The sequence below is a fragment of the Pararge aegeria genome, chromosome 5 (assembly GCF_905163445.1).
Source record: "Pararge aegeria chromosome 5, ilParAegt1.1, whole genome shotgun sequence".
NCBI lineage: Eukaryota > Metazoa > Arthropoda > Insecta > Lepidoptera > Nymphalidae > Pararge > Pararge aegeria.
The window spans coordinates 168,197-229,152 of NC_053184.1; the positions used below are offsets into that span (position 1 = coordinate 168,197).

At 41.1% G+C, this 60,956-nt stretch overlaps 3 protein-coding genes across 11 annotated transcripts; 1 reads left to right on the forward strand and 2 right to left on the reverse strand.

The window, feature by feature from the left end:
- Positions 1-15,218: 15,218 nt before the first annotated feature.
- On the reverse strand, positions 15,219-20,378 carry LOC120623888. The gene is made up of 2 exons (XM_039890170.1): positions 17,484-20,378; positions 15,219-17,345 (listed from the first exon to the last, which is right to left on the reverse strand). Exons 1-2 carry the CDS (start codon positions 20,376-20,378, stop codon positions 15,219-15,221), a joined length of 5,022 nt encoding a protein of 1,673 aa, XP_039746104.1.
- Positions 20,379-28,844: 8,466 nt separating this feature from the next.
- LOC120623759 (palmitoyltransferase Hip14) lies at positions 28,845-34,725 on the reverse strand. Its single transcript, XM_039889968.1, has 4 exons — positions 33,634-34,725; positions 32,571-33,174; positions 31,340-31,868; positions 28,845-29,671 (listed from the first exon to the last, which is right to left on the reverse strand). Exons 1-4 carry the CDS (start codon positions 33,879-33,881, stop codon positions 29,259-29,261), a joined length of 1,794 nt encoding a protein of 597 aa, XP_039745902.1. The 5' UTR covers positions 33,882-34,725; the 3' UTR covers positions 28,845-29,258.
- Positions 34,726-34,802: 77 nt separating this feature from the next.
- Positions 34,803-60,129, forward strand: LOC120623760 (MOB kinase activator-like 2). Of its 9 annotated transcripts, XM_039889976.1 has the most exons (7): positions 34,803-35,103; positions 35,179-35,255; positions 43,082-43,136; positions 57,484-57,641; positions 57,723-57,950; positions 59,202-59,398; positions 59,789-60,129. In XM_039889976.1, the coding sequence occupies exons 3-7, from the start codon at positions 43,120-43,122 to the stop codon at positions 59,903-59,905; spliced, it is 717 nt and encodes a 238-aa protein (XP_039745910.1). In that variant the 5' UTR covers positions 34,803-35,103; positions 35,179-35,255; positions 43,082-43,119; the 3' UTR covers positions 59,906-60,129. The 9 variants fall into 9 exon arrangements, with proteins under 9 accessions (XP_039745910.1, XP_039745909.1, XP_039745912.1 ...); XM_039889975.1 differs by having other exon boundaries at positions 34,803-35,255; XM_039889977.1 differs by lacking the exons at positions 34,803-35,103; positions 35,179-35,255 and adding an exon at positions 39,696-39,728.
- The last annotated feature ends 827 nt before the right edge of the window (positions 60,130-60,956 follow it).

Genomic DNA, 60,956 nt, shown 5'->3' on the forward strand with positions numbered 1-60,956 from the left:
CAACTACGACTAACTAAACACTGATCTAGCTATCTGGCTTTCATCAGTGCATCAACAGCAGCATAACTAGTATTAAAATAGTAAAGAGTTTTTATTAATGCATATATTCACATTAAATCTTGAATCTAAAGTCTAAAGGTGTCAAAACTAGATTTAGGTTAGGTTAGGTTAGAACATGAATACGAGGGGTGCCCGGCCACAGGCCGGGCACTTGGGTTCAGTTCAGTCAAAAATTATATATTATTTACTATTATTTATGTTTGAATGAGAATGAAAAATAGCAATTATTTTGAATAGTTTTCAGAATGAGACAGACGGGTGTGGTAGGGTAAAATCTCCAATTTAAAGTTCCCTTATTGCGTATATGTTATGTGTGTTTGCATAGTAGTTTACTATAATGGTAAGCGGTTCGTGTAACGATCTTGCGCGTCTATATTTACAAGTGTGTGGGCAGTTCGTGTATTGATTATTCGATGACGAGACCTCGTAAGAGTCCCGTATCGTTATTTTTCGTCACTACCTACCCCCCTACCTCCCCCCGTGCGGGGTACAATATTGATATGATATTAAAAAAATACCATTAATAAATAACATAATAAAAGACCACCACTTTTATAGAGACATAACGCCACATAATTATAAAAAGTATAGTGTGTGGATCTAATCAACCACCACTGGCACCAGACCCTCAATGCCCTTAAATTTTACCTCGTTAAAATATTTAAAGTGTACTCATTCCGATTGCGAGACCTCGTAAGAGTCCCGTATCGTTATTTTTCGTCGCTACCTACCCGTACCTACCCCCTGTGCGGGGTACAATATTGATATGATATTAAAATAATACCATTAATAAATAACATAATAAAAGACCACCACTTTTATAGAGACATAACGCCACTGTGTGGCGCCGCCATCAGTCTCCTTAGACTCGGTACTTTGTCGTCGCCGTCGACTTCGCACCTTCGCCCCATATAGTAGTGGCGCGGCGCGACGGGCCTAATGTGTAAGTGAAAAAAAAAAAAAAAAAATTAAATTAATTGTTATTTTACAATATCTTCTAATATGAATAAGAGTACTTTGTATTGGTACGTTTTGTTTTTTGTTTTTTTTTTTTTAAACGGAACTGAACCTAAGTGACCGGCCTGCGGCCGGGCACCCGTCTTATTCATGTTCTAACCTAACCTAACCTATCCAAACCTTTTAAAACTAGTTTGGATTCCTTTAGACCTCAGCCCACCGGCAACTACGACTAACTAAACACTGATCTAGCTATCTGGCTTTCATCAGTGCATCAACAGCAGCATAACTAGTATTAAAATAGTAATGAGTTTTTATTAATGCATATATTCACATTAAATCTTGAATCTAAAGTCTAAAGGTGTCAAAACTAGATTTAGGTTAGGTTAGGTTAGAACATGAATACGAGGGGTGCCCGGCCACAGGCCGGGCACTTGGGTTCAGTTCAGTCAAAAATTATATATTATTTACTATTATTTATATTTGAATGAGAATGAAAAATAGCAATTATTTTGAATAGTTTTCAGAATGAGACAGACGGGTGTGGTAGGGTAAAATCTCCAATTTAAAGTTCCCTTATTGCGTATATGTTATGTGTGTTTGCATAGTAGTTTACTATAATGGTAAGCGGTTCGTGTAACGATCTTGCGCGTCTATATTTACAAGTGTGTGGGCAGTTCGTGTATTGATTATTCGATGACGAGACCTCGTAAGAGTCCCGTATCGTTATTTTTCGTCACTACCTACCCGTACCTCCCCCCCCGTGCAGGGAGTGGGTAATTTGCGCGCCTGCTGCCTTCCTTGGATGTGGTAGCAGTTTCTCAGGCTCCCTCACCGGAATCGAACCCTGATTCCCCGTTACCCGCGACAAACAATGGTAGTCGCAGAAACTCATTCCGATTACGAGACCTCGTAAGAGTCCCGTATCGTTATTTTTCGTCACTACCTACCCCCCTACCTCCCCCCGTGCGGGGTACAATATTGATATGATATTAAAAAAATACCATTAATAAATAACATAATAAAAGACGACCACTTTTATAGAGACATAACGCCACATAATTATAAAAAGTAGTGTGTGGATCTAATCAACCACCACTGGCACCAGACCCTCAATGCCCTTAAATTTTACCTCGTTAAAATATTTAAAGTGTACTCATTCCGATTGCGAGACCTCGTAAGAGTCCCGTATCGTTATTTTTCGTCACTACCTACCCGTACCTCCCCCCCCGTGCAGGGAGTGGGTAATTTGCGCGCCTGCTGCCTTCCTTGGATGTGGTAGCAGTTTCTCAGGCTCCCTCACCGGAATCGAACCCTGATTCCCCGTTACCCGCGACAAACAATGGTAGTCGCAGAAACTCATTCCGATTACGAGACCTCGTAAGAGTCCCGTATCGTTATTTTTCGTCACTACCTACCCGTACCTCCCCCCTGTGCGGGGTACAATATTGATATGATATTAAATAATACCATTAATAAATAACATAATAAAAGACCACCACTTTTATAGAGACATAACGCCACTGTGTGGCGCCGCCATCAGTCTCCTTAGACTCGGTACTTTGTCGTCGCCGTCGACTTCGCACCTTCGCCCCATATAGTAGTGGCGCGGCGCGACGGGCCTAATGTGTAAGTGAAAAAAAAAAAAAAAAAAATTAAATTAATTGTTATTTTACAATATCTTCTAATATGAATAAGAGTACTTTGTATTGGTATGTTTTGTTTTTTGTTTTTTTTTTTTTTAAACGGAACTGAACCTAAGTGACCGGCCTGCGGCCGGGCACCCGTCTTATTCATGTTCTAACCTAACCTAACCTATCCAAACCTTTTAAAACTAGTTTGGATTCCTTTAGACCTCAGCCCACCGGCAACTACGACTAACTAAACACTGATCTAGCTATCTGGCTTTCATCAGTGCATCAACAGCAGCATAACTAGTATTAAAATAGTAAAGAGTTTTTATTAATGCATATATTCACATTAAATCTTGAATCTAAAGTCTAAAGGTGTCAAAACTAGATTTAGGTTAGGTTAGGTTAGAACATGAATACGAGGGGTGCCCGGCCACAGGCCGGGCACTTGGGTTCAGTTCAGTCAAAAATTATATATTATTTACTATTATTTATATTTGAATGAGAATGAAAAATAGCAATTATTTTGAATAGTTTTCAGAATGAGACAGACGGGTGTGGTAGGGTAAAATCTCCAATTTAAAGTTCCCTTATTGCGTATATGTTATGTGTGTTTGCATAGTAGTTTACTATAATGGTAAGCGGTTCGTGTAACGATCTTGCGCGTCTATATTTACAAGTGTGTGGGCAGTTCGTGTATTGATTATTCGATGACGAGACCTCGTAAGAGTCCCGTATCGTTATTTTTCGTCACTACCTACCCGTACCTCCCCCCCCGTGCAGGAAGTGGGTAATTTGCGCGCCTGCTGCCTTCCTTGGATGTGGTAGCAGTTTCTCAGGCTCCCTCACCGGAATCGAACCCTGATTCCCCGTTACCCGCGACAAACAATGGTAGTCGCAGAAACTCATTCCGATTACGAGACCTCGTAAGAGTCCCGTATCGTTATTTTTCGTCACTACCTACCCCCCTACCTCCCCCCGTGCGAGTACAATATTGATATGATATTAAAAAAATACCATTAATAAATAACATAATAAAAGACCACCACTTTTATAGAGACATAACGCCACATAATTATAAAAAGTATAGTGTGTGGATCTAATCAACCACCACTGGCACCAGACCCTCAATGCCCTTAAATTTTACCTCGTTAAAATATTTAAAGTGTACTCATTCCGATTACGAGACCTCGTAAGAGTCCCGTATCGTTATTTTTCGTCACTACCTACCCGTACCTCCCCCCCCGTGCAGGGAGTGGGTAGTTTGCGTGCCTGCTGCCTTCCTTGGATGTGGTAGCAGTTTCTCAGGCTCCCTCACCGGAATCAAACCCTGATTCCCCGTTACCCGCGACAAACAATGGTAGTCGCAGAAACTCATTCCGATTACGAGACCTCGTAAGAGTCCCGTATCGTTATTTTTCGTCACTACCTACCCCCCTACCTCCCCCCGTGCGGGGTACAATATTGATATGATATTAAAATAATACCATTAATAAATAACATAATAAAAGACCACCACTTTTATAGAGACATAACGCCACTGTGTGGCGCCGCCATCAGTCTCCTTAGACTCGGTACTTTGTCGTCGCCGTCGACTTCGCACCTTCGCCCCATATAGTAGTGGCGCGGCGCGACGGGCCTAATGTGTAAGTGAAAAAAAAAAAAAAAAATTAAATTAATTGTTATTTTACAATATCTTCTAATATGAATAAGAGTACTTTGTATTGGTACGTTTTGTTTTTTGTTTTTTTTTTTTTTAAACGGAACTGAACCTAAATGACACCCGTCTTATTCATGTTCTAACCTAACCTAACCTATCCAAACCTTTTAAAACTAGTTTGGATTCCTTTAGACCTCAGCCCACCGGCAACTACGACTAACTAAACACTGATCTAGCTATCTGGCTTTCATCAGTGCATCAACAGCAGCATAACTAGTATTAAAATAGTAATGAGTTTTTATTAATGCATATATTCACATTAAATCTTGAATCTAAAGTCTAAAGGTGTCAAAACTAGATTTAGGTTAGGTTAGGTTAGAACATGAATACGAGGGGTGCCCGGCCACAGGCCGGGCACTTGGGTTCAGTTCAGTCAAAAATTATATATTATTTACTATTATTTATATTTGAATGTGAATGAAAAATAGCAATTATTTTGAATAGTTTTCAGAATGAGACAGACGGGTGTGGTAGGGTAAAATCTCCAATTTAAAGTTCCCTTATTGCGTATATGTTATGTGTGTTTGCATAGTAGTTTACTATAATGGTAAGCGGTTCGTGTAACGATCTTGCGCGTCTATATTTACAAGTGTGTGGGCAGTTCGTGTATTGATTATTCGATGACGAGACCTCGTAAGAGTCCCGTATCGTTATTTTTCGTCACTACCTACCCGTACCTCCCCCCCCGTGCAGAAAGTGGGTAATTTGCGCGCCTGCTGCCTTCCTTGGATGTGGTAGCAGTTTCTCAGGCTCCCTCACCGGAATCGAACCCTGATTCCCCGTTACCCGCGACAAACAATGGTAGTCGCAGAAACTCATTCCGATTACGAGACCTCGTAAGAGTCCCGTATCGTTATTTTTCGTCACTACCTACCCCCCTACCTCCCCCCGTGCGAGTACAATATTGATATGATATTAAAAAAATACCATTAATAAATAACATAATAAAAGACCACCACTTTTATAGAGACATAACGCCACATAATTATAAAAAGTATAGTGTGTGGATCTAATCAACCACCACTGGCACCAGACCCTCAATGCCCTTAAATTTTACCTCGTTAAAATATTTAAAGTGTACTCATTCCGATTGCGAGACCTCGTAAGAGTCCCGTATCGTTATTTTTCGTCACTACCTACCCGTACCTCCCCCCTGTGCGGGGTACAATATTGATATGATATTAAAATAATACCATTAATAAATAACATAATAAAAGACCACCACTTTTATAGAGACATAACGCCACTGTGTGGCGCCGCCATCAGTCTCCTTAGACTCGGTACTTTGTCGTCGCCGTCGACTTCGCACCTTCGCCCCATATAGTAGTGGCGCGGCGCGACGGGCCTAATGTGTAAGTGAAAAAAAAAAAAAAAAAAAAAAATTAATTGTTATTTTACAATATCTTCTAATATGAATAAGAGTACTTTGTATTGGTACGTTTTGTTTTTTGTTTTTTTCTTTTTTAAACGGAACTGAACCTAAGTGACCGGCCTGCGGCCGGGCACCCGTCTTATTCATGTTCTAACCTAACCTAACCTATCCAAACCTTTTAAAACTAGTTTGGATTCCTTTAGACCTCAGCCCACCGGCAACTACGACTAACTAAACACTGATCTAGCTATCTGGCTTTCATCAGTGCATCAACAGCAGCATAACTAGTATTAAAATTGTAATGAGTTTTTATTAATGCATATATTCACATTAAATCTTGAATCTAAAGTCTAAAGGTGTCAAAACTAGATTTAGGTTAGGTTAGGTTAGAACATGAATACGAGGGGTGCCCGGCCACAGGCCGGGCACTTGGGTTCAGTTCAGTCAAAAATTATATATTATTTACTATTATTTATATTTGAATGTGAATGAAAAATAGCAATTATTTTGAATAGTTTTCAGAATGAGACAGACGGGTGTGGTAGGGTAAAATCTCCAATTTAAAAATCCCTTATTGCGTATATGTTATGTGTGTTTGCATAGTAGTTTACTATAATGGTAAGCGGTTCGTGTAACGATCTTGCGCGTCTATATTTACAAGTGTGTGGGCAGTTCGTGTATTGATTATTCGATGACGAGACCTCGTAAGAGTCCCGTATCGTTATTTTTCGTCACTACCTACCCGTACCTCCCCCCCCGTGCAGGGAGTGGGTAATTTGCGCGCCTGCTGCCTTCCTTGGATGTGGTAGCAGTTTCTCAGGCTCCCTCACCGGAATCGAACCCTGATTCCCCGTTACCCGCGACAAACAATGGTAGTCGCAGAAACTCATTCCGATTACGAGACCTCGTAAGAGTCCCGTATCGTTATTTTTTGTCACTACCTACCCCCCTACCTCCCCCCGTGCGGGGTACAATATTGATATGATATTAAAAAAATACCATTAATAAATAACATAATAAAAGACCACCACTTTTATAGAGACATAACGCCACATAATTATAAAAAGTATAGTGTGTGGATCTAATCAACCACCACTGGCACCAGACCCTCAATGCCCTTAAATTTTACCTCGTTAAAATATTTAAAGTGTACTCATTCCGATTGCGAGACCTCGTAAGAGTCCCGTATCGTTATTTTTCGTCACTACCTACCCGTACCTCCCCCCCCGTGCAGGGAGTGGGTAATTTGCGCGCCTGCTGCCTTCCTTGGATGTGGTAGCAGTTTCTCAGGCTCCCTCACCGGAATCGAACCCTGATTCCCCGTTACCCGCGACAAACAATGGTAGTCGCAGAAACTCATTCCGATTACGAGACCTCGTAAGAGTCCCGTATCGTTATTTTTCGTCACTACCTACCCCCCTACCTCCCCCCGTGCGGGGTACAATATTGATATGATATTAAAAAAATACCATTAATAAATAACTTAATAAAAGACCACCACTTTTATAGAGACATAACGCCACATAATTATAAAAAGTATAGTGTGTGGATCTAATCAACCACCACTGGCACCAGACCCTCAATGCCCTTAAATTTTACCTCGTTAAAATATTTAAAGTGTACTCATTCCGATTGCGAGACCTCGTAAGAGTCCCGTATCGTTATTTTTCGTCACTACCTACCCGTACCTCCCCCCTGTGCGGGGTACAATATTGATATGATATTAAAATAATACCATTAATAAATAACATAATAAAAGACCACCACTTTTATAGAGACATAACGCCACTGTGTGGCGCCGCCATCAGTCTCCTTAGACTCGGTACTTTGTCGTCGCCGTCGACTTCGCACCTTCGCCCCATATAGTAGTGGCGCGGCGCGACGGGCCTAATGTGTAAGTGAAAAAAAAAAAAAAAAAATTAAATTAATTGTTATTTTACAATATCTTCTAATATGAATAAGAATACTTTGTATTGGTACGTTTTGTTTTTTGTTTTTTTTTTTTTAAACGGAACTGAACCTAAATGACACCCGTCTTATTCATGTTCTAACCTAACCTAACCTATCCAAACCTTTTAAAACTAGTTTGGATTCCTTTAGACCTCAGCCCACCGGCAACTACGACTAACTAAACACTGATCTAGCTATCTGGCTTTCATCAGTGCATCAACAGCAGCATAACTAGTATTAAAATTGTAATGAGTTTTTATTAATGCATATATTCACATTAAATCTTGAATCTAAAGTCTAAAGGTGTCAAAACTAGATTTAGGTTAGGTTAGGTTAGAACATGAATACGAGGGGTGCCCGGCCACAGGCCGGGCACTTGGGTTCAGTTCAGTCAAAAATTATATATTATTTACTATTATTTATATTTGAATGAGAATGAAAAATAGCAATTATTTTGAATAGTTTTCAGAATGAGACAGACGGGTGTGGTAGGGTAAAATCTCCAATTTAAAGTTCCCTTATTGCGTATATGTTATGTGTGTTTGCATAGTAGTTTACTATAATGGTAAGCGGTTCGTGTAACGATCTTGCGCGTCTATATTTACAAGTGTGTGGGCAGTTTGTGTATTGATTATTCGATGACGAGACCTCGTAAGAGTCCCGTATCGTTATTTTTCGTCACTACCTTCCCGTACCTCCCCCCCCCGTGCAGGGAGTGGGTAATTTGCGCGCCTGCTGCCTTCCTTGGATGTGGTAGCAGTTTCTCAGGCTCCCTCACCGGAATCGAACCCTGATTCCCCGTTACCCGCGACAAACAATGGTAGTCGCAGAAACTCATTCCGATTACGAGACCTCGTAAGAGTCCCGTATCGTTATTTTTTGTCACTACCTACCCCCCTACCTCCCCCCGTGCGGGGTACAATATTGATATGATATTAAAAAAATACCATTAATAAATAACATAATAAAAGACCACCACTTTTATAGAGACATAACGCCACTGTGTGGCGCCGCCATCAGTCTCCTTAGACTCGGTACTTTGTCGTCGCCGTCGACTTCGCACCTTCGCCCCATATAGTAGTGGCGCGGCGCGACGGGCCTAATGTGTAAGTGAAAAAAAAAAAAAAAAAATTAAATTAATTGTTATTTTACAATATCTTCTAATATGAATAAGAGTACTTTGTATTGGTACGTTTTGTTTTTTGTTTTTTTTTTTTTTAAACGGAACTGAACCTAAATGACACCCGTCTTATTCATGTTCTAACCTAACCTAACCTATCCAAACCTTTTAAAACTAGTTTGGATTCCTTTAGACCTCAGCCCACCGGCAACTACGACTAACAAAACACTGATCTAGCTATCTGGCTTTCATCAGTGCATCAACAGCAGCATAACTAGTATTAAAATAGTAATGAGTTTTTATTAATGCATATATTCACATTAAATCTTGAATCTAAAGTCTAAAGGTGTCAAAACTAGATTTAGGTTAGGTTAGGTTAGAACATGAATACGAGGGGTGCCCGGCCGCAGGCCGGGCACTTGGGTTCAGTTCAGTCAAAAATTATATATTATTTACTATTATTTATATTTGAATGAGAATGAAAAATAGCAATTATTTTGAATAGTTTTCAGAATGAGACAGACGGGTGTGGTAGGGTAAAATCTCCAATTTAAAGTTCCCTTATTGCGTATATGTTATGTGTGTTTGCATAGTAGTTTACTATAATGGTAAGCGGATCGTGTAACGATCTTGCGCGTCTATATTTACAAGTGTGTGGGCAGATCGTGTATTGATTATTCGATGACGAGACCTCGTAAGAGTCCCGTATCGTTATTTTTCGTCACTACCTACCCGTACCTCCCCCCCCCGTGCAGGGAGTGGGTAATTTGCGCGCCTGCTGCCTTCCTTGGATGTGGTAGCAGTTTCTCAGGCTCCCTCACCGGAATCGAACCCTGATTCCCCGTTACCCGCGACAAACAATGGTAGTCGCAGAAACTCATTCCGATTACGAGACCTCGTAAGAGTCCCGTATCGTTATTTTTCGTCACTACCTACCCCCCTACCTCCCCCCGTGCGGGGTACAATATTGATATGATATTAAAAAAATACCATTAATAAATAACATAATAAAAGACCACCACTTTTATAGAGACATAACGCCACATAATTATAAAAAGTATAGTGTGTGGATCTAATCAACCACCACTGGCACCAGACCCTCAATGCCCTTAAATTTTACCTCGTTAAAATATTTAAAGTGTACTCATTCCGATTGCGAGACCTCGTAAGAGTCCCGTATCGTTATTTTTCGTCGCTACCTACCCGTACCTACCCCCTGTGCGGGGTACAATATTGATATGATATTAAAATAATACCATTAATAAATAACATAATAAAAGACCACCACTTTTATAGAGACATAACGCCACTGTGTGGCGCCGCCATCAGTCTCCTTAGACTCGGTACTTTGTCGTCGCCGTCGACTTCGCACCTTCGCCCCATATAGTAGTGGCGCGGCGCGACGGGCCTAATGTGTAAGTGAAAAAAAAAAAAAAAAAATTAAATTAATTGTTATTTTACAATATCTTCTAATATGAATAAGAGTACTTTGTATTGGTACGTTTTGTTTTTTGTTTTTTTTTTTTTAAACGGAACTGAACCTAACTGACACCCGTCTTATTCATGTTCTAACCTAACCTAACCTATCCAAACCTTTTAAAACTAGTTTGGATTCCTTTAGACCTCAGCCCACCGGCAACTACGACTAACTAAACACTGATCTAGCTATCTGGCTTTCATCAGTGCATCAACAGCAGCATAACTAGTATTAAAATTGTAATGAGTTTTTATTAATGCATATATTCACATTAAATCTTGAATCTAAAGTCTAAAGGTGTCAAAACTAGATTTAGGTTAGGTTAGGTTAGAACATGAATACGAGGGGTGCCCGGCCACAGGCCGGGCACTTGGGTTCAGTTCAGTCAAAAATTATATATTATTTACTATTATTTATATTTGAATGAGAATGAAAAATAGCAATTATTTTGAATAGTTTTCAGAATGAGACAGACGGGTGTGGTAGGGTAAAATCTCCAATTTAAAGTTCCCTTATTGCGTATATGTTATGTGTGTTTGCATAGTAGTTTACTATAATGGTAAGCGGTTCGTGTAACGATCTTGCGCGTCTATATTTACAAGTGTGTGGGCAGTTTGTGTATTGATTATTCGATGACGAGACCTCGTAAGAGTCCCGTATCGTTATTTTTCGTCACTACCTTCCCGTACCTCCCCCCCCCGTGCAGGGAGTGGGTAATTTGCGCGCCTGCTGCCTTCCTTGGATGTGGTAGCAGTTTCTCAGGCTCCCTCACCGGAATCGAACCCTGATTCCCCGTTACCCGCGACAAACAATGGTAGTCGCAGAAACTCATTCCGATTACGAGACCTCGTAAGAGTCCCGTATCGTTATTTTTTGTCACTACCTACCCCCCTACCTCCCCCCGTGCGGGGTACAATATTGATATGATATTAAAAAAATACCATTAATAAATAACATAATAAAAGACCACCACTTTTATAGAGACATAACGCCACTGTGTGGCGCCGCCATCAGTCTCCTTAGACTCGGTACTTTGTCGTCGCCGTCGACTTCGCACCTTCGCCCCATATAGTAGTGGCGCGGCGCGACGGGCCTAATGTGTAAGTGAAAAAAAAAAAAAAAAAATTAAATTAATTGTTATTTTACAATATCTTCTAATATGAATAAGAGTACTTTGTATTGGTACGTTTTGTTTTTTGTTTTTTTTTTTTTTAAACGGAACTGAACCTAAATGACACCCGTCTTATTCATGTTCTAACCTAACCTAACCTATCCAAACCTTTTAAAACTAGTTTGGATTCCTTTAGACCTCAGCCCACCGGCAACTACGACTAACAAAACACTGATCTAGCTATCTGGCTTTCATCAGTGCATCAACAGCAGCATAACTAGTATTAAAATAGTAATGAGTTTTTATTAATGCATATATTCACATTAAATCTTGAATCTAAAGTCTAAAGGTGTCAAAACTAGATTTAGGTTAGGTTAGGTTAGAACATGAATACGAGGGGTGCCCGGCCGCAGGCCGGGCACTTGGGTTCAGTTCAGTCAAAAATTATATATTATTTACTATTATTTATATTTGAATGAGAATGAAAAATAGCAATTATTTTGAATAGTTTTCAGAATGAGACAGACGGGTGTGGTAGGGTAAAATCTCCAATTTAAAGTTCCCTTATTGCGTATATGTTATGTGTGTTTGCATAGTAGTTTACTATAATGGTAAGCGGATCGTGTAACGATCTTGCGCGTCTATATTTACAAGTGTGTGGGCAGATCGTGTATTGATTATTCGATGACGAGACCTCGTAAGAGTCCCGTATCGTTATTTTTCGTCACTACCTACCCGTACCTCCCCCCCCCGTGCAGGGAGTGGGTAATTTGCGCGCCTGCTGCCTTCCTTGGATGTGGTAGCAGTTTCTCAGGCTCCCTCACCGGAATCGAACCCTGATTCCCCGTTACCCGCGACAAACAATGGTAGTCGCAGAAACTCATTCCGATTACGAGACCTCGTAAGAGTCCCGTATCGTTATTTTTTGTCACTACCTACCCCCCTACCTCCCCCCGTGCGGGGTACAATATTGATATGATATTAAAAAAATACCATTAATAAATAACATAATAAAAGACCACCACTTTTATAGAGACATAACGCCACTGTGTGGCGCCGCCATCAGTCTCCTTAGACTCGGTACTTTGTCGTCGCCGTCGACTTCGCACCTTCGCCCCATATAGTAGTGGCGCGGCGCGACGGGCCTAATGTGTAAGTGAAAAAAAAAAAAAAAAAATTAAATTAATTGTTATTTTACAATATCTTCTAATATGAATAAGAGTACTTTGTATTGGTACGTTTTGTTTTTTGTTTTTTTTTTTTTAAACGGAACTGAACCTAAATGACACCCGTCTTATTCATGTTCTAACCTAACCTAACCTATCCAAACCTTTTAAAACTAGTTTGGATTCCTTTAGACCTCAGCCCACCGGCAACTACGACTAACTAAACACTGATCTAGCTATCTGGCTTTCATCAGTGCATCAACAGCAGCATAACTAGTATTAAAATTGTAATGAGTTTTTATTAATGCATATATTCACATTAAATCTTGAATCTAAAGTCTAAAGGTGTCAAAACTAGATTTAGGTTAGGTTAGGTTAGAACATGAATACGAGGGGTGCCCGGCCACAGGCCGGGCACTTGGGTTCAGTTCAGTCAAAAATTATATATTATTTACTATTATTTATATTTGAATGAGAATGAAAAATAGCAATTTTTTTGAATAGTTTTCAGAATGAGACAGACGGGTGTGGTGGGTTAAATCTCCAATTTAAAGTTCCCTTATTGCGTATATGTTATGTGTGTTTGCATAGTAGTTTACTATAATGGTAAGCGGTTCGTGTAACGATCTTGCGCGTCTATATTTACAAGTGTGTGGGCAGTTCGTGTATTGATTATTCGATGACGAGACCTCGTAAGAGTCCCGTATCGTTATTTTTCATCACTACCTACCCGTACCTCCCCCCCCCGTGCAGGGAGTGGGTAATTTGCGCGCCTGCTGCCTTCCTTGGATGTGGTAGCAGTTTCTCAGGCTCCCTCACCGGAATCGAACCCTGATTCCCCGTTACCCGCGACAAACAATGGTAGTCGCAGAAACTCATTCCGATTACGAGACCTCGTAAGAGTCCCGTATCGTTATTTTTCGTCACTGCATATATTCACATTAAATCTTGAATCTAAAGTCTAAAGGTGTCAAAACTAGATTTAGGTTAGGTTAGGTTAGAACATGAATACGAGGGGTGCCCGGCCACAGGCCGGGCACTTGGGTTCAGTTCAGTCAAAAATTATATATTATTTACTATTATTTATATTTGAATGAGAATGAAAAATAGCAATTATTTTGAATAGTTTTCAGAATGAGACAGACGGGTGTGGTAGGGTAAAATCTCCAATTTAAAGTTCCCTTATTGCGTGTATGTTATGTGTGTTTGCATAGTAGTTTACTATAATGGTAAGCGGTTCGTGTAACGATCTTGCGCGTCTATATTTACAAGTGTGTGGGCAGTTCGTGTATTGATTATTCGATGACGAGACCTCGTAAGAGTCCCGTATCGTTATTTTTCGTCACTACCTACCCGTACCTCCCCCCCCGTGCAGGGAGTGGGTAGTTTGCGTGCCTGCTGCCTTCCTTGGATGTGGTAGCAGTTTCTCAGGCTCCCTCACCGGAATCGAACCCTGATTCCCCGTTACCCGCGACAAACAATGGTAGTCGCAGAAACTCATTCCGATTACGAGACCTCGTAAGAGTCCCGTATCGTTATTTTTCGTCACTACCTACCCCCCTACCTCCCCCCGTGCGGGGTACAATATTGATATGATATTTAAAAAATACCATTAATAAATAACATAATAAAAGACCACCACTTTTATAGAGACATAACGCCACATAATTATAAAAAGTATAGTGTGTGGATCTAATCAACCACCACTGGCACCAGACCCTCAATGCCCTTAAATTTTACCTCGTTAAAATATTTAAAGTGTACTCATTCCGATTGCGAGACCTCGTAAGAGTCCCGTATCGTTATTTTTCGTCACTACCTACCCGTACCTCCCCCCCCGTGCAGGGAGTGGGTAATTTGCGCGCCTGCTGCCTTCCTTGGATGTGGTAGCAGTTTCTCAGGCTCCCTCACCGGAATCGAACCCTGATTCCCCGTTACCCGCGACAAACAATGGTAGTCGCAGTAACTCATTCCGATTACGAGACCTCGTAAGAGTCCCGTATCGTTATTTTTCGTCACTACCTACCCCCCTACCTCCCCCCGTGCGGGGTACAATATTGATATGATATTAAAAAGATACGCATGAACGCACCCACACCAAACCCGAGTGATAAAATAAAACTCTGAGGAAGATTTTGTTCACTGTAATTCTCAACCTTAATAACATTCAAGGAGGCCTATTCTAATTATTAGTAAAGAATCTTCATAGCGCGATACAATATTAAATAAGACCAAAACAGCGCCATCTATCGCATTACTTAAAAAATAACTTATTCAACCTTAAACATACCGCCCACCATGGACAGAATGTCCATAATTAGTATAAGACTGCATCACATACAAAATTAAAAAAATTGTTGTAACGTGGACTGTAATTTTGAAGTAATGTTATGTTTTCACATAATCTATGTATGTAATCTATATATATATAAAATATTAACAATAAAGCAATCTCACCGCCTACCGTAACACAAGAGGTAATTAACAAAAAAAAATAACAAACGTGGAACGTGCGTTACGTGCTGTAACTAATAAAATATGTAAACATGCTGCATGACTTAAACTTTTAAAACAATTTTATAACAATTTAACCTAGATAAAAATAACTAAACTTAAACTCTAAACTTAAACATCAAATAAAAAACTTAATAAAATCAGAAGGTCCTAACAGGTAAAATAATTAGTTTCGATGTTGATCGTTTTATAATGGTTTTCTTACATTTTAGTGAAACAACTCTAGTGAGACCGTCCGGACCAGTGTGCTTTTGGGTGATGATGCCGTATAGCCATCGCGCTGGTGGAAGATTATCCTCTTTCACCAACACCACGTCGCCTACCCTTGGTTCCGCTGTTTGATATGACCACTTGTGTCTATGATAAAATTTTGTCAAATATTCGGCTGACCATCTTCGCCAAAAGTCTTGAACCAATTTCTGCGCGAGATGCCATCTTTGTAAAGTTGTTATATTGGAACCTTCATAATTATTTTCTGGCACTAAAATAACTGGTTCCCCAATCAAAAAATGACCGGGAGTTAATGGGTAAGGATCCTCCGAATTACTGCTAACGTGACCAATGGGCCGAGAGTTCAGACAGGCCTCAATTTGAGTAAGAACTGTAACCATTTCTTCAAACGTAAGTGTGTGATTGCCTATTACTCGATTCAGATGTGTCTTGGTAGACTTTATTCCTGCCTCCCACAACCCTCCAAAGTTCGGAGAATGTGGCGGAATAAAGTGCCAGTTAGTGCCATTAGTAGCTAACCAGTCCATAATGTCAGCAGGAAATCCTGCCCTCCCTTTAGCAAATAAGGATTTTAACTCTTTATTGGCCCCGACGAATGTAGTACCATTATCGCTCCACAAATCAAGACAATGACCTCTCCTTCCGGTGAAGCGCTTGAAAGCAGCTATGAAGGCCTGCGATGTCATATCACTGACCATTTCCAAATGTACAGCTCGAGTAGCCATACATATGAATAAACAAATATAGCCCTTTGTGGCATGATACCCTCGACCCTTATGGGGCCTGACTGCGATTGGCCCGGCATAGTCAACCCCACTTTGACAAAAGGGGCGACTTGCCGTAACCCTGGCCGTTGGTAATTGACCCATCAGTTGTTGATTTGCTTGAGCAGAATAGCGAACGCAAGTCACACACTTTCGGAAATGCTGTCTAACAAGTCCTCTAGCATTAATAACCCAATATTTAGTTCCTAAATAATTGAGCATTGATTGTGGTCCACCGTGTAGTGTGCGTTCGTGTGCATCAGCCACCAACAGGTCAGTAAAATGAGACTTATGTGGTATTATTACAGGATGCTTCATCTTATCGTGGATTCTAGCCATTTGCAACCGACCACCAACTCGCAGGACTTCACCAGCATCTAAGTAAGGATTCAAGCAAAGTAGAATACTTTTTCTTTTAACCCTGCCCTCTTCCTTTAAACTTTCTATTTCATTATTAAAATGTTCATGTTGACACATCTTTATACAGGTATGCAGAGCGTTGTTGATTTCAGTAAAGGTAAGCCATTTTTCTTTATTATTTGATTTTTTATAGAGTATGAATCTTCTACAATATGATATTACTCTTACTAGTTTTCTCAAAGATGAGAATCTAGAAATTATAGTCTCGTCTCTATTTTCTGCAGTCACATTACAAATAACGGTTTTTGTTTTCTCTTCTAAATTTGTTTGTTCCATTGTTCCTTTGCTGTAATTTATGGTCTTATTTTCTAACCACTTTGGTCCATATTTCCACAGTTTACTTTTGCAGCAGTCTTCGGCACTTATGCCCCTGGAAGCACAGTCTGCAGGATTATCTTTCGAGACCACGTGAGACCACTGGTTGCTTTCCATAATGGTAAGTATTTCCGAAACACGATTACCGACAAATGTCTTCCATTTACTGGGATGACTTCTCAACCATGCCAAGACAACTGAAGAATCTGTCCAAGCATGGACATTTTCCTTTGATATTTCCATTGAATTCGAAACTTCATTAAGAAGTTTCGCTAAAAGAACCGCGCCACAAAGTTCTAAACGAGGTATTGAAACCTGTTTTATTGGAGATACCTTAGTCTTGGAAGTGATGAGGTGAACGTGCACATTCATTTGGCTATCAATGACTCTTAAATAAATGACAGCTGCATATGCAGCATTAGACGCATCACAAAATCCTTGAAGCTCACGAAGGATGGCTTTACTGTCCGTTTGGATCCATCTGGGAATTCTAAACTCTATGAGATTTTTGAGATTTGCACGATATTCGATCCATTCCTGTAATAACAAATTTGGCAACTCATGGTCCCAACCGATGCCGGACAGCCAGAGTTTTTATATAAACACCTTGGCTGTTATTATTACAGGTGAAATCCATCCAAGAGGATCGTAAAGCCGGGCAATATCTGAAATTACTCTTCGCTTTGTGACAGGTGTTGTCAATGGAGGCAGTTGGACTGTATATTGGAATTCATCCCTTTCTCTATTCCAGGTTATTCCTAAAATTTTCACGACTGTGTCTACTTTTATCTCTAACTTATCTTTGCCTTCATTGTCAGTTTCTATTTCTTTCATCAAGTCTGTGCTATTAGTAGACCATTTTTGAAGTTGAAACCCACCCCGACTGAGCAATTCATTCATTTCCTTATAAATTTGCCGTCCTTCCTCCTCTGTTTCACAACCGGTGATAAGATCATCAACGTAAAAATCAGAAAGGACGCGGTTTGAAGCATATGGAAAATCATTTCCTTCATCATATGCAAGTTGCTGTAGGCATCTTACAGCAAGGTAAGGTGCTGCTGATGTGCCAAAAGTAACACGCAATAACCTGAAATGTTGTAGATCAGAGTCTGGGCTGTCACGCCAGTAAAGACGCTGAAAATCAACATGTTCTTCAAAAACTTTGACCTGTCTGTACATTTTAATGATATCGGCGATCAAACATATCGGATGGCAACGCCAACGCATAATGATTTGTCGTAACTCTGGTTGTAGCGTGGGTCCAATCATTAAATCATTGTTAAGCGACACGCCATTAATCCCTTGACAAGAAGCGTCGAAAACTGGACGTACCTTTGTCGTGCTTTTGTCATTTCGTATGACTGCATGGTGAGGCAAATACACGACATTTGGTTTATCTCTTTCTGCACGTGGAACTACCTCCATATGATTTAAATCGAAGTATTCCTTTATTACGGCAGCATATTGTACTTTAAGATCTGGGTTTCTTAACAGTTTTTTTTCTAACAAAAAATATCTTTTACGTGCGATATGCCTGGAATCACCGTATTTGCAGGGTGGATCATTCTGTCGAAAAGGTAATTTGATGATATATCGTCCGGAGTTGTCTCTTTTCTTGGTTTCAGAAAACAACTTTTCGCATTTTTCTTCTTCTTCTGTAAGCAATTTTTTGCTAACTGATTTACACTCTTCTATTTCCCAAATTTTTTTCAGAATATCGTTCTCACATGATTGAACATGCATACTAACAATAACATTGTTATACAATTCAGAATTACGACTATTTGGGTCGTAAATGTCACCTGATAAAATCCAGCCTAGCCGCGTCTTTTGAGCAATAGGAGTCCCGGGCGGACCTTTGATTAAACCTTCTAATAGTATCTTGGAGTATACTCCTACACTTAATACCATATCAATTTTATTGGGTGTACCAAAAAATGGATCAGCCAACTCAAGCGCAGGAAGTGTTGAAATTAATTTGACAATGTTTTTCTCAGGTAAAAATGATGTAAGTTTCTTTAATACATACGCTTGGATTTCGATGACAAACGAGGAATCTAGGCGTGATTGAATCTTTATCGATACCATTGACTTACAGGGCATACTGCCCTCATCACCTAGCCTGGATATGTCTACTTTGATTGGCATTTTCTTAAGGCCTAATAACTGGACAGCAGACTCCGTGATAAATGAAGCCTGAGAGCCTTGATCCAACAAGGCTCTTAAAACTAGAGTAGAACCAGCCTTAGACTCAGCCTTTATCATAGCTGTGGCCAACAAAGCTTGACCTCGAATGTTTGAAAAACATGAGACTACGTTAGTCGCCTCACTCTGTGGAGATGTGCTTAGTGTAGCAGCCATACTATCCACCACTTGATCATCGGATTGAGTTCCTTGATCAGATGATTGTGGATTGGGGTTTAGTGGGTGCAGTAGAGAGTGGTGTTTTTTGTGACACAGGCGGCACCTAGCGGACAGTCGACAAGAAAAAGCGGAATGGAAATTAGACAAACAGTTGAAGCACAATGAGTTGGACCGGACAAACTCACGACGCGCGTCAACACTTAGTTGACTAAACTTCTTGCAATTGTAAATCTTGTGACATTCATCACAATATTTACAAGATTCAGTGACTTTAACAGAATCTTGACAAACATAACTGCGTGCAATAGTTTGCTTAGTCGCTTTAGTATCCAAAAATTCAAGTGAGCGGAACCGATGTTCCAAAAATTCCGTAAAATTATTAATCGTAGGCAGCTTATTGGAACACTCGCTAACTCTAATTTCCCATAGCTTGCGACTTTCTGAATCCAGTTTTTGACTAACGATGTAAATCACAATAATGTCCCATGAACTAGTATCAATCTCTAAATTTGACAAACCATTTAACATATCATTAGTACCATCTAATAACAGTTTAATCGAAGTACTGGATTCAGACGTAACATTTTTATGCGAAAAGAATCGCTTGAGTATGGAATTAGCTAAATATTGTTTGTTGTTGTATCGGCTTTCCAAAAGAGTCCAACATTGAATGTACGTGTCGTTTGTGATGGGTATGTGACGTACGAGTTGTTCCGCTTCGCCAGTTAGGTGTCCCTTTAAATAGTGAAGCTTTTGGACATTATCAAGTGCCTCATTGCCATGTATAAGTGACTTGAAGAGATCGCGAAAACTCAACCACTCAGTGTACAATCCGGAGAATGCTGGTATCGTTATTTTGGGCAATTTGACTGCACTATTGAAATTTCCAGTGACGTTTAAAGATGTATCTCTTTGTTGTTTCATTACAGAACTATCCAACCTTTCTTTCAACTCAGTCTTGAATTCTAAATAAAACTCCTCAACAGACCCAAAAACGTCTTCGCTAAAGTAGTCGGTACTCAAAGAGCTTCTTTTCTTAATCAATTCCACAAGATTTTTGGTGAATTCTTTATATTTTGTTTCTAATGCTTGTAATCTTGTCTCAATGTATTGACGAGTTAATCTATCCTTTGCACATTTTTTGAAATTTATTCTTAGTTTGTCAATTTGAGACTTTATTTCTTCTTGAATTTCTAAAAGATCCATTTTCATTAAATTTTTCTAAGTGTTTCAGAAATTCTAAGTAAATTGGGCATAGGTTCCCCGTATATTCACTTTTTGTTTATATTTTCTAAGTCCTGGCAATTACTTTAACTTTAACAGAGTCTGTCACTTCAATTCAATCTAAGTCTCTAGCTGTCGTATGATTTTTTAAAGTACTCACAGTTGTCCTGATACCGCACTAACACTGCACTCACAGCTCGTGCGTACGCTACCGCTCCTCTCGTAGATCCGCTTCCGCTCCGCTCATAGATCCGCTGCCGCTTCACTTCTGGACCTGCTGACGCTATGGCCGTACTGACTAGTACAGCTTAAACCTGATGCTGCAGCACCCTAGCGCCCTCAGTGACAATCCGTCTCTGTGTCGACGCGGTCTATTTCACCACTCCTCAGCCAGCCTATTTCCGGCTCGAAGAACCAATGAACGCACCCACACCAAACCCGAGTGATAAAATAAAACTCTGAGGAAGATTTTGTTCACTGTAATTCTCAACCTTAATAACATTCAAGGAGGCCTATTCTAATTATTAGTAAAGAATCTTCATAGCGCGATACAATATTAAATAAGACCAAAACAGCGCCATCTATCGCATTACTTAAAAAATAACTTATTCAACCTTAAACAACCATTAATAAATAACATAATAAAAGACCACCACTTTTATAGAGACATAACGCCACATAATTATAAAAAGTATAGTGTGTGGATCTAATCAACCACCACTGGCACCAGACCCTCAATGCCCTTAAATTTTACCTCGTTAAAATATTTAAAGTGTACTCATTCCGATTGCGAGACCTCGTAAGAGTCCCGTATCGTTATTTTTCGTCACTACCTACCCGTACCTCCCCCCTGTGCGGGGTACAATATTGATATGATATTAAAATAATACCATTAATAAATAACATAATAAAAGACCACCACTTTTATAGAGACATAACGCCACTGTGTGGCGCCGCCATCAGTCTCCTTAGACTCGGTATTTTGTCGTCGCCGTCGACTTCGCACCTTCGCCCCATATAGTAGTGGCGCGGCGCGACGGGCCTAATGTGTAAGTGAAAAAAAAAAAAAAAAAATTAAATTAATTGTTATTTTACAATATCTTCTAATATGAATAAGAGTACTTTGTATTGGTACGTTTTGTTTTTTGTTTTTTTTTTTTTAAACGGAACTGAACCTAAATGACACCCGTCTTATTCATGTTCTAACCTAACCTAACCTATCCAAACCTTTTAAAACTAGTTTGGATTCCTTTAGACCTCAGCCCACCGGCAACTACGACTAACTAAACACTGATCTAGCTATCTGGCTTTCATCAGTGCATCAACAGCAGCATAACTAGTATTAAAATTGTAATGAGTTTTTATTAATGCATATATTCACATTAAATCTTGAATCTAAAGTCTAAAGGTGTCAAAACTAGATTTAGGTTAGGTTAGGTTAGAACATGAATACGAGGGGTGCCCGGCCACAGGCCGGGCACTTGGGTTCAGTTCAGTCAAAAATTATATATTATTTACTATTATTTATATTTGAATGTGAATGAAAAATAGCAATTATTTTGAATAGTTTTCAGAATGAGACAGACGGGTGTGGTAGGGTAAAATCTCCAATTTAAAGTTCCCTTATTGCGTATATGTTATGTGTGTTTGCATAGTAGTTTACTATAATGGTAAGCGGTTCGTGTAACGATCTTGCGCGTCTATATTTACAAGTGTGTGGGCAGTTCGTGTATTGATTATTCGATGACGAGACCTCGTAAGAGTCCCGTATCGTTATTTTTCGTCACTACCTACCCGTACCTCCCCCCTGTGCGGGGTACAATATTGATATGATATTAAAATAATACCATTAATAAATAACATAATAAAAGACCACCACTTTTATAGAGACATAACGCCACTGTGTGGCGCCGCCATCAGTCTCCTTAGACTCGGTACTTTGTCGTCGCCGTCGACTTCGCACCTTCGCCCCATATAGTAGTGGCGCGGCGCGACGGGCCTAATGTGTAAGTGAAAAAAAAAAAAAAAAAATTAAATTAATTGTTATTTTACAATATCTTCTAATATGAATAAGAGTACTTTGTATTGGTACGTTTTGTTTTTTGTTTTTTTTTTTTTTAAACGGAACTGAACCTAAGTGACCGGCCTGCGGCCGGGCACCCGTCTTATTCATGTTCTAACCTAACCTAACCTATCCAAACCTTTTAAAACTAGTTTGGATTCCTTTAGACCTCAGCCCACCGGCAACTACGACTAACTAAACACTGATCTAGCTATCTGGCTTTCATCAGTGCATCAACAGCAGCATAACTAGTATTAAAATTGTAATGAGTTTTTATTAATGCATATATTCACATTAAATCTTGAATCTAAAGTCTAAAGGTGTCAAAACTAGATTTAGGTTAGGTTAGGTTAGAACATGAATACGAGGGGTGCCCGGCCACAGGCCGGGCACTTGGGTTCAGTTCAGTCAAAAATTATATATTATTTACTATTATTTATATTTGAATGAGAATGAAAAATAGCAATTATTTTGAATAGTTTTCAGAATGAGACAGACGGGTGTGGTAGGGTAAAATCTCCAATTTAAAGTTCCCTTATTGCGTATATGTTATGTGTGTTTGCATAGTAGTTTACTATAATGGTAAGCGGTTCGTGTAACGATCTTGCGCGTCTATATTTACAAGTGTGTGGGCAGTTCGTGTATTGATTATTCGATGACGAGACCTCGTAAGAGTCCCGTATCGTTATTTTTCGTCACTACCTACCCGTACCTCCCCCCCCGTGCAGGGAGTGGGTAATTTGCGCGCCTGCTGCCTTCCTTGGATGTGGTAGCAGTTTCTCAGGCTCCCTCACCGGAATCGAACCCTGATTCCCCGTTACCCGCGACAAACAATGGTAGTCGCAGAAACTCATTCCGATTACGAGACCTCGTAAGAGTCCCGTATCGTTATTTTTCGTCACTACCTACCCCCCTACCTCCCTCCGTGCGGGGTACAATATTGATATGATATTAAAAAAATACCATTAATAAATAACATAATAAAAGACCACCACTTTTATAGAGACATAACGCCACATAATTATAAAAAGTATAGTGTGTGGATCTAATCAACCACCACTGGCACCAGACCCTCAATGCCCTTAAATTTTACCTCGTTAAAATATTTAAAGTGTACTCATTCCGATTGCGAGACCTCGTAAGAGTCCCGTATCGTTATTTTTCGTCACTACCTACCCGTACCTCCCCCCTGTGCGGGGTACAATATTGATATGATATTAAAATAATACCATTAATAAATAACATAATAAAAGACCACCACTTTTATAGAGACATAACGCCACTGTGTGGCGCCGCCATCAGTCTCCTTAGACTCGGTACTTTGTCGTCGCCGTCGACTTCGCACCTTCGCCCCATATAGTAGTGGCGCGGCGCGACGGGCCTAATGTGTAAGTGAAAAAAAAAAAAAAAAAATTAAATTAATTGTTATTTTACAATATCTTCTAATATGAATAAGAGTACTTTGTATTGGTACGTTTTGTTTTTTGTTTTTTTTTTTTTTAAACGGAACTGAACCTAAGTGACCGGCCTGCGGCCGGGCACCCGTCTTATTCATGTTCTAACCTAACCTAACCTATCCAAACCTTTTAAAACTAGTTTGGATTCCTTTAGACCTCAGCCCACCGGCAACTACGACTAACTAAACACTGATCTAGCTATCTGGCTTTCATCAGTGCATCAACAGCAGCATAACTAGTATTAAAATTGTAATGAGTTTTTATTAATGCATATATTCACATTAAATCTTGAATCTAAAGTCTAAAGGTGTCAAAACTAGATTTAGGTTAGGTTAGGTTAGAACATGAATACGAGGGGTGCCCGGCCACAGGCCGGGCACTTGGGTTCAGTTCAGTCAAAAATTATATATTATTTACTATTATTTATATTTGAATGTGAATGAAAAATAGCAATTATTTTGAATAGTTTCCAGAATGAGACAGACGGGTGTGGTAGGGTAAAATCTCCAATTTAAAGTTCCCTTATTGCGTATATGTTATGTGTGTTTGCATAGTAGTTTACTATAATGGTAAGCGGTTCGTGTAACGATCTTGCGCGTCTATATTTACAAGTGTGTGGGCAGTTCGTGTATTGATTATTCGATGACGAGACCTCGTAAGAGTCCCGTATCGTTATTTTTCGTCACTACCTACCCGTACCTCCCCCCCCCGTGCAGGGAGTGGGTAATTTGCGCGCCTGCTGCCTTCCTTGGATGTGGTAGCAGTTTCTCAGGCTCCCTCACCGGAATCGAACCCTGATTCCCCGTTACCCGCGACAAACAATGGTAGTCGCAGAAACTCATTCCGATTACGAGACCTCGTAAGAGTCCCGTATCGTTATTTTTCGTCACTACCTACCCCCCTACCTCCCCCCGTGCGGGGTACAATATTGATATGATATTAAAAAAATACCATTAATAAATAACATAATAAAAGACCACCACTTTTATAGAGACATAACGCCACATAATTATAAAAAGTATAGTGTGTGGATCTAATCAACCACCACTGGCACCAGACCCTCAATGCCCTTAAATTTTACCTCGTTAAAATATTTAAAGTGTACTCATTCCGATTGCGAGACCTCGTAAGAGTCCCGTATCGTTATTTTTCGTCACTACCTACCCGTACCTCCCCCCTGTGCGGGGTACAATATTGATATGATATTAAAATAATACCATTAATAAATAACATAATAAAAGACCACCACTTTTATAGAGACATAACGCCACTGTGTGGCGCCGCCATCAGTCTCCTTAGACTCGGTACTTTGTCGTCGCCGTCGACTTCGCACCTTCGCCCCATATAGTAGTGGCGCGGCGCGACGGGCCTAATGTGTAAGTGAAAAAAAAAAAAAAAAAATTAAATTAATTGTTATTTTACAATATCTTCTAATATGAATAAGAGTACTTTGTATTGGTACGTTTTGTTTTTTGTTTTTTTTTTTTTTAAACGGAACTGAACCTAAGTGACCGGCCTGCGGCCGGGCACCCGTCTTATTCATGTTCTAACCTAACCTAACCTATCCAAACCTTTTAAAACTAGTTTGGATTCCTTTAGACCTCAGCCCACCGGCAACTACGACTAACTAAACACTGATCTAGCTATCTGGCTTTCATCAGTGCATCAACAGCAGCATAACTAGTATTAAAATTGTAATGAGTTTTTATTAATGCATATATTCACATTAAATCTTGAATCTAAAGTCTAAAGGTGTCAAAACTAGATTTAGGTTAGGTTAGGTTAGAACATGAATACGAGGGGTGCCCGGCCACAGGCCGGGCACTTGGGTTCAGTTCAGTCAAAAATTATATATTATTTACTATTATTTATATTTGAATGTGAATGAAAAATAGCAATTATTTTGAATAGTTTCCAGAATGAGACAGACGGGTGTGGTAGGGTAAAATCTCCAATTTAAAGTTCCCTTATTGCGTATATGTTATGTGTGTTTGCATAGTAGTTTACTATAATGGTAAGCGGTTCGTGTAACGATCTTGCGCGTCTATATTTACAAGTGTTGGCAGTTCGTGTATTGATTATTCGATGACGAGACCTCGTAAGAGTCCCGTATCGTTATTTTTCGTCACTACCTACCCGTACCTCCCCCCCGTGCAGGGAGTGGGTAATTTGCGCGCCTGCTGCCTTCCTTGGATGTGGTAGCAGTTTCTCAGGCTCCCTCACCGGAATCGAACCCTGATTCCCCGTTACCCGCGACAAACAATGGTAGTCGCAGAAACTCATTCCGATTACGAGACCTCGTAAGAGTCCCGTATCGTTATTTTTCGTCACTGCATATATTCACATTAAATCTTGAATCTAAAGTCTAAAGGTGTCAAAACTAGATTAAGGTTAGGTTAGGTTAGAACATGAATACGAGGGGTGCCCGGCCACAGGCCGGGCACTTGGGTTCAGTTCAGTCAAAAATTATATATTATTTACTATTATTTATATTTGAATGAGAATGAAAAATAGCAATTATTTTGAATAGTTTTCAGAATGAGACAGACGGGTGTGGTAGGGTAAAATCTCCAATTTAAAGTTCCCTTATTGCGTATATGTTATGTGTGTTTGCATAGTAGTTTACTATAATGGTAAGCGGTTCGTGTAACGATCTTGCGCGTCTATATTTACAAGTGTGTGGGCAGTTCGTGTATTGATTATTCGATGACGAGACCTCGTAAGAGTCCCGTATCGTTATTTTTCGTCACTACCTACCCGTACCTCCCCCCCCGTGCAGGGAGTGGGTAGTTTGCGCGCCTGCTGCCTTCCTTGGATGTGGTAGCAGTTTATCAGGCTCCCTCACCGGAATCGAACCCTGATTCCCCGTTACCCGCGACAAACAATGGTAGTCGCAGAAACTCATTCCGATTACGAGACCTCGTAAGAGTCCCGTATCGTTATTTTTCGTCACTACCTACCCCCCTACCTCCCCCCGTGCGGGGTACAATATTGATATGATATTAAAAAAATACCATTAATAAATAACATAATAAAAGACTACCACTTTTATAGAGACATAACGCCACATAATTATAAAAAGTATAGTGTGTGTGGATCTAATCAACCACCACTGGCACCAGACCCTCAATGCACTTAAATTTTACCTCGTTAAAATATTTAAAGTGTACTCATTCCGATTGCGAGACCTCGTAAGAGTCCCGTATCGTTATTTTTCGTCACTACCTACCCGTACCTCCCCCCTGTGCGGGGTACAATATTGATATGATATTAAAATAATACCATTAATAAATAACATAATAAAAGACCACCACTTTTATAGAGACATAACGCCACTGTGTGGCGCCGCCATCAGTCTCCTTAGACTCGGTACTTTGTCGTCGCCGTCGACTTCGCACCTTCGCCCCATATAGTAGTGGCGCGGCGCGACGGGCCTAATGTGTAAGTGAAAAAAAAAAAAAAAAAATTAAATTAATTGTTATTTTACAATATCTTCTAATATGAATAAGAGTACTTTGTATTGGTACGTTTTGTTTTTTGTTTTTTTTTTTTTAAACGGAACTGAACCTAAATGACACCCGTCTTATTCATGTTCTAACCTAACCTAACCTATCCAAACCTTTTAAAACTAGTTTGGATTCCTTTAGACCTCAGCCCACCGGCAACTACGACTAACTAAACACTGATCTAGCTATCTGGCTTTCATCAGTGCATCAACAGCAGCATAACTAGTATTAAAATAGTAATGAGTTTTTATTAATGCATATATTCACATTAAATCTTGAATCTAAAGTCTAAAGGTGTCAAAACTAGATTTAGGTTAGGTTAGGTTAGGTTAGAACATGAATACGAGGGGTGCCCGGCCACAGGCCGGGCACTTGGGTTCAGTTCAGTCAAAAATTATATATTATTTACTATTATTTATATTTGAATGAGAATGAAAAATAGCAATTATTTTGAATAGTTTTCAGAATGAGACAGACGGGTGTGGTAGGGTAAAATCTCCAATTTAAAGTTCCCTTATTGCGTATATGTTATGTGTGTTTGCATAGTAGTTTACTATAATGGTAAGCGGTTCGTGTAACGATCTTGCGCGTCTATATTTACAAGTGTTGGCAGTTCGTGTATTGATTATTCGATGACGAGACCTCGTAAGAGTCCCGTATCGTTATTTTTCGTCACTACCTACCCGTACCTCCCCCCCCCCCCCCCCCGTGCAGGGAGTGGGTAATTTGCGCGCCTGCTGCCTTCCTTGGATGTGGTAGCAGTTTCTCAGGCTCCCTCACCGGAATCGAACCCTGATTCCCCGTTACCCGCGACAAACAATGGTAGTCGCAGAAACTCATTCCGATCCTGATTTACTGCATTCGATCATTCACTCACACTTCCACACGGCTTCTAACACTTTACACCATACTACACCAGCAGTCTCGTAAATTTTATAAATATATCTCCCACCAACTACTCTACATTCACTTGTTCTTCAACAGAAACGCTCAACGGTGGACACCAAGGAGTATCCCATGAACTCCGAGGTGTTCACTTGCACAACAGTAAATTCGCTGGGGTTCAGTGGGTATTATGGCTTGCGATCGAATCCTACATACCATTCCTCGGTAGGAATGCGAAAGTGCATTCCCCAGGGACCCCACATTTCTTATAGAGATAAGCTTTCCTTTATACATTTCATGTATCTCATGTTCACAATCACAATTTATGGTACATAAATAATAAATAAATAACCCATACTTTGAGTGTTACAGTATTCTACATTTAGCTTTTAACGAAAGCAAAAAAAGCGTGGATGAGACAGTAATGTCAAATTTAAAAAAAAAACCCTAATCAAATAAGAAACTTCTTAACCTTTGAGAAAAAGAAAAAATAAAACGAAGCTTTAAGCCGGGATGTAGGAGGAAATAAAACATGAAACACTTTTGTTAAGATATTTATTTGAAATGCATTTGGTATATATTACAACGCCGTCTCAAAGCGTTCTTCATAAAGGCTTCGACAGGCGGGCGCGGCTCGCGCGCCGGGCGGCGGTACAAACGTGGTACGACAGAAGTAGGAATTAGTATATAGAATATTTTGTTCGCGTTAAATCCACATTAAGCGCATCTAGTATTATACAAAGATTAGATTTATACATTTGTGATCAAATTTATTTTAAAAGTATTTACATGGAGCACTCTCGTACTAATACTGACTACTCGTGCTCGGCCGCGCACGCGCTCCACGCATACACCCCGCCGGGAACGGAGCGCGCGCAATACTGCACCACGATCTGCGTCTGCCAAAGTAGGAATCGGCGGTAGGTGGATATTCAGAGCGCGTTTGCAACGGTCACACGGAGTGCGCGTCGTCGTCCAGGCCGGCGGCGGCCCAGTCGCGCGCGCGCGGCGCCAGCAGGCCGCAGCCGCAGCCCAGGAAGTCCACCAGGTTGCGCAGCGGGCCGCGCGAGAAGGGCGAGCGGCCGCCGGCCGGGAAGTGGCGGTAGCGGCCGCGGTTGAGCTGCTCGTTGGTGGTCATGCCCAGGCACACCAGCAGGTACAGCTGGCAGCCCGCCAGCACGCCCACCCACAGCAGGTGGAAGGCCGCGTGCAGCAGCACCCACACGAGCCACGGGCAGCACGCGGGCCAGGAGGGCGCGGGCCCGCAGCGCAGGCGCAGCGCGCGCGCGCCGCCCCACAGCACCCAGCCGCACATGAGCAGCAGGCAGCACAGGAACCCCACGAAGGGCCGGTGGTTGCCCGCACCTGCGCACGCGGGGTAATAGGGAATTGCAGCACCTTATCTATGATAATACATCAACAAACCATAGTTTGTGTACTCATTGATAATATACTCATTACTCATAGTGCTTTGAAAATAGAATAATGAATGGCCTTTACTAGATTCTAAAAGAAAAATATAAGATCTATGGCGTGACGCGAGTTTGACGAGATCGATTGGCGGGAAAGAAAACTTAGCACAGATTTGAATTAATTAATTGAGAAAAGGAGATAAAATAAAGTATGGTAATAGAACGTTACAAATTGGGAATAGATGATTTATAATGGAAACGATATACTTAACGAAATATTGTCGTAGCGGAAAAAGAGTCGTATATACTGGTGATGGAGTTGTTATAAGTTGTCGGTACTATGGTGGTACCTGATGTTACATAAGATGAGTAAATCTCTAATATCCTTTGGATTATTTAGGTATCATATGAGGAGCCCTATCATTAATTTATACAGACAGTATATTTAGCAGAGGTTGTTCCATACAAACAAATCTTTCCAAAAGGCCTGGATGTTATGTGTTATGACCTATCTTATATGTCTTGTATTGAAGGGCCTAGCGTTATAACATATGAAAATTTAGCAATTGTGTTTATTAATCTTGTTTTAATTGATTGAATAAAAGAGCAATCGTAGAGTTTCTTGCCAGTGGTCTTCTCTGCCGACAGCTTTCAGAACTGGTAGTAGTTATTTCAAGATTACAAGTAAAATGTAATATTTAGCAATGAGCCCAAGAGAGACTTTAGGAGATAAATTTAAAGAAGCTAAAATTATGATGGTGCATAATCAATAAATATTTGAAAATTTAATCTTTGTACATAAAAATATTACAAAATTTAAAAAGAAAGTGGACTATAATAATATTAATATTAGAATTAAAAATAAACTTGTAGTGCAGTTTACTAGACTGCATAAAATTAGTATTCATTTAAGGGTAATTGTTTATCATTTTCTAACAAATTACCAGATGAAATCCTTGAGATGTCTCTTAACAAGTTCAAAGTTTATATAAAACGTAAGCTTATAGAAACATCCTATTATAATATTAAGCAAAACATGTATGATAAAAAAGCTTATTTGGAACCCTCCTAGCCTTACTTTTAAGTTAAGGAATGCAGTTACCACCTTCACTAACTTTAGTGTTACACGTTTAATGTATAAACGCTTCATAAGGGCCTGTGATAAAGTCTACATGAATAAAACATTTTTGAATTTTGATCTTTTAATGGATTATAGAGAAGTATATAGAAACTTAATGTACAGTGTTAGAGTCGGTCCAGTTATTTTATTTTACGCCTCGGGCAGAAGGGGCTTTAGAATACAGAGCGCTCAACGCTACTCTTATGCAGGTCGGTGGGCTTCGATGATAACATTTCTAAAACGAATACTTTATTATGTCATGTTATGGAATAATAACATTCATGACAATAAATACTTCCCGCTGAGAATCAAGGTATTTAGCTTCAGTTATACTATTAATGAATGAAAGATCTAAGTGCCACCCTCAACATTGCTAGTCTCGTAGTAATCCGGTTCCACCCTTTCCGTCGGCGGCTCCTCTAGACATCGGGAACATACTGCAACCGTACTCGCGGGGAGTCGTTCGGAGTGAGGTTCAACGGAAAGTATACAAAAGCGTACCGATGCAGTTGTTGACCCAGGGGCAGTGGTGGTCGAACTTGGCCACGCAGCGGTTGCACACGGAGCAGTGCTTGGAGCGCAGCGGGCGGCGCAGCAGGCAGGCGGAGCAGAAGCGCGCGGGCGCGAAGCCGCCGGCGCCGCCGCGCTCGGCCAGCGCCACGATGGTGCGCAGCTGCTCGGCGCGGTCGGCGCGCAGCACGCCCGGGTCGGCGCGCCACGAGCGCACGAAGGCGTACCACAGCAGCAGCGAGCTGAGCGCGAAGCCGGCCGTGGCGGCGCGCGGCACGGCGGGCGCCACGAAGGCGGCCCACGAGATGTAGAACCACGCCTTGGTGGCCAGGTACACGCTGAGCGGCAGCAGCGCGCGCAGCTCGTCGTCGGGCAGCGCGCCGGCCAGCGCGCGCAGCAGCGCCAGCAGCGCGCCCAGCAGCGCCGCCTTCAGCGCGTACGCGGCCGCGGCCTGCAGCACCTGCCCCGCCAGGTAGAAGGCCACGAACGGCGCGCCCGCCACGCAGCACCAGCGGAACTTCTGCGGGCCGAACCGCGCGTGAGCACTGGCCTCTACCTACCCGTACCCTGGTTGTCTGGCTCGTTAAGCGACTTGTTGGGACCGGGGCGCGTTTGGAACCCTGGTAGCTTTAGATTTAAGTTGGCGCACGAAGTTATCACCGTCCCGTTACAATTATGTAAACAAATATGTATGAACGCTTCATAAGTGCCTGTGATAGGCCTACATGAATAAATAAATTTTTAATTTGAATTTAATATATTTAATTTTAACTTTCTATAACCAACTTAATTAGATTAAAACATTGGTGAACTATTTTCATCAAATCCAAATGGCTCTTGTTTTTTTTTTGCTAAGGTTACTGGGGGCTCTTGGAACCCTCGTAGGTTTAGGTTTAAGTTGGCAAACAACGTTATCACCGTCGCTTTACAATGTACATTGTACATTTATGTACATTTATGTATTAACGCTTTATAGGCACCTGTAATGATAGGCCTAAAGGAATAAATAATTTTTGGATTTGAATTTAAATTTAATAAAAATTTTACTTAGTGATGAAAAAATTCTACCTAAAATGCCCTTTAAAAATGTTTCAAGAATATTGTGTTAAGAATAATAGATCTACAGTTATCGTTCGGCTCTTGCACCCTTCCTTTAGAAGTGGGTGTTATTTAATTTTTTTGGAAAATGTAATTGTTCAAATGACAAATTTATCAGACGCACCCGGTCGTAGGCCAGGCGCCGCAGCCAGCCGCTCTGCTCCGCCAGCGCCGCGCGCTCGCGCACGCGCTCGGCCACCCGCGCGCCCAGCCACGGCGCGTCCGCGTGCGCCTGCAGCATGGCCAGCGGCGTGACGCCGCGCAGGTTGGGCACGTCCAGGCTGGCGTTGCCGTACAGCACCAGCGTGGACACGGCCGTGCCGTTGCGCGCCAGCACGGCCCAGTGCAGCGCCGTGTTGCCGTGCGCCGCGTCGGCGGGCTGCGGCGACGCGCCCAGCGTGAGCAGCAGGCGCGCGGGGTCCACGGCCGCCACCTTCCAGCACGCCCACATGAGCGCCGTCATGCCGCCGGCGTCGGGCGCGTCGGGCGCGGCGCCGCGCGCCAGCAGGTAGGCCACCACGGCCGTGTGGCCGAACTGCGCGGCCAGGTGCAGGCTGGCGCAGCCCTCCGCGTCGCGCAGCGCGGGGTCGGCGCCGGCGCGCAGCAGCAGCACGGCGGCCTCCAGGTGGCCCTGGCGCGCCGCCCACTGCAGCGGCGTGGCCTGCAGCTCGCCGCCCAGCGCGTCCACGCGCGCGCCGCGCTCCAGCAGGTACGCGATGATCTCCTGCCTGCGCCCCGCCACGTCAGGGGCTGCCCAGTGAGTGCCCGCTCGTGGTACGACCCACTGGATAGCCTCTACTAGGCTGGCTATTTGAATGCAAATTGCTAGCCCTAAAAGTTTTTCTTACAAATAAAATACATAATTTGTATGGAAGACTGGATGGATGGTTGTAGCTCTTTCACACAAAAACTCCTGAATCAATTTGACTGAATTTTGGAATGACGATACTCTGGATTAAGGCTTCAGGCAACAGCTGGTACAATATATACAGTGGCTTTGCAACATAAAGAGACCATTTAACTGTTTTCAGTGTGAGAGACACTAATAGAAGTATCACTAGACAAGGCACTATTAGATAGGTCACAGGTGGCAGTGAATATTAAATAAATAAAGCCTTCTATACTACACTAAAGATAGTCAGGTCCAGCAGAGTGGTCTCAGCTGCCACCCTTTCGCCTGACGGTACCTGTTGTTGATCGCCGCCCAGTGCAGCAGCGTGACCGTCTCGTGGTCGGGCTGGTTGACGTCCCAGCCGGCCTCCACCAGCTCCTTGACGCGCGCGAAGGCGCCATACTGCGTGGCCTTGACGATGTCGAAGCCGCTATAGTCGCGCTCCGGCGGCGCGGGCGGCGGCTCGCTCGGCGCCGCCTCGCCCTCGCGCTGCGCCGCGCCGCACTGCCCCGCGGCCGCCGCGCCGCACGTGCCCTCGTACATGGCGCGCGAGGATTCAGCGCCTCAGCCCAGCCCGCCCAGAACCAGGCGAACCATCCGCATCGTCACTTATCACTATTCTCAGCGAGCCGCAAGAACGGCCACCACTAATTTAAATGGTAACTTTCTGGAATTGCTATCGCGAATCTTTTAGAGGGATAAAAATTAAAAACTCGAGCAAGAATATTAAGATAGTGGTGAGTAGACTTAACTTTTAGGTCGATGTACGTTTTTTATTGATATGTCAAATGAAATGTCAATGTCAGCCCTCATAACTAATTTTGTTCACCAACTTTTTTTTTCTTCATTCTTAAGCCATAAACAAGAACTGAATTAATTCTTTATTCTTTCCCAAATGGAAAAGGCAGAGGACAAAGACTATTCTCTGGACATTGTAAACTATAGTTAGAGTTGCAGCATCAAGACTTATCTACGAATATAAAAAGTCCCACAGCTTTTAGTAAAAGTTTAGTGGACTTTTAAGTGTTAAGTACAATTCTTATTTCTAAATTCCTTTTCCCAAACAAAAGTTGGTTTTAAATGCAAAAAGTCTCTCCTAGCATTAACAAATTAATTATAGACACATTATCAGACTTTATGAATCCTTGTTCCATAGCTAAAGGTTATTGATTTTGATATGGATAATACAAAACAGAATGATTTGCAATCCAATCAATCGAAAGGATTATGTTCTAAATTTGCAAAATTGGAATGCACTGGCGTTGGTCGCCATTCTAGTATACACTCCAGGATTTTTTTTCTTTTTTTAGTTCTAAATAGTTAAATCAATCTACGTTTTTGTTTTCCTTCATCTGTGTGTATTCTATTGTATCTGTGATAGAAATATTGACAAATGACAACGTATTCTGTCTGTGTTATTTATTTTTCAGTACTGCCAACGTTAGATATTTACATTAAAAATGTATTTATTTTTGATTTAGTATGTACTGATTTGTTAATAATTTTGGTTTATCAAAAAACTAGTAATATTAGATACAATTAACATTTATGTTTTAAATTGTCTATTGTATTTCGAATACAGCGTTGCTGTATTCAGACATTCTCACAGTTTGCGATGAAGTGGAAGTTGCGCAACATGGCGAGCTAAACTCAGCTGCTCGTTCAGAGATTTAGTTTCGTTGACGGACACGCTCTAGTTAACAGCATTTTAGAGTTAACAGTTATCATAATTCAGTTTGCAACATTACCGAAGGTGATGGGACAGGTAGTGTTATTGTGTGGCTGAGCAGCACAGAACTGTGCCGAAGCGATTTCCGTGCAATATTCTGTTTTCGTTCAGTCGTGAGCTGCACAGGAAGCCGCCAAGCTGGAGCGCCTCCCGGAGTACCTGCGGGACACAGTCGACTGGTTCATGGGGTGAGTTCAGCTCAAACAATTCGCCTGTTTTGAGAATCTCTGGTCATTGTCTAGTATTCTATTTCATACACATATTTAACCGAGTTGCTACGTAGATCGACCTTCCTACTTGTTAAAAAGCTCGCAGAGCTGTTATTGTGCTCCCCAGCTCTTAGTAGTTTCTGGTAGTATAGTTCCAAAGTTCTACCCCAACTGCCAGTACTATTTTGCTAGGGAGGGGGGTCTGGACTCACTGAGGTTACTCTTGTGTTTGTAATTAAACTGCTAGATGCCATATTATAATAAACATTAGTTCATTCAGCAGTCGAAGGAGCACTGTATAAGTAAGTATATTGCAATAATAGATCAGAATGGGCAATACATGCATAATAAGTATTGCAAAACTCTTTGTTAACTGAAAATATATCTAACTGGGTTCTCAAATGCTCTGTAGCACCAGTCCAGACATAGAAAATTAGTGGTGTCAACACTCGGAAAGCATTTATAGCTCAAATTTTATTTTGTGTTGTTAAAATTTATTCACATCACTACACTTAATAAAAAAAACTATTAATACCATAACCTTAAATTTCAAATGGTTATAGACAATAACATGTGTACAACCTATTTGCAAATAAAAGAACCATTTACATTACACAAGGGGCTAAACGGGAGAAATGAAATATTAAAATGTGTCTAGGACTATAACAATGGTACCAAATGAAAGAACTGCATTACTTGTATATTCCAAAACAATATTTTTTTACCATTTTTTTTTTTTACTATATATGCATAACTCTTACTTTGTTTGTATATCTTTGTAGCTTTCTGAATGGTACCACCACTCAAACTGAGTTTAATATTGTAATTGATCCTGTAAAGAAAGTATTTAACTTACAATAACTGAGCCTCAGAGGCAGACATGAAACCAATAAAGCATCAATTTATAATTTCTGCATCAATCTCCCAGAAGAGAATTAACATTTCATATTTTGAGTCAGATTATTAAATAAATAAACAAAAAAAATGCCCTTATTCACTGACTAAATGAATTTTTGCTTATATACTGCAGAGGTACTAAATCTATTGTTTAATTATCTGATACTTATTTCTAAAAATTTCATAAAACTTTGTACCACCAGCGCTCTTAGTCAGGCTGTCCTTGGACATAGGCCTCCTCTAGAATTCTCCAGTGCACTTTGTCTCAGGAAATCCTTTTGGCAGGTCATCTTCCCATCTTTTTTGTGTTGTCCTTTTTTCCTCTTGCCATCTCTAGGTCTCTAGTCATCTCTAGTCAGATTATTACAGAACCAAAAATAAACACAAAGACATGATTTCACAGTTATATTGTTAGTATCACTCAAAACAAACATTTTGCATAAAGTTCAGGAACCTGTAGCCAGATTGGTAGAGGTCACACTACATTAAGAATGTTAAAAAAACTTTCAGGCATTAAGGTTTCCTTGTGATGTTTTTCTTCACAAGTGAATAAAAGTGAGTAAATTCCTTTAATTGAAAATGTTAACTGGGTCACCCTAAAAGGAGGGTGAAGCTCTAGCCACTGACTATCACCACTATAATATATTAATTGACCCTATATATTACATTATTTTTTTCCAGAATATTAAATAACCTATGTCTGTCACCAAGATGCAAGCTATCTCGGTACTAAATTACATAAAAATTTATGGACTGGTTAAGCCAAACATAGAGAAAATACACAAAACAAACATTCAGATAACATATAAATCTTGTAGCAACCCTATATTTAATGCCAAAAAAAGTATCCTACCTATGTCCATATCCTTTCTCCAGGATGCAATCTAAATCTGTGCCAAATGTCATTAAGATTTGTGATGTGGCTAAGCAGAACATCAGTAAGAAGCAAACAAATAAATAAATACACAGACACACAGACACACTTTCGCATTTATAATATTACTATGGATTATGGATTATGGATAATAACTGGCACTGATGCCTGACGGGATATTAAAATTTTCTTGTCAGAAAAATACCAGTACTTATTTAATTCAAATGTGTTGTGAAAAATCAAAATATGGAAATAACTTACCTACTTCAAACCAAGTAAGTGATTCTTAAGCTTTCTGGAGAATGTTAGAAGTGAGTTCCGCCAAGATATTTAGTCATTATGTTATATGATTTTACAATTTTGTTTATTGGGGCCGAGGCTCCCATATTTGTTTTAGAAAGGCTGGCTATAAAATAAACATAAAATTCAAAAAATTCTAAATTCTTAATTCATTTATTGCAAGGAGGCCCAGTTTATAAGCACTTTTGAAACGTTAAGTCAGTCTGTCCGTAATGACTCTACCACCGGTTCGGAAGGCAGAGAACCACCTTCCACCGAGAAGAGCCGGCAAGAAACACACCGTTTGCTCTGTTCAACATCATTTTACAGTTTACAATAAAAAAATATATGTATAATAACATTTCAATCTTGTGGAGATGAGAGCGGAAATGTCGTTAAGCAATTCATCAATCGTATAGTAATCACAATTTATGAAATGTGTTTTAACACATTGTATAAACTGATGAATTGGCATGTCCAAAATTACCTTGGGAATCAGATTATAAAAGCATATACTCAATCCCACAAATGACTTCTGAACCTTTCGCAAACGATATACAGATGTCACCAACTTATGTCCATTTCGAGTAAGACGGTTGTTTATATCCACTTTTCGTTAATAAAGAAAAATGTTTTGTCTTACAAATACTATATTGTGAGGCTACGTAAGGCGTAAGTATACTTATTTCTTTAAATTTTTCACAGAGGAATTCTTGCGATTTATTGATAATATATTGACCGTACAGCTCTTTTCTGCAACATGGATATAGTTTAAATATCAGCAGATTTGCCCCATAATAAGATCCCGTAAGACATCACACTGAAAGAACTGAAAGTAAACAAGTCTTGATGTTTCTACGTCAGTAATCTGTCTAATTTTCCTGACGGCGTAGGCAGCAGAGCATAGTTTACCTGCTAGTGTATAGCACGGCTTACATCGTCAGAGTTATCTCTACCTCTATCAGTTTTAAAAATAAGAGATGTATCATCTGCAAACAGTACAATGTCATAAGTTTCACTGACATGGTGTGGTAGATCATTTATATACACCAAAAATAGAAAGGGAGCAAAAATCGAAACCTGTGGGACACCCATTGACGTAGCCGACTCCTGCGACTATTTTATGCATACCTTTTGGGTTCTGTCACTGGCAAGAAGCAACCAAATTAAGTGCAACGTTTTTCCACCATAGTGGCCTAGTTCAGAAGCAAGGTTGTAATGATCAACACAATCGAATGCTTTGGATAGTTCACAAAGAACAGCTGCTAGATGGCCTAGGTATTCTTAATTTTACTCTTTGCAACAAGTGAGACACATAAAGAGAGTCATTTGCTAATTTATGTAAGACACATAATTCCAACAACTTTCTACGACCCGATAGGGAACATCTTATAGTGACGCAGCCTCATGCCATGTGGTAACTCGAGTGTTTAATTGGATTTAACTGTCGCAAAGAATCAGGTGATAGGGAGGCGCTTTTGGATACGTTCAATTCTCATTGAGTGTACACTGTAGTGAGGGTTTCAGGTCACAGAAGCATACTCCAATACACTTCAAGTCAGAACATTGAGTAATAGAATCTTCTTATTAGAATTACGAACTAATTTGGTGAACGAAAAATTTGGTAAACTTAAGAACTACATTTAATGAAACCAGTGAGCTTCGAAGCTCTCAATACGAGGGATGAATCTTCGTTTTTGATCAAAAATCACCACTAGATCTCTAATTTAATTTACAGTTGTAATGCTATGAATAATTATTTTAATGTAATAATATTTCCGTTTCGAGATATTAAACATTCTGTATGATTCAGTATCGTTGTTCGCACTACACCACTTAGTTAGCCTGTCTAGGTCCTCCTGCAACTACCTACTGCGGTTGATAAGCTGTAATTTTTTGAAAAGTTCCGTTGTGTGTCTCCGAAACTGTTCATCAGGTCTATATGAAATTTAAATAGGACAATTTCGTAATAGACTCCTTTGGAACAAAAAAATAATTTTGCAAATCCGTCTATAAATGACGGAGGTATGGATAAGATAAAAAAACAATATCAATAAGAAGATGAATTCAAAAACGACTTTGAAAATGATTTTGCCTAAAGAAAGCTAATACAATAATATCAGCTAATCCTAACTGTAGTCAATTTCCGCGACACGGAACCCTCAGCGCGAGTCGTAGTGGCCGGCTGGCGCGGCCGTCGTGGCAATGATTAGTGCGCCGGGCGCCGCGCGCGCCAGTGTCTCGCGGCGCGCGCCCGCGACGCCACGCATGAGCGAGCAGGCCAGTCCGCGCCGCTGGCCCGCGGCGCTGCGGCGCGGCGCGCGCGCCTACCGCAGCGTGCCGCCCACGCCGCTCGCCGTGCTGCCGCTCGACATCGACGACACGGTCTCGTGCTTCTGCAGGTGCTCTTCCGCTTTACTCTCTCGCGCAGCGTCCCGCGAGGCGCGAGGGTCTCGCTCTACCGAGCGCCTCTCGCGGCGGAGCTGTGTTGCAATGGCCTCGTGCTTATCGATATGCGTTATCAGCTGACGTGACGTCAATTCCAGCGCTGCGCTACGTGTAGCCACAGCATCGATCTGTGCGCTGGCCCACTACTAAAGTGCTTACATGGTTTTTTTATTTTAATGTACGGTAGTCGATATTCATATGTGTGACGTATCTTTATCGGGTGAAAATTTATATACGTTTTGCTTTTCAAGTGTATCGGAATCACTAGGTATTTTCCAATGTTGAGGACAGTCTGGAAAAACCCATGGTTAACAGACCTCTTACCAGTCATGGTCCACAGCACTTGCGAGGTAGAGAAACGTTATATCGCTGCCTTCGGATTGTAACGCCATCGTCTAAGAGGAAGGATAACGAGAGTAGGAGGGATAAAAAGTTTCCGCCAATTATAATTTATAAATATTGAATCTCTTAAAGTATCGTCACCCTTTTCACACCTTTTTGCTGGTAACAATGGTGATGGAACGGAGTTGTGCACGACCACATTAGCATCGTCAGCTGTTACTTGTAGCTTGCGGGCCGCGGGCGTCATCGACGTGTCGTCATGGAAAAACACTGCGCTTACTCAGATTAAAAATTTAATGGTGGGCGACTAACGGAAGACCTAGCGGTGCCCTGCAGTTTCAACCGCACAAACTACAGGACGCAGCGTACTATTACAAAGTCTGTAGACCTTTCTCAATAAATCCGCTACCAAATAACATAAAGTTATTACGATAGGAAAGATAGGAAGAACAAGGATATATTATTAACGCCAACAGTTTGTTCAAAAATGTTGAAAGAAGTTGTTTCAACATTTTTGAACAAACTGTTGGCGCTAATAATATATCCTTGTTCTTCTATTTTAATTCAATTTAATTCTAGTACGCACCGCAAAGGTCTAGCAGAATATCTGTTCTGACTGCGGTGATATGCGCGAGGGCACTTTAGCACACAGAAAGCCAAATAGCCGCGTCCTAACTGCGCCCTTAATGGCGCGTCGTTCAAGTTAGTGTGCTGCGAAGCAGGAGAATGGTGTGCCCTCCCCTGCCGCGCCCCCGGGTGAGAGGTGGCAGCGAATTATAATGTCTCTAACATCGGAAAACTTGGGATTCTCATACTCATACAAATCACTCTGTAGTGGTACATTTCCGAAACAAACTAGGGAACTAAACGTTGTCTCCGAAAGCGTCCGTCCAGCCGCCCCGTCCGCGCTCACTTTGTTATGATCCATTGAGTTGAAGCAAGCACCGCGATATTATGTTGTCTCAAATTCAGGATCATTCTACGACGAAATGTTTGCATCCAATTTTCTAATTTTCTTCATCCAAGTTGACGTTCTGCCACATATAAATAAGGCCTTCAACGTAAGGACTGAATAAAATTACTTAGAAATTTTCTCAATACCTTCCCTGCAATGGCGACTGACGTATGCCAGTTTTTTTTTCACACGTTCAAAGTCGGGCACCCATTCATTTACTGACTTCGGTCAACTTACTTACCTATACTAGGCCACATTATATTTTGCAGTCATTTGTGATCTGCAGTAGGTCCCAGGGGGATAGGTAATGATAGTTGATTGAAGTTTTCAAAAAAGTTAAATGTTCAAACATATGTGTCAAAATATGTAAATGTTAAAACATGTTGCATTTACCATATTCAAGCAAAATAAAAAATTGATTGATTGATTGAAGTATTCGAAAGAAGTGACATCGCTATCTTTGCCATCTGTACCTACCGTATCAATTATCTATATACAATTTTTTTTTTTGATTTGGTGCAGACGAAGTTACGCGGGTAGCTAGTTGTACTATAATCTTTTATTACCTATTCAATGATAACTATGTATAGTGATACTTACTGGTCATGCGTTCCCATCTCGTAACCTGACATTTTTTCTGTTCACTTTTAGTAATTTAATATGTTGATATATCTTCAAGTCAAACTCGGACACCTTGAACGTCGCGGCAGCCATTAGTCATGTCAAAATGTCGATTTAGAAAAGGTTTTGTTTTTTTTAAATTAAGTTTTCTTTATTTACCCAGTCTAAAATCAGATACACTATATTTTATTAAAAGCAACTGGCAGCCCTAGTCCATAGCAACGCACACCGCAGAGCGCTACGACTAGGATGAGGTAGGTGCCTGTAGCCGCGTGTCCTTCAACAATTAGCAGCGATCGCGTCTTCCCAAACTTTCCATGAAAACCTTTACTGCTTTACAAATACTTTTACAGAATTTTATTGTCAGATATTTACTAAATTTATAAGAATTTAAACAACACTATATTTTGTAAATTTAGTTTGTTTAATTTAATTTTTATAGATCTTTTATTTTTCAAATGCTATTAGTCACAGAAGTAATACTAATATATGAATGCCTCGCGGAGCCTCTCTTTAAAATAAGAAATAATGAAGTGAATAAATTATAGTACAACCGGTATAAAGGTTATTCGGAATAAAATAAGGTAAACAAGGGGCTTGCTTAGTTTATTATAATTATATTATTTACAGCAATTTAATTGTATAAAATTTATTTATCTTTAAATATTTGTTTTATAAATATAACCTAAAATAAACTAAATAAAATCTATAAAGTCTTCGAAACCACCGCAGCGAGGTACAGTTCCTAAGATGCTGGCAGCATTGCCCCTTTGGATGGCCAAACTAATTCGTTGCCCGCTCTAGGGTCACCGGTAGACTCGATAATTAAATTTAATTTTAATTACATTTATAATTTTTTATGATACTTATTAATAATTCAGACTCAAAATTCACAACTACGACTCGCAGAATTAATTAAAATTTCTGTGTCAAAAAAAACCAGTATTAGATTCTTCCTGAACCTATGCACAATTACTCCGTGACACAATTATTATTGTCGCTTTGACATATTTTGACAGTTCATACATTTGTTAGCAACTCTAGCAGGTGGATAATTTAGTTACGAAAGGTAAAAATCTACTAGTGTAAATAATCAAAATCTCACTTTTACTTCATTTTCTTATGTTCAGCTTCTACATTCACAAATCTGGCCACACTTTGAGTGCTTTCATGTAAACTTTTAAATGGTTCTAGTTTCACCCTGTTAACAGCGGGGCCCGTTTGAGAGTTGGTACGCTATCAGTCAGTCAGGACGGAGCTTTCGTAGTCATTTAAGATGCTCAGAATGGTACAGTTGGTCGGTCCGCCAGGCGAGGTGTGCGTGTGTGGGAAGCGCGGAGGCGGCGCGCGGCGGGTGGCTGAGCTCACTCGTGTTGTTGCTTGTTGCAGGTGAGTGCGGCCGCGGGCGCCGCGTGCATGTCTCTGTCATGCTGGACTGCCTCTGGTAAGACTCCTGTCCCACCGCATTCAGTTGTCCTCGTAACCGTACGCGCCCGCTCGCTGCAGCGTGCACGTCGGACAGCATCGGAAAGTTCCAGGGCCCTAGGACTTCCGGTTTTATTCAATGTGGTGAATTTGGCTCAAGAAGCTAAATAATGAAGAGTTACTTGATCGCAGAACTCGCTCTTGAAGTGACCATTTAAGGAAATAACAAACTTTGCTACTTTGTGCCGCCGCGCGCGCCGTTCCCATTTTAGTTGTTATCACTTGGATGCTGTTATTTTCCTTGTTTAGTAAAAATAGATTCTACAAGCCAGTGATATCGGCTGCGTAGAATTTGCCGCGGTGCTACAGGCAAATACCAAATTTTCCTAAGATCACTTCAATAGTTTACGCGTAAGATGGCCAAAAACGGAACAGAAAACCCCCTTAGCGGTCATTATAGGGATATCTTTGTTTTTTTTATATTATAGAACTTTCAAAAAAATCTGAAATCTTCATGATAAGTTATTTGTAAATTCTTTTAAAAATTTACACCCTGTTGCATCTTAGGTTTGTCCTGGCTGACTGATCTGTCAGCGCACAACTCAAAACATTGAAACGTTGTCAATATATTTTTTATCCCTTAAGCACCTGCTAAGAATGATTTCTGAAATTTCACCCCGAAGCAAGGTAAATAGGGGGAGAAATTCCATTCAATTTCGAGTTACATTATCCGCTATCTATGGAACTTGGTGTTTGAGCTTTAAGTTGGAATAATCTGCAATCAGTCCCAAGACTTGCGTATGCAGACGTATTTTGGTCGATCCTCAATAAGAGTCTGCTCGTTCTCTTCCAAGACGTCTTGGATAATCTTTTCCCCAGAGTCTGTTCGCCGTCCTTCCTCTTCATAGTTGGCATGTGCCGGTGGTGGCGCAGCGCCTCGTTGCTGACGTACCACGGCGCGTGCACATTCTTTATATGAGCAGCTTGTCTGACTGCCAACTTGGAGTTTCCACCCAAACGTATTTACTATGTTATTTTAAGTTCTTGTCTTTGAGATTTGATGTGCTATTTCCTCAGCAGTATTCGGTCAAGGTATATGTCCTCGCCTCAGGGTGAAAGTCACTTGCGCCGATTTGTTTGCGCTTGCCTCAATCCACTAGTTTGTAGCTAGGCTGCTGGGCCATCTGCAATTGTTGCTGTCGTATTATAAAAAGTAGTATAAATAGAGAAAAATATTTTACAGGTTTAAAAATAAAGTAAAACAGAACAAGTTTTTAATTTTTGGGTCACATCCGTGGAACTTTATATTTCGGCTTTCGATTTGAGATAATAAATTAAATGTTTACAGCTTTTTTTAATTTTACCGTTGAACGGGTTAACAAGGGGTTGAACGTTCATAATGAAGTCCGACATTTTTCAAGTTATCTTCGTGGAACATAACTTAAAGTGTTTAAGTCTTATTGAGTTTGAAGAAGCACGTAGTACACCAGTTTTAAAAATTACCCATAGGGTAAATATGGGATATGAGTTGTAGACAGTCCTTCATTTCTTTTTAAGTGACATCGATAAAAATGGGTAGTTAGGTTTACAATAAAACAATGAAAAACATTAAACAATTATTGTTTTTCTCATACAAGCCAAGTAGGTTAAATATTGGAGGTGTATTTGCGAGGATGTTTTAACCGTTGGAGCTACCCGTACCCGTAAAACCTCTTTTTTTGAATTTGATAGCTAAAGGTTATTAAAGACTCTTTATTTAAAATTACGCCCTATTCTTAGCCCTGTATCGTTCGTTGGTGCCTCTTTATTGGGGGCAATTATATAAGTCGCGGCAAAAGCCTGCCTCTTAATCAGACGAGAGAAAATTCTAAATTTTGCCGTGATCGATTCCGGGACCTCCCGCTTATCAGAGCACAGTGCCCGCCACTGCGCCAGGGGCGTTGAAGAGCATAAACCAACATACCAGCTGACGCGAGTCGCCAGCGGGCCGCACAGTACCGCACAGGCCGCGGTCCGCGTCGCTCGTGCCGGCCGAGCGACGAGGCTCCTCGGCACCTCGGCTCCGCGACACGGGGATATGGCGTGTGGAATTGTTCCAACAGAGAAACTCCTCCTACACGAAACGGTTTGCTTGAAATAAGCGAATGCATGGGTTGTGTGGCGCAGTGCAATTTCTCTAACGGTAAAACGGAGCGGTATGCCGCAACGATCATGTAGCGAATGGCAGCGCCCTGCCGGCCGGTGCGCGGCTTACACTGGTTAGCGCTATTGCGAGACGTTTACTATGTGCGGTGAGTCGAACCAGACGAAAATTATGATTTTAAAGCAGACTAACACTATGGTTTCACTCGTTTAAACAACAGACGTAATGTACTGCTGCAAAAGCTACAACCTTGCTCAATAAATCAGCTACGTAACGAATTATTTTTTAACAAATACAATATATATTCAATGAAAACAGAGCTTCTTGCGAATAATTTATCTATCCCTGCTCTTGAAGCTTCAATCACCCTTCAGTCACACGTACAAACTTTATCTATTATTGAGTTAATTCCGTCACAAGTGACTGAAAATAATTTAAGTACTAGTGTAATTAAGAAAGTTGACTCTGCAAATGGATGGGTGCCCCACTTTGGAAGTTTGAAAGAAATCTTTTTTTTTAGTTAATCGAAAAATACAAAAAAGTGTAAACTCTTTTAGAGTTAGCCATTACACCCTGCGCCGTCGGCAATCATTGCTCGGGTGTCTCTAGACACAGCCAGTCCTAGTTTCTCTCAGTAACAAAAATAGAAAACGGCAAAGGAAGAGATGCGATTCCCATTGATAGTTGGACTCTTTTGCAGAAGGTTAATTAAGAAATTTTGTCCACAAAAAATATTTAATAACATTTTCAATGTACAGAATTTGACCCGTTTCAGTTTTATTATAAATAATAAATAAATATACTACGATAATACACCCATCGCCATCTAGCCCTTAAGTAAGCGTAGCTTGTGTTATGGGTACTAAGATGACTGATGAATATTTTGATGAATAATATACATAAACACATAAAGCCGGGCCGCTGTCCACTGCGCCGTCAGAAGTATCAAGCTTATATAATGTAATGTATCATACAAATCTGGTCTGTCTAAGCATGTTATTTGATCGCGTGATTCTCCGAGTATCGTATGGTTATATCAGTTCATTTTGTGGAAACCGCGGGGATAAGCTTGTTTGTTATAAATAACGTGGTGGAGATGTTTAAAGTGAATACAAAACGACAGATTCCAATTTAAAATTTATATTTATACTAATATTATAAAGAGGTAAAGTTTGTGACTTTTTTTAATTGTGACACTGTCGGTCGGGTAATATCAGGTTCTACTAAACCGATTTTGAAAATTCTTCTACCAATATAAAGCCACATTATATTATTATGTGGAAAATAAAGGACACAGATTGAATAAATTATAATATATAAACTACACCATACACTTTATTCTTCTGCTTTTCACGGAGTATATGAAATTAAGCTTAATTTTGATAAATAACATTACATCTAAAACAGTATGTAGATAAATTTTTAACAATAAAAATTAACATTATTTATTCAATCTTTATCATTTCATTCACTCATTTGTAACCTGGTTGACTCATACGCGGACGAAGTCGCGAGGGTCCGGTAGTATTATTTTATAATGACGTAACGAGAAAAGTATAATTCCATATTTGATGTTCTGGAAGAGCCGGCCCGTACACTGCGCTGTTGCGCGCACGTGAGACGCGCACGTGCTCCGGTCGCGACCGGTCCCGCGTGAGCACGCGTTGGATCTGCCTTCCGAACCGGTGGTAGAGTCAATACAAACAGACAGACTTGACGTTTCAAAAGTGCTTATATTAGGCCTACTTTAAAAAAAAAAAAAAAAAATAATTTTGATCTCGTTGTCGCAGTGCTCGGTAGGCGGTGGCAGAAGTTGTATTTACTCGGAATCTTAGACACGTATCGAAGATTTCATTTTCGTGCAACCCGTTTGCACAACCGTAGTTTCCATTTGTTTTAACGTTTACTTGAAAACGGTGAACTCGTGAATGGCTTTCCCGGCAACGTCTCTCTCAGGGCCACGCGAAGGGGCTCACGGCTGCGGCGGCGCAATCGCCCCGCGCCCCGCCCGCAGTTTACAAAACACAATGTGTTGCGGCATGCTGCCGCGCCACTCACATATTTTTAATTAGTAATACTTTGTAATATCGCGATCGGCACGAGTCGTGGCCGGAAAACGCTGCGATGAGATGACGCATTCGGTGGTTCCCTGATTCCAAGTACCTTGGTGCTTTAAAGCGGGCAGGCGCCTTGCGCGGCACGCGTTACGCGTTACAGGCTTTGCATCTGGGATTCGGGTGGACGGAACTACGGTGGGCTCATATAGAAGAAACAATCGTAGGAACCAGATTTGCTCTATACCATCAAACTTGTATACGTAACTTCAGTTTTTGTTTTTCAAAGTTTCTCAAGAATAAAAAGCTCCAGCTGGTATATCGATGCTCGAAAACGATGTCACTGACCCCGATTTATTTGGGCCAGGTGACCTCACTCCTGGGAAGGGTGGTGGGGTTGTGCATTTGTGATCCGGGAAGACCGGTCAATTTTCCGGAAGTAGTAGCTCTTTAACGGTTCCCCCTATTTCTGAGACACCCGCCAATCTATCGTGTTACGCGCACAGTAGCGAGCCGGTGATTCCTCCTAGGGCCCATAGTTCCGGCCGTTATTCGGAGCCGTCAGTAATCGACTAAATCGAGAAACGAGCTGAGTTACCTCATACCGGCCGTGGTCTCCGTCGTTGTTAAACGATTAGTACACTTGGAGGCGTAGTGATTCCACACAAACAAATGGTCGCTAAAGAGGCCTGTGATTAGAGCCATTAGTTCGCGGCGCGGCGGCGACTGCCCGCGGCCGCGCGCCCCATGTGTCTCGACGTGCTCGCTAACTACATGTAAGTTGACCGCCATCTCATCGCGAAGGATATTTCTCACACCTAAACGGCCTTCAGTCTAGGGGTGGTTAGTTTTAAAATATTCATCGCTACACTGCATTTACCGTACGCGTTAGTTACAAATAAACCTTATCATTTAAATTGGCATAGATCATGAACGTCAACGTCACTTTAGTTTGTTTGTACCTAATTGTTTACGGTGTATATATATATTTACAACAATATAGTATTTGTAAGACCGCTTTCATCTATCACAGGATAGAAAAATGAATGTTAAAATGTAAAATGTAAATTGTTTATGTAGGAAAAGAGCAACCGCTGAGTTTCTTGCCGGCTTCTTCTCGGTAGAATCTGCCTTACGAACCGATGGTAGAGTCACATTAGAGTTATATTAAACCTACTTGAAATAAATGAATTTTGAATTTTGAAAACAAAACATTGCTCTTTATAAACGTAAAGTGGATATAAACAACCGCCTTAATCGAAATGGACATAAGTTATTGACATCTGCATATCGTTTGCGAAAGGTGCAGATGTCATTTGTGGGATTAAGTATATGCTTTTATAAAATGACTTCCAAGGTAATTTTGGACCTGCCAATGCATAAGTTTAAACATAACAAATTTCATAAATCGTGGTTACTATACAGTTGATGAATTACTTAACGACAAGGCTGCTTGGAAGCAGGCTCCGCTCTCATCTCTCACAAGAAAGAATATTTGTTATGTATATATTTTTTCATTGTAAATTGTAAAATGATGTTGAAAAAGTCTTCTCGGTGGAATCTGCCTTCCGAACCGGTGGTAAAATCACAACAAACAGACTGAATTGACGTTTCAAAAGTGCTTATAAACTGGGTCTACTTAAAATAAATGAATTTTGAATTTAGAATTTTGAGTGACCCCAGCACTGGAAACTACGATACATCAATCGATACCCTAGCGTCGTCACCGCGCCGGTACGCTCTTGTAGTAAGGGGCTGCGGCCCCGGCGGCGTGCGGCGCCTGCCGCCTGCTCCTGTGCTTTTGGCTGAGTGCCGCTGTTTCCCGCTCCTGCCGATTCTGACGCTTGCCATTTCCTAAGATCGTGCTATCTTGTAAGTTTCTGTGTTGTTAAATATATATTATCTTTTGAGAACCACTCTGAGATTACCTCTTCTCTAATATTAGCTGAATTCCTTTCTGTATCGTAAACTCGAATGCGTAAATACCTGTGCGAAGACAATATGCGATACAAATAACTCTGAAGATTTCTTTTTCTTCTGTAGTATTTGAACTGCGATATGATGTTACGTAATAAAGTCATGAATACTAATCGATTTGAAATAGTTCAATGGCACGCACTGAGAGCCAAGAAGTAACCAGCTAGTAGTCAGCTTACACTGCTGGTGTGGGCCACACTACACCACCACCACACTACAGCGAGGCACTATTAACGTTCTACAAGTTTTTAAGTAGCTCGCGCCTTCGCGTAACACCGAGGCACCGATAATATTAGTTGTTAATTTTCTTAGTCGCCTGAGTTGCACGGTAGCCTTAGCTCCCCACTCTGAAACAACATTTAGCAATTAATGAACAATTTACTAGATTTTCTGTACAAATTGTGATTGTTTTGTAGAGAGACAATTAGACCAATTGTCCTCTACAAAACAAAATCTCAACGGAAACTGAAACCGTAACCGAAATTTTAATGGTTTCTTAATCGAAATCAATATCGTCAATCAGAGGCTTCTACATGCAATTACTTACATCAGTACCATGTTCAATTGATTCGAACTTTGCAACTGTGAAATAAAACGTACTTACCGAAATTATCATTATTAGAATCGAAGGTAATCATTGATAATGGAAATCGGTTAAGAGCAAAGTTTTACGCGTATGAATGTGGTGAATACCAAAGCCCTATCAGAAAGCAACTTGTTCGGGGGGCTGTTACTCATATAACACCCCCATGAAAGCACTTAACGATTTAAATGGATTTGTCTCCATTTAAAAACCTTATCGAACTCTCGTCAAACGTGCTAATTTATTCATGAATAGGGCTCCGAGCGGCTGCAAAATTAGTCAAATATATATCATATAACAAAGCCTTAAAACAATTAACTTTATCTGGAAAGTTTGTTTATTTACTTAGTCGTTGTAAGCAACACGTGCCAACGAAGTGCCCAAACCAGTTCACGGCGGACCACGCGGCGCGCGACCTCCTTGAACAACTTTAACACATCTTGTTTGCACAACGAGTATGGGCGGCGACGCCGAGAGCACGCTAGCCCGTAGAGATTCGCAGTGGACTCAGTAACGACGATGTAGTATTATAGATTAGCGGCTTCTTCCAGAAGCGCTGCTGTCAAAACTTAATAGAAAGCGCCGCACTCCGGTGACGCTCTCAGCCGGGCCGCATCGCAGCGCATGTAGGGACGAGACATACAATTCAAATAAAAATAAATGTTAAATTTTAACCAATTTGCACTCTGTCTGTAGTTCATTAATAAGTTGCTGTTCTTTGTTCTTTATTCTGGTAAGAATCAGATGATTTTCGCTCATACCCCGATGCTTAACTTAAGTCATTTAAAATTTGTGACCCTTCATAAATCTTGCTATTGCTTCTCAGTATTTAGAATAGTCAGTATACCAGAAGAGCTTCATTGTTCAATTCACGTGCAACCTGTGTCGTTGGCTGACGGCAACTGTTAGCCAGCACATAAAGGCCGTGGCAGTAGTCAAGCAAGGTCTTCAGCTCAGTACAGTGCGTCGATGTCACGTGGATTGGAGAGGCCCAGCTGGTGGCGCGCGAGCAACTGCTCCCCGCGCACATGCGCAGAGCGCTTGTCATCCACATTGCGCGCCCAGAGCCAAAACGATTTGCCACTGGTTGGTTCGAATGACGCGTGTGCTCCGTGATATCCTTTATGAACAACTATTTATTTTTGTTCTTCCTGCTCAACTTTGTCGTATTCTTAGGAGTCGGCCTTCCTCTACAGTCTACAATATTAACTCAACCTTTTTTTAATATCGATATTGTTATTGTGATCCATATGTTGTGTCTATGTTCAGTTGGGCCTGTATTGGGCTTTTGAAAGAGCTTAGACTGTCGGTTCCGAATGAGGCGGGTGGGTTATCAATATTACTTCTTGTGTGAGATCAATTGCTGAAATCAATGTACAAAGTAAGGCAATTGAATCCGAAAGAAAGCAAAGCATATTAAAAAAGCGTATAACAAATCCCACAGATGACTTTTGTACCATTCGCAGACGATATGCATAGGGCACTGACTAATGGCCACTAGGGCTAATATTTAGTCTTAAAAATACTATATCGTTATATATCTTGCAAAGCTACAATAAGTATCACGGTAAGTAAAGAAATTTGACACGGATGTATTCGCCTGATTAAAGTTTATATATTGATCGTACAGCTCTTTTATGCATTATAAATAAAGTTTCGATATCAGAAGATTTGCCTGATAACAAGATCCCGTAGGACATCACAATAAAACTAGGCTTGTTTATTTTGCAATGTATGCATAATACACAATGAATTTTTCTAGCTATTTCAACTTCAGTAATCTGTCAAATATTTCTTACTGCATAGAGAGCTAAGCTTAGTTTACCCTTTAGAGTACCTGTATGGGCATTCACTGTAGCTTACTACCAAGGTCATACCCAGAAAAACTGTAAAGTTCCAGTGAAGTGTGTGATTCTCCATTTATAGTAATATTTTTATACATTTTCTTTACATTTGGTAAGATAAATTCGATACACTTCGTTTTTTTTCACCTGCGACATAGCAAGGCATGCATGGTCTCAGTTATCTTTCGTCCTGTCAGTCTTAAAAATTAGTGGTGTTTAATCTGCAAATAATTCACTGTCGCATGTTCCACTGACATGGTATGGTACATCATTCATATACACTAAAAATAGAAAGAGACTCAAAACTAGGCCTTAACACCCATTGAGGTATTTGAACCCTGATACATTATGTCATTTAGTCAGAATAATAACTATATTATATGCTTTCGCTTGGTTGTTGGATTAAGTGTCGTATTCATTAGTCCTTTACTCAGCGCGTATTGCTAGGAGGTTCGTCACTCTTGAGCCCTGATCGATCGGTTACTCGCATGCCCCGCAAGCAGAGGAGTGGAATTTTTAACATTATTAAAATAAAATAAAAAATGATATAATAGAATATAATAAAAAAAAGAACAATGCTAATCGTCTTGTCGTGTTTGGCTATGTTGTTTTGTTTAAAAACACTCCTTATAGCATGCTATCACAACTTTTTCCATTGATTGTCTTCTAGCGCCTTTGACCTTTCACCACGGAACTGGTTACAACTAATAGTGGTTTGCTTAAATCCAAAGGTGACGTTTATAATAGTGAGTTCATGTTAATATACTTCTTCAAGCCCTTGGAATCGTGTTTGCGTGTTGTCTTTAATTATTCTCAATCATATTTTAAAAAGTTGTCTATTATAAGGTATGTAGTTTTGAAATGTGCTTTAAATGCAAACATCAATTTAGAATTAAAAATCACTCCGCTGCGGGATCTTTATTTATAATTATTATTATCGCAGTCTGTCAGTTGGAAGTTCTGTATTTAAAGTTATTTACACGAGCACAGAAAACATACACATTGAGATTTGAGGCATTAGTAAAATTTAACCCCTAATGGGTTATAGTAGAGATTTCAAGTCTCGGGACTGACGTCCGTCACCGCCGCAACAGGTGCCCCGCCGCGCCGGCCCGTGACGTCACGCGCCCTCCCATTTGCTAGTCACTTGTGTCAAGGGTTCCGCCTTCAGAAACTACGTTGTTTTTGTGGTTGTATTCTCTGTTTATTAAGTTTGTAGCTGCCTGATACGGGAGCCGTGAGCCTGGCCGATTGTACCTCGCGATCGACATCTGCGATATTAAACATCATTACGTTCATTAACATATGTAAGCAATTATTTTCTGAAAATTTAAAACCTAAAGCCAAATAGAATATAACAAATAGATAGACGTACGCTGCTGGAAGCCCCTGGAGTCTTTTGTAGGGAGTTCCAAATACCACAAGTTTGTATCAGTAGCGTCAAGCGGTTTTCAGCGACGCGCAGTTAATAACTGTTTCACTAATCGTAACGGTCCAGAACGTACGGATTAAAAATGCCGTTTGGGAAAAACGAAGGGAGGGTTTGCCCAAATCCAAGATTTTTACCGGAGCCCCCTAAATGTTTTCAAAAAAGTCACAAGTCAAATAATTGCATCTCTCGTCACATTTGTAATGCTGTCGCTGTTCTAGAAAATTATATGTACTTAATGAATATAAAAGTTTGCATTTTACTGAAACATTTATCTAGTTATGATTTGAAACAGTTTGCACATTCGATTGACCCGAATATACCGCTAACTCGCGGGTGCTGCTCACGAGCGCCGCACCCAGCAGTAGTTCCCAGGCTCGTGGGAAGTGGGTGGCGCGGCCTTGGCCCGCCGGCCTGCGCGCTGGCTTTGCCGTGACGACATCGTTATTTACTAGCCCGAATTCTGGTACGGCCCTGCCTATGCGAAGCCGAGCTGCTTACCGGACCAATGCCCATACAAATCCACAAGCAGGCATCGTGGCAAATATACACCGTGAACGGTGACGACATCGATATTCAATGTTATCTTTCTAATTAATTCCCAAAATGTTCAGTTATCTGGAAGGAACACTCGATTCTACCCAAAATGACCAATCACATGCCCCAACGTTCATTTATTCATATATATTTTAATTATTGTGAGAGATGATGTTCAAACTACATCCGTTAGAAGTTGTCTCAAGCTTTTTGAAACATCCAATCACGTAAACATTGCTAATCGCAAGAGACCGTCCCGCGAACCTACCCCAGTTTCACCTCATCTGTTTTAATTCCCTGTCGCAAATAAACGAGAGATGTTTTGCTTAGCAGCAGCAACGTTGTAACCAAAGTTGACCCGAGTCAGACAATAGACTGGTCAGTCTCAGCTGCTGTGAACAGTTTGTTTCAGAGATGTGCGAGATGATGATAGTCGATTGTCAGTAAATGGAGTCACATTACTTATCTAGCTTCAGAATAATGTTGCTTACGGGCTATTTTGTTACACAAATATAATGTGGTGACTGATGCTTGAAGTTGGTAAAACCTGTGTCTCAAGCCACCAGGCCTATTTCCCGGAGCAAAACATTGTACAGGAATGTGTTTCTAGACATCATTGTCATTGTAATGAAATGTCCGATTCTAATGAATTAAAAAGTATTTCACAGCTTCATAAATACACTTGATGTCAAAATTATTTATTTAAATAAGAATTTATACTAGGATACAAATATAACTAGAAGAATATAATAATGTAATATTGTAATAAAAATAATAACAAATATTGTTTTTATATCACAAAACCTGCTGTTGTGAGTTAACTGTGATAGTTAGAAGTATGTCCTCTGGGATCTTTTTGTAGGTGACTAATACATAATTACATAATTTTTGTGTATATTATAGGCAAAATTTAGCTACTTTGGTTTACATTATTGCAATTTACTTATAGATCTCTAGTTTTTTTTTAGATAAATCATAGCGTTTTTTTCTTTGTGAAAGTTTTTCCAAGAAATGGTTAAAATCGGTCCAGTATTTTCAGAGTCTATTGTGTGCAAACAAACTAAAAAACTTGCTAATGAATTTTAGCATGGCGGGTGAATAGCATTTGGCATATAGCTGTGGCAACAAATAACATAGCCCACTCTAGCAATTTCGATTTCTGCCTTATGAAAAAATGTATTTAAATTTTAATGTTTCCCACCGCGTGGGCAGTCGAGTGTACGATAATAATATTATATTGACCCCAGTGACATTACTTAATTGGCTTAGCTAATGTTACGTTTTTCAATCATAATTCTCTGTTCACTAGTTATGAGTTTAATTTAACGTGTGACATGACCTTGAACAGCGTTAGAGTAGAGCGCATTGGATTCACAATACGGGGTGCAGTAGTAGTAGTGCGGCATGCTGCACTGCTGCGCCGGTGTGCAGTATCCTCAGATAAAGTTGAAGTTTAATGAGTACGTGATGGTTTTCGCGCCAAAACAAACGCAGTGTTATAAGTGCACTGCCATAATGTGACAGTCACTTTCCGCTCTCTCGCCGCCACCCATCTCGATCTTGTCATGTTGTCCTCCTCTGAATCTGATCCGTCGCAAAAACTGCGCAGTCTGCAACAGCACGTGAACGTGCCGCTGAACTTTGGATGCGGCTTTTGCTTATAGCCGCGTGCCGTATCGACTGCGTACATAATCGCTCGTGTGCGTGAATCAATCGCAGAAATAATAATGTAGGACGATCACGTAGTCCTACCCAAGTATCAATCACTTTGGAAACTGAAGATAGTGTGTGAGTGCGCGGCTATCGCAACCGCGGCGCGGGGTGGCGGGGGGCGGCGCCGCGCGCGCCGGCCGCCAGTCGCCGCAGCGATGTGCCACGCGGTGGTCCTGGGCGTGCTGTTTTCCCTGCCGTCGTATCTTTACTCGGCAGTTCCGTTCAGGTGAGCCTCGGGCGGCGAGTGACATAATCTTCACGAGCACCGCGGGGTGCACACGGTTGCTTGAGCGCCGTGACTCCTTCATTATTTGGATATCCGCTCCTGGGAGATCGTACAACTTAGTCACATCGATGTCGGTTGTCGGTTCGTTTCAAAAAGGTATATTTCGTTTCCGCTGGACGCCGCGAGGGCACGTCACGGCGCCTATGCGTCACGGTGCAGCGTCGGCGGTGGCTTCCGCGTAGTCGCCTTGGCGCGCGCGGCGCGTGACGTGTGGAGCGACCTCGGATCGATCTGGCGCGGCGGGTGCGGGCACCGCGCGGTGCCGCGTGCAGGGTCAGCTCGAGACGCGGCAATGTTTGAATGAAATGTTTACTGATTGCAAAACGAGTGGAAGCAGCAGGCGGGTGGCCTTTTGTCTAAACGCGCCTACTGTACCTATATTGTAATGATTATTGCTCGGTCGCAGTGCAGAGAGTGGTGACATGTTTAGTTTCGCGCATCTTACAATGTGTAATCTCCTGGATTGTGTTTCACGGAGCAGCAAGAGCCGGTCGGCCGGCGCCGCGGCGGCAGAGAGAGCGCGCTGGGCTAGTGCAAGTGCAGTGGAAGTAATATACGTAATGCAACTGAAAAGCAAGGCGTTACGAGCCTCAAAGACATCGAGAACAAGTGTTTGACGGGATGGCTTGGGCGAGGACCCAGGTACCACACCTAAACGAAACTCGTCCCTACTCCAGGTTCAAAACAAAAAAATAAAAAAAAAATATTGTAGGTACTAGTAGTGTTCGCTTGCGACTTCGTTCGCTAATTCGGATATGTTTCCCATACAAGATTTCTTCGATTATTCTACACAACAAGGGAACCTACCCCGACCCACCGCGTCGACTCGCGCGCCGGCCTTGCTTGAATATTGGGGCTACCAATAAATGCGAAAAAAGTTTTGTTGATATCTCCTGAGTGTAGCGCAGTCTGGGTAATTAACTTTTCCCAGACTGCTACACTACCTACATTTATTTTTAACTTGGATTTTGCTTTAAAAATGGACCTGTATCGGATATGCACCCGTATTTATATAAAAAAATACCCACCCAATGTCATAAACATTGGCTGTGAATCAAACATAATTATAATTATTTCTTGAAAACAATTCAGTAATTAATTAAGAATTATGAGAACATTCGTTAAAATTCTAATCAATTTAATTAAAGACTTTCATACAAACTTTGATCCCTTATTTGGCTCCTTTAAGGAGAGAATTTTCAAAAAGTATGGAATATCTCTATTTGAAACAAAAAGCCAAGTTACTTCATGGATAGATAGAACTTGAAAAATTACAGAATTTCATACAAACATTCACCTTTATTACTTCATTACTATCTTTTGGGTGGGATTTATAAAATTTGTCTGTTGGCGTTTTAAACTTTTGTCAAAATTTCAAGTTTCTAGCCCCAGCGTTTAGAAGTCAGTCAAAACTATGAGTTTTGTATATATTTTAAAAGATATGTCATTATAAAATATAAGTTACGTTATATCAGTTAAAGATTTAATGACATAGTTATCATGTCATAGAAATATACATAATTGAAGAGTACTAATCCAAAAAGTAGTATTTTTTTTGTATCTTAACATTTTTCTTAATTTTAGTCAACATCAAAACACCTGTTGATTCGTTCAATTGAAAATACTTTTTGTAAATTTTAAACTTGAAAATATTATTGGCAAAAATCAGTAATTTTAAATATTTTTATATAAAAAAAAAAATTGTTATGAATATAAACTAAGCACACGGAAAAGTAGTCTTCAATTGTCGTGTTACGTTGGCGGGGCCCGAGCCCGTCGTGTGTAAGTGGCGCGTTGCAGGAAGGCGCGGCGCAAGGAGCGCGACGGCGAGGCGGCCGGCGACCCCAAGCTGTACCTGCAGGAGGCGCTGCTGGAGCGCAAGCTGCCCGAGCTCGACATGCGCCAGCTGGTGGAGCTGCCGCACGGCCTGGACTACAACGAGTGGCTCGCGTCGCACAGTGGGTATCCGGTGCGGCCCCGGCTAGCCTAGAGCGAACCACGCTCACGTGACGGCATATACAGCGAGTGGTGTCCCGCAGCGCTGGCGCTGTTCGAGCACGTGAACCTGCTGTACGGCGCCGTGTCGGAGTTCTGCTCGGCGCGCGCGCCCGCCTGCGCCGACATGTCGGGCCCGGGCGGCCGCAGCTACGCGTGGTACGACGAGCGCGGCAAGAAGTCGCGCGTGGCGGCGCCGCAGTACGTGGACTACGTCATGACCTACACGCAGAAGACCGTCAACGACGAGACCATTTTCCCCACAAAATACGGTCAGTGCGAGTGCTTGCAACAACTCTTCGTCGGCCTTTGAAATACGAGTATATAAAATTAAACAAATAGTCACGTGTAGGCTAGGCTAACATGAAATGGACACAATTCAAAGGTATATTGAAATATCGTTCCAATTTTTTTTGTAATTGTGACTTGTGAGTAGGAATAAATTGTATGAGCTGTATATGAAAAACAACTCAAACTTTTCTTCAACATGTTTAAAAGTGCTCGTTTAAGAAAAACGCGCAACAAAATATTAGAACCAACTTAGGTAATTGTTAATAATGAAACTGGGAATAACGCGACGTAAACTTACTTACTTACCTAACCTAACCTAACTTATACCTGATATAGTAATCGCCGACAGTGATGTTGCAAGTACCTTTTGAAATTTTCTTTCAGAATGTTTTTATTTTGTTAACAATTCGACGAATTCAGTAAATGATTCACCTACGGCAGCACAGAGTTTATTGAGAGCCAACCTTAATGAGTGCAACGTTTTTTGTGGATTTAAGAACATATCTGCATCGGATATTACTCAGAATTTTAGGTTGTTAAAACTGAAAAAACGTGTGATCATCGGGTGGTCATGTCTGTGATTGCTCCTTATTTTTTGTAGATATTGGTACTTTGAAACAGTATTTAATAATAATAAATGACATACTAAACCAATTCCTCTATTTAAACCTTACAATTTATACGGTAATAGAAATTACAGACCTATTTCATTATTAGCAGCTCTTCGTAACGTCTTATATCACTTCAATGCAAATAGCTACAACCACAACCGACGCAGTACGGTTTCAGTACAGCTGCAGCGCTAACCTTTAAAACATGTTTTTGTGATCCTATCTAAATCATAAAATCTTGCTTCTTAAAAACGATGCACTTGATTTGGTCGGCTCTTGACATCTGCGCCGCTATCTCGCGTATCTCGAGAAGAAAGCTTGGAGCCTAGGACCCATTCGATATGTTGGACAAACAATCTTCTGCTGCAGTACAAATAATCAATATCCGCAGCGTGAGCCGGTAATAGACTGCCTCGTGACATGATGCAAAAGTCCCAAAACTACACGAACCTAGCAGTTCGTGCATTTGACATATTATAATATACGAACACAGTCGGTCCGATTAATTATTTAATTATTGTACACTTAAAAATAACAATCAATTTTCGATCGGGTAGCTAATATTTAGGAGTCGGGTTTATCTCCGGGAGACTCATCCTCGTGACTGCGGCGTGCTTGCAGCGAACGAGTTCCCGGCCGGCTTCGGCGGCGTGGTGCGGCGCGTGGCGCGCCTGCTGTTCCACGTGGTGGCGCACCTGTACGCCGCGCACTTCCGCGAGCTGGCCCTGCTGCGCCTGCACGCGCACCTGCACCTCACCTTCGCGCACCTCACGGCGCTCGACCGCCGCTTCGCGCTGCTCGACCCCAAGGAGACCGAGGTGCTACTCACGGCACAGCCACTCAGTGCTTCTTTATTGTCTTCACATTTCCATTAATACGTTTTTTTCGTACAATTATAATCATAACTGAATTTGGGCATGCGGTTCGTGGGAAGGTCATTGTGTACACTATATAATGTACTTCTGCGTCGTTTCAAATATTTCTATGCCAAAAGCGAGTCGATTGGTTGCCTACCGACATAGCACAGCGAGTCGACCGCTTGCGACTTAGCACTTGCAACTTCTCGTCTGTTGTATGGGCACGCTCCATCGCTCGTAGCGATGTTGCGATCGCACTTTCGTGGTTGGTACCGCGGTCGCTCGAATCAAAACTTGCACAGAGATGGTCGCATGGGCCGCGGGCGCCCGCTCACGCCGCTGTCGCCGCAGGTGCTGCGCGACCTGGAGGTGGCGCTGCGGCTGGCCGAGCCGGCGGGCGAGGCGGGCGCCGACGACGCGTCGCCGCGCCGCTCGCCCGTCGTCACGCAGCCGCTGTCGTCGGCGTGACCGCCGCCGCGCCGCCGCCGCGCCGCGCGCTGGGTACTTAAGAGTCGCGAGGCGGCCGCGCGCCCGCCGCGAGCCCGTCTCGCAACTTGAAGACTTGTTAACTCTATTGTAAATATTTCGATCTGTTAAGTAGTTTTAGGTGATTACGATTAGTTTATAACTTTGTGATTGCTTTGGTTGTAAATAAAAGTGATATTTGTTTAACTAATAAACTGAAAGCTTTATGTCCAGTTTCATTTGGTCCTTTCCTTCTTCGCCACAATGCTTCGGCAAATATAATTCGAGCGCTGATTCAATGTCATATTCACAGAGGGCTTATAACGACCTACGTATACAATACAATAATGGCTTCATAGTATTGTTGAGGCTGCCGCACTTCAGTAGTGCCTCACAAATGTTCGCGGAGAATCACGTTCATGACTTCTGCGCAATCATGAGAAAAGATCTGCATGAATGATGAGCAGAATGCGCGGAAGCTCTAATAATATTTTGAAAATATTGTTCAATAAATGGGATACTACCTTTACGGAGCACTGGGTTGGTACAAACATACACACCGAGTGCTCAAGAGGGTACTTACCTTACTTAGGAGATTCCTAATTTTTTATTGGAGTTTACTCCTTAAGAATCGATTTTCATATATAAGGCGCCCGGTATGAGAAAAATGTGAGAAGTAAAATCTACTGATGAATTACCTCATTACGTTTTCGCTTTGCGACGTTGCATGCCCGGCAACTGTGATGCGCGAACATGCAACGTCGCTTTCTTTTAATTAACTTATTTTTACTATTTAAGTTACCAAGGAAACCGAATAATATCTAGATAAAGAAACAAACACATAAATGTATAGGACAGAGTGAGATAGAAAACATTATACATTTTTTTACCTATTCTAGTTACCATGGAAACTAAATAATAAACCTAACATTTATCCTAATAGTTCTGATACTCTACATCCACCTCAATCTCTCGTAGGCTACTTTTTAGAAGTTACACTTCCGCCATGTGTAAATAAATTGCACAGTATTTTTTTATCATTATAAGTATTTCG

What these genes read in the sequence shown, in the direction of transcription:
- LOC120623888 (XM_039890170.1), bottom strand. Translation starts at nt 20,378, where the DNA reads ATGGATCTTTTAGAAATTCAAGAAGAAATAAAGTCTCAAATTGACAAA. An exon ending in CACCTGTCACAAAGCGAAGA is followed by an intron (nt 17,346 to 17,483) that starts GTAATTTCAGAT and finishes TTGTTATTACAG; the next exon opens with GAATGGATCGAATATCGTGC.
- LOC120623759 (XM_039889968.1), bottom strand. Translation starts at nt 33,881, where the DNA reads ATGTACGAGGGCACGTGCGGCGCGGCGGCCGCGGGGCAGTGCGGCGCG. An exon ending in GGCGCCTGGCCTACGACCGG is followed by an intron (nt 31,869 to 32,570) that starts GTGCGTCTGATA and finishes TTCGGCCCGCAG; the next exon opens with AAGTTCCGCTGGTGCTGCGT. An exon ending in CTGGGTCAACAACTGCATCG is followed by an intron (nt 29,672 to 31,339) that starts GTACGCTTTTGT and finishes CCGCGTGCGCAG; the next exon opens with GTGCGGGCAACCACCGGCCC.
- LOC120623760 (XM_039889969.1), top strand. Translation starts at nt 39,595, where the DNA reads ATGAGCGAGCAGGCCAGTCCGCGCCGCTGGCCCGCGGCGCTGCGGCGC. An exon ending in ACGGTCTCGTGCTTCTGCAG is followed by an intron (nt 39,729 to 57,483) that starts GTGCTCTTCCGC and finishes GGCGCGTTGCAG; the next exon opens with GAAGGCGCGGCGCAAGGAGC. An exon ending in TCGACCCCAAGGAGACCGAG is followed by an intron (nt 59,399 to 59,788) that starts GTGCTACTCACG and finishes CTGTCGCCGCAG; the next exon opens with GTGCTGCGCGACCTGGAGGT.